At 36.9% G+C, this 72,089-nt stretch overlaps 4 protein-coding genes and 1 long non-coding RNA gene across 5 annotated transcripts; all 5 read left to right on the top strand.

The window, feature by feature from the left end:
• Positions 1-10,942: 10,942 nt before the first annotated feature.
• On the top strand, positions 10,943-16,670 carry LOC115444165 (serine protease snake-like). Its single transcript, XM_037436485.1, has 9 exons — positions 10,943-11,025; positions 12,260-12,312; positions 12,850-13,399; positions 13,611-13,673; positions 13,786-13,883; positions 14,153-14,332; positions 15,421-15,643; positions 15,958-16,121; positions 16,442-16,670. The coding sequence occupies exons 1-9, from the start codon at positions 10,989-10,991 to the stop codon at positions 16,619-16,621; spliced, it is 1,548 nt and encodes a 515-aa protein (XP_037292382.1). The 5' UTR covers positions 10,943-10,988; the 3' UTR covers positions 16,622-16,670.
• A 2,558-nt stretch (positions 16,671-19,228) lies between these two features.
• Positions 19,229-22,291, top strand: LOC115451954. Its single transcript, XM_030180375.2, has one exon. The coding sequence runs from the start codon at positions 19,229-19,231 to the stop codon at positions 22,289-22,291; it is 3,063 nt and encodes a 1,020-aa protein (XP_030036235.2).
• Positions 22,292-24,530: 2,239 nt separating this feature from the next.
• On the top strand, positions 24,531-33,872 carry LOC115451048 (serine protease filzig-like). The gene is made up of 9 exons (XM_030179241.2): positions 24,531-24,646; positions 26,979-27,031; positions 29,408-30,149; positions 30,406-30,468; positions 30,984-31,081; positions 31,181-31,360; positions 32,193-32,415; positions 32,777-32,940; positions 33,152-33,872. Exons 1-9 carry the CDS (start codon positions 24,610-24,612, stop codon positions 33,329-33,331), a joined length of 1,740 nt encoding a protein of 579 aa, XP_030035101.2. The 5' UTR covers positions 24,531-24,609; the 3' UTR covers positions 33,332-33,872.
• A 3,070-nt stretch (positions 33,873-36,942) lies between these two features.
• On the top strand, positions 36,943-46,029 carry LOC115451049 (trypsin 3A1). Its single transcript, XM_030179242.2, is given in 11 exon segments — positions 36,943-37,784; positions 37,854-37,915; positions 39,129-39,170; positions 39,864-39,993; positions 40,656-40,718; positions 42,605-42,696; positions 43,500-43,533; positions 43,536-43,678; positions 43,800-44,019; positions 45,332-45,495; positions 45,739-46,029. Coding segments are annotated over 11 exon segments (1,179 nt in total). The 5' UTR covers positions 36,943-37,738; the 3' UTR covers positions 45,922-46,029.
• Positions 46,030-56,224: 10,195 nt separating this feature from the next.
• Positions 56,225-60,437, top strand: LOC119188647. Its single transcript, XR_005111995.1, has 2 exons — positions 56,225-58,489; positions 59,611-60,437. It is a non-coding gene; the product is annotated as an uncharacterized LOC119188647 (long non-coding RNA).
• The last annotated feature ends 11,652 nt before the right edge of the window (positions 60,438-72,089 follow it).

Consider the following 72,089-nt stretch of genomic DNA (forward strand, 5'->3'; position numbering starts at 1 on the left):
TATCAATTGAATACTCTTATATTTATTTTATATTAATAACTGAAAAGCAAATTCATATTTTTATAGACGTAAACACATAAGTATTCGTTAAACATGAATGGCTCAAACGGAGTAGTCCCGTCACAGAATCCAATAACAAGAACATATTGTAAGATTTCGTGAGCTTTTTTCGTGAACCTTCCCGAAATATTAGTACCTACCATAACAATATCGATCATACAAGTCATTTGAAAGAAACAATTGGAAATTAACACATAACATACCGAAACAAATTAATTGAATACCATCGACAATACGAAGCCAGAAACGGAATTAATTAATATCAGAAATATCACAACTGATAATGTTAATTACGCAGCGAGCTGTTTACAAGATTATTCGATAACACAATAACAAACCTATTCCAGGATCAAATCCCGAGACTAATAAATATTCCTGATTTGCCATCCAATTCGGCGGCCGCTGAATCTTTCCGATGGGAGTTACGCATTAGCATACCTTCTAACAACATCGATTACCTGTTCACCCGACTACGTTAAAGAGGTTATGAATTTTACTGTATGGGAATTTGTATCCTACAACGTTGAGATTTAATAAAAAAAATATAATATAATATCAGCCCTGTATTATATACTTGCCCACTGCTGAGCACGAACCTCCTCTACTACTGAGAGGGATTAGGCCTTAGTCCACCACGCTGGCCTAGTGCGGATTGGTAGACTTCACACACCCTCGAAATTCCTATAGAGAACTTCTCAGGTATGCAGGTTTCCTCACGATGTTTGTTTCACCGTTAAAGCAAGCAATAATTCACGAAGAATACACACATAATTTATTAGAAAAATCAGAGGTGTGTGCCCTTGGGATTCGAACCTGCGGACATTCGTCTCGGCAGTCCGTTCCACAACCAACTAGGCTATCGAGATTTGATGTTTTTGTAATAACAGTGTTTTTAGATATGGAATGATTTTAATATGTTTTTTTTATAAATGCACGTAAAAGTGACCCCTCTGCATCTGATGATAAGTGGAGTGGGGCCCAATAGAGTGTCGACTGACGAGTGATGATTATATATGCGATATGTGCAAACTAATCCCGGAACGATACACACTTACGTGGGCAACTATGGCGGGTTTTAAGAACTTGTGTACGGTGGTCGCTATCCGGGCGGATACAAAATATATCCTACCACCAGCATAAGATTAGAACAACTCAATGAGTCTAAAACAAAATTTTAAACGAATTAGACAGAGCGATAAAAAGATACAAATTAAATAATTAAAACTTAGCAAGACTTCTCAAAAGTACATAAATATATTAAATACGTCTTTTGCCTGCGGCTCCGCCCGCGTGAAACAGTTTTCCGGGATTAAAAGTAGCCTATTATAGCACTCAAGAGTAACGTTGCTTCCTGTTAATGAAAAAATATTCCAAATCGGTTCAGTAGTTCCTGAGATTAGCGTGTTCAAACAAACACACAAACTTAAGTTTTATAATATTAAATATAGACTGCAAACAATTATACGCACATTCAAATGTCAAATCTTTATATTTTTTAACACAAAACATACACAGAAAGTGTTTCGGTATAGACAAATGTTTACAATTCAAATGAAATACGAAAACTAACAGTTTATTATAACCGCGTTACATAATTTTATAGAGAAAGAAAGCGAAAGACGAACAGCGGATACTAAGGACACCTAGTTATCTTAATAAACACTGAAACTTGAAGTAGTTTCTGTTCATTTGCTCATAAACTATTTCTTTAGAACGTTTAGAACACATTTATTCACCGCAGAATTATCTGTGGAATAGTAAAATGAATGGAAACATTCCCTCAAAAGAACCTCACCTCTTAGAATAGAAGTTAGTACGGAAGTTTGTCTTAACTCGTCTTAATTTATGCGTTTCGTATTTAATTTGTCGGTCTTCGGTCCGGATTTGATTTTCAATAGGATGGGACAATGCAATGTCCTGTGTAAACAAACGCAGTGTTAGATAAGCTACCTCTACCGTCTGCTGTTGCCCTGGTACTTTTGTTTTCATTGTTTCTATTATTTTGTTCCATTGCCTTAATGACTTAGTAGCGTAATTGTATTATGGTATAACTGCAGTGCTGAGGTCTCGGGTTCGATGCCAGTGATATTTTTCTACTCAGTATCAGCTCGGGATCTAGGATTTGTGTCTGATATGGGCGATAGGTTCGCCCCCGATCACGTCATTGAACGGAATACACAAGGCGGAAAGTGCGTTCTGGGATAAAAAGCGCATTAATATTAATAATAACTAAAAGGCCTATTTTATATAAGATCATAGTAAAATGTGTTTACTTTAGTTAAATCATGACAATTCCTATACCTTTCTGCACATCATTACAAACCCCAAAATTGGTAGAGATTTTTGGCAGACAATAGCCGGATAAAATTAACCAAAAATGGCAAACAATCGGAACAAGTCGCAGATTTACATATCTGGTTAATTTTGACCCCAAAAAATATATTTTTAAAACTTTTAATATTCCGGACAGTTACACACAGAGCCACAAAAAAACATATAATAGTTTTCTCCAAAGCCACTATTTACATTTCAGTCAATAAAAACCATACACAAGAATTTGTCGACAATTTTCCCTTTAAAACGGCCTAACGCTATGCCCTTTACAGGCATCAAGAGCAAGGCGCAGACTCCTTTGATGTAAAACAGGTGAAATTTTCGACATACCCTGAATTTTACACAGAATTATGTGAGAATAGTTACCTTAGCTATTATAATCTTGGCGGTTGATGTGGCAGACAGGAGCGATATACGAATATAGCTTTCGAATTTTGTTTTAACGTTGAAATTGTAAATGGAATTAAAGTGCTATTGTTTCGAGTCTTTATTTTAGGTGTTACTGCTTTATCTATTCAAATATTCAACTTCCCGTTGATCTAAAAGGACATTGGTATTTTAGATACTAGCTTTTATGAATCTTATTTTATTGCTGTGTTTATACTCGAAGTTTATGGAGAAAAAGGTTAGTTATACTTTTGAAGCAGCACTTTATTTTTATAGGGCGCTGGATGGTGTAAAAATTATATTCAAAATAATTAGTCAAAGAATCAGAAAATTATTGTCATTTTTACATTGGTATTTTATTCATTATATTTTCTGTAATGTACCGAAGTTTTATTTAATGTGGAGAGTATCTGTCTTAAAAACTCTTGTAGCTATATATTGCGTAAAAACTTTCATATGCGTCATCACTAGCGGCAATAGTTCAATAGTTCTATAATCTATACATATGTGACTTTCCGCAAGTCCAGCAAGCTTGAAAATTATTTTTGGGGCATGCCGTGATTATTTAGATGGTAAAAATTGCTTGCGAAACTCGACTCCTACAATTCCCATTCTAATCTAAAACTTGCTTATTGTCTCAAGATTACAATAATATTACAGTGAATTGGTATAATAGTTTAAAATCCAGACAGAGCTATTATTTACAAGTTCACTGAAATTATATAGATTTGTTCGATAATTGATTTGCTGTTTTAGCAATTCCTATATCTTCTTTAGCTACTTTTACTTTTATAGTTCATGAAGAATAATCTAAAGATAGGTGATGGACACATTAATTCCTTTTTCAAATGGATGGCGAGATACTCCACTTACCTGATACAAAGTGACACGACCGCCCATAAACAGTAGCCTGACCAGATGGAACTTTGAATTACAATTGTTTAAATTTATTTATTTTCCAACAAAAACATAGTATGTTACAAATACCACTTACAGTTAATATGCCTGATTATAAAATGCATGTATAACATAAAATATCAAGTAGATATAAAGTACTGCATGAAACATAAGATGTTAAACCGTATATTATACTAGCTGTAGCCCCCAGCTTCGCCCGCGTAAAAATCAGTGTGTCACAAAGTTATGACGCGTAAATCCTGACCCACGAGATTTCTTACAACCACACGACCTCTTCAACAGTAATATTATATTTCAATCAATTTACATGAAACCATAATGTACTATTAACCTAAACCTTCGTCAATAATTGCACTATCTTTTAGTAATAACCGTACAAAAATCAGTTCAGTAGATTTTGAGAAAATCGATTACATACAGACAGCTTTTGGGGACTTTGTTTTATAATATGTATAGATTGAATGTAATCGGCGATAGCCTAGTTGGTTGTGGAACGGTCTGCCGAGACGAATGTCCGCAGGTTTAAATCCCAAGGGCACACACCTCTGATTATTCTAAAAAATTATGTGTGTATTCTTTGTAAATTATCGCTTGCTTTAACGGTGAAGGGAAACATCGTGAGGAAACCAGCATACCTGAGAAGTCCTCTATAGGAATTTCGAGGGTGTGTGAAGTCTACCAATCCACACTAGGCCAGCGTGGTGGACTAAGGCCTAATCCCTCTCAGTAGTAGAGGAGGCCCGTGCTCAGCAGTGGGCAAGTATAAAATACAGGGCTGATATTATTATTATTATTATAGATTTAATGAGCATTGTTAGTCTCATAACACAACTGATTGAATACTTGAATGTTTATTCTACTGCATAATTATGACAAATTATTAACCTCGTTTCACATTAGTTGTCTGATTGGGAATTGGTGAGCGGTTTATCGGTTTTACTGTTGAGTTAATTCGTGTAAAGCTTTACTAACAATCGTCACATTGCGGTCTGAACCTCCCTTCGAAATATGAATATCAATTTTAATAATGAACAAAGCGCTTGCCATATATGACACCCTAGTATTGAAATCTATATACATACTCACGCCTTTTATCCCAAAGAGGAAGGCAGAGGCGCAACTGGTGCACAGTTTTTGCTGTTCGCATTCCGTCCCGTGATATGATAGGGAGCAAGCCTAATGCCATATCGGGCACAAATTCCAGACTCCGGGCTGATACTGTGCAGAAAAACCCAATATCGCTGCAAAATCTACATACATACGTATGTAGGAAATAAATCTACGATAAAAATATTACTTTTCAAAAAAGTTTCTATCAGTAATTTAAAACTCTGATTAATATCAACGTATTATTGGGCAAGACTTCTTACGCCAGTATCACCAAAGGCATAAGCAGAAGAATAACTGATAAGGCTAAATCATCACACCCAAAAGACCAGTTTTTCATATCACCCAAGTGCGTTACAACAAATGTCCTATTCCTATAAAGATCTTAACCGCTTCCAAAGAATCTATAGCTAAATTGGACCAATCAGACTAGTTTCAGTTTTCATTCAAGTGCATCCTCATAAAATCCTAAAAAATTGTTGACAAGCTTACACATATTTTGATTATTACCTATAACGCGTAATAAGTTAGATAGTTTATTAAAATAGAGATTAAAAATCCTTCACTGAAGACATGTTTACTCTCAGTCTTTCTAAATTCAAAAATAAAATCCCAAATCCCATTCACTCGTCCCCGCTCATAGTTCGCTCATCCCAGTCATTTAACAAGCCTTCTAAACTTGATGGCTCGAATTTATCCCGCAAATGTTGTTTATATTTCGTTGAAGATTGTGCATGAAGAGTTCTACGTCAAGCCAACCATCAGTCCACGTTGTCCGGGATTTGTAAACAGCGAAGTTCGTTGAGGAATTATAAATTCCGTCGGAAAAGATCCTAAAGATATTCTAGCATTTATTTTATGATAACTACGAAAGTTAGAAGTAAGCCAGAGGTAGAAATACTGTTTTTTGTGTTGGCAGTCCACTCTAAACCTGCGACTGGAATACTAGAATCCCCCGGCCTAGCGTTTGCAGCGACCCTGTATCATGTCACCCCACGCTTGGCGGCAGAAATAGACATTGCAGTAGTACCTACCCAGGTGGACTCTCCCATATGAGAGACCTACCACCACTAAGTACTATTCCCTGATCCGTTAAAGAGGACGGCTTATTTGCGATGTGAACGCAATATCAAGAAATTCTCTTAAATTATAGACAATCTTTTCAATACTATAAAACCTAAGTAAACATTGGATCAAATATTTGGCCCAAAGAACAAAGGTTGAGCACATCGAACACTATTAAAATGACGTCTCGTTTTAATTTAGGGACTTTAATAATAAAACCTCTTCTTACCTAAAAGGTCGGCAATACATCAATGACTTGTCTGGTGTGGTCGCCGCGCCAGTAACACTATTTTACAACAAACAAAATCCACTTATAATCCAATGTATCTACACCTTTGAGTTGTCTTAGTTAGTTCGATAATGAAATAAAAAAATGCACGTGAACTTTTGAAAATATTTATTTAGAAATTTTGAAATTTCAACATTCAGGTAAATATAGTAAAAATTAATCAAATTCCTATTATATTGGTCGGGGTCAAATAAACCAGCAATAATCGCCTACCATATATTATCATAAAAGCCTTGGCATCTCACTTAAAAATCACAAATCTTAATGGCAACGTGATTGAAAAAAAAATTATATTATTTATTAATACGGCACCTCGTTATGCGAACGTGCAAAATCCTTGTTCTCCAGATGATTCTATATTTTCAAATATATTTAACCACCAATTTGTCAACTGACTGTCTGACTAGTTGGGTAGAACGGACTACCGAGACGAATGTCCGCAGGTTCAAAGCGCAAGGTCACACATCTCGGACTTTATAAAAATATGTGTCCATTCTTTGTGAATTATCGCTTGTTTTAACAGTAAAGGAAAACATAGTGAATAAACCTGCATACCTGAGAAATTCTCTATAGGAATTTTAAGGGTGTGGAGTTTACCAATCCGCACTAGCCAGCGTGGTGGACTAAGGCCTAATCCCTCACAGGAGTAAAGAAGGCCTGGGCCCAGCAGTGGGACAGTATATAATGCAGGCTATATATCATATAAAATGAATTAAACTTGACAAACAATAACCAACACTATAATCAAAGATATAAAACAAAATTTTAATTTGTTCGTTATTTTCCTCTTTAGCAAGTCACCGCGGGCTATTTCATAAAGGGAATGTTTACTGACTCCTTTGTACACTCTGTAGCGGTTCCTTTCCCAACTCACGTCACAGCTTCGTTTGACGTCATCGCCTTTTTTGCCCTCTATTTTAGCATTTTTCTACATTAAAACGGGAGAAAGTATTTGGTTAAGTGTTTAGATGTCTAAAATTGAAGCAAAATTTTTTGTTCGGAACGCTTTGAGTTTAATGCTATGAATCGCAGTTTTCGTCTCATTATATTTATGTCACATTGTACTTGAAGTCTAATCTCAAATACCCGTGAAATTCACTAATCCTTAATCCCATGCCTTGTAAAAATTTTTTATTAATTAACACGTAATTTCGAAAAGTATTATGAAAAGTTAGTGTTTTCTTAGAAAAACATAATCTATCAAATGACGTACAAAGGATGATATTTAGCATACAGATAGCCCAAGGTCTAGAATATAGGCTATTCCAAAAAACGGCAATATTTAAATAAATGTATATAATTTTATAATGTAGTAGATATTTATAACTTCGACTTTTCGAACGAACAACACCTCAATTCGCCCGACGACCAAGAAGGCTACAATGTCTTAAAAATCGTTGTGTCGGGAGAAAATTAAACTAAATATCTAAAATATAGGCTATTCAAAAAAACGGCAAGACATTTATACCTCCAATAAACTTTCACGCGGGCGAAGTCAGGCGCAAAACTAACTTTACGATATTGGTAATATCTCCACAAAAACATGGCGAAAACACAATAATGCTCCGATCGCCTGAAGCAATACCAGCAGTATTTTACCACAACGGCTAATGAACCTTATTGGTTAAATAAAACGCTCGCAATATTCTGCCGAAGGTTGCCGAAATTATATTACAGATTGCACGTGGCGTTGCTCTATGCCGTAACATAGTATTGTTATAAATGGCGTGGACACGATTTAAAAATTCATCAATCAGAGACATTTTACGGTCGATTTTATACCTAACTGCCAAGTATTGTGACATATTTTGTGTATAGAAGTAAAATCATAAAAACGAATGGGTTTGAATGCCATTTAACAAGCAGCTAGACCAATATTTCTTATAAGCAATGTTTAATCCGAGCAGCTTTCAAACAAAATCCTGTTGGTGGTAGGATATATTTCATATCCGCTCGGATAGCGACCACCGTACTCAAGGTGTTAAAACCCGGCATAGTAGCCCACGTAAGTGTGTAGCGTTCAGGAATCAATCAGCCTGTATATAAACGTATCCGACAGGCCGGCATAACTGTGTCGACTGACGAGGGTAATCATCTCTCATCAGTCTACATTCTATTGGATCCCATTCCACTTACCATCAAGGGGTCGCTTTTTTGTGCCTGTATAAAAGAAAACCGCTTCAGAATCAGTGTATTCGTTTGGGAGCTACGATTCCACAAACAGACATACAGATACACAAATACACACTTTAAATCATGCCACCTCTATTTTCCGTCGAAGCTCACACGAGCGAAGCTGCGTCTAATTTTATTTTTCTAGTAAGAAACAAAATATTAATAATCATTTTTATCCCGAAGTCAACTCAATATAACTATTCATACACACCATCAGGTTTCCTACCATCAAGCTAAATCAATACAAAACACTTGTTACAGTCTGATGACGCAACACTTGCCGAGTCGTTAAGCAGTTTGAAACTGAAATCACTTCGTCCAACTATTTGGGACCACTTAATTGACTATACTATTAGCGGGCAACGTCACTACCAACTTAAGAAATTAATCTTGCAGCTGAAAAGCTTTTGTCCACATTTCAGGACTGTTTCGAATTAGTTAGGTTACATTAGTGGACAGTATTGTTATTTTCTCGGGCGCGGAATGTTTGAGTTACAAGTTCAGTATTGTTGATGTACTATTGTTTGTTTACTGCTTCGCCTGTGTTTTCCATATAAAAGTATTCAGGGATAAAGTACTAGCCGTTAATTTTCTTTTTATACTGGCCCGGCAATTTGTCTCCACTGCACGTGATGATAAGTGAAGTGGGGTCCAATAGATCTCGATTGATGAGAGATGAGTACCTCTCAACAATCGACACAATTTTGCTGGCCTATTGGAACCGGATATACACAGGTTGATCCCGGAACGCGACACACTTATGTGGGGCCACTATGGCGGCTTTTAATACCTTGTGTTCGTTGGTCGTTATTTGGGCGGATATAAATTATATCCTACCTATAAAACTACAACTAAGTTCGCCATTTAATTAAGGGTGTGTTCCATCTATGTAGATAATTTTATATAAATATTAAACAGATCGTTTTACTTCTACAAGCAGCTTCACAACCCTTCGCATTTATAATATTAGCATTATTAATTATCAATGTCAAAAATTATAACCAGGCATACCTACCAGCGTTGTAGGCAATACCAAAAAAACCAGTTGGTTTTAAAAAGGCTCCTATCAGGATTGCAAACAGATAATCCGGCGAGAAATTCCAAAAGCCGACAAAAAGTCGACACGTTATCTTCTGTTACGCGAATTGTTTTCGTTTTGTGCCTTATCTCTGCCTTGTGTTCGTTATAAATTCCTTTTCTTTCTTTATCGCTGTTTCTGATGTCATCTTTTGGGATTATACTGCTTTTATTCTTTTACGTTGGAAAATCGTCACGATTTAATTGCTAATAAGAGTGAAAGCGGCAGAGGCTTAGTTCGGAATGGAACGGATTGCTAGGCAAGAAAAAACAGACCTGTAACATTTTTAAAGTGGCGTGTGTAGTTTGTACTCTTTGCCAATAATCTCTTACTTGAATGGTAGGAATATCGCGAGAAAAAATACAAGCCTTAGAATCCTTCATATTATTAATTCTGCCGCAAGCCCAGCGTAGTGCGTTAAGACCTAATTTCTCTCAGTAGTAGATGAGCCATATACACAACGGTGGGTTTGCAGTCTGTACGTAATATAAGGCTGTTATTATTATTATACAAATAAATTGAAGCATTGGTTTAGAAATAGGTACTCATAATAATAAAATAATCGGCGGCATATATACCTATACATCAGGCTATATTAAACATATTATGTAATCCATCATAGCCCCAAAGGGATTAATTCAACACAAAAACGATTACTGAATGAACGGGAATGGGATAAAAACCAACCAACCAGCTAAATTTCAGATACGTGACATATTGATTAGAGTAACGAAGTACCAGGGCGTCATATTACCAAAGAACTAACTGGCGCGTGCATTATAGAGACTTTACAAGGTAAGTTCAACACTTAACTCGGTCCACTCAGTTTCATAGGCGCGCAACAAGTGCTTTCCATAATTGAACGCACCTGCCTCGCAGTCTCCGCATTTTTTATGAGCGCCTGGTACTTAATATTGTATCACGCTGATTTTTGTATAAGAAGGAAGGGAAGCTTTTTTACAAATATTGAAAAATAAAGCTATTTTGTAGCTCAATTGTCATGTTACCACTGTTGCTCTACTCTCGAGGAGCAGTCGTCCTAACTTTTAGGCGAATGACTTTCTGTTCCGGGCATTCAATAGTATGAAAAGTTGTCTAATTAATAGCTAATTGCAAGTCGCAATTATATATAGTATTCCTCGCAGTGACTGACCATTTGGAAAAAATCATATTACTTACACTCGTCATTATGCTTCCAATGTGATACTAATTTTGAGTGGAAATCAACATACATAAATAACTTTACCACGAATTCTACCAAAACATTACAGTATAGCAACGAAACATGGCCAATGGACCATCCAAAAAAAAATGTATAATAACCAATTTATATGTAAAATTGTTGAAACGTATTCTAACGATATGCATTTGTTATGATACCTACTCAAGCGGTAACAAAAATTGCATGACCAAGGAAGAGAACTCAAAATGATATGTAGCCACAAAACGTAAATACCTATTAGAATTGTTTGATTATTGAAGGTCACGTAAACCGGCCCATCGATGATAAGCATCACATCCGAGCGAGACGTCGCGGAGCCGAGACGCCTTCACACGTGTGTTATAAAGTTTAACATGTGGTTCTGCGTTACGTGTGTCTTATGTGTTACTGGTACGCTCTTTAAACTATTTGCTTATTCAATTGCATTGTTAGACGAATAAAAAAAATAGTGCCGTTAAGTGACGAGACGAGTATGTTAGGTGATGGTAAGCAATACGACCGCCCATAAACAGTAGAAACACTATCCCAACACCTTGAATTATAAAGTGCTGTTTGGTATTTCACAGCGCTCGCCATCCTGAGACATGAGGTGTTAAGTCTTATTATGTCCAGTAGTTACATTGGCTACAATGTCCTTCAAACCGGAACAACTTACTTATGAATTACATTCTTTGTGACTTCACTACTCCAGTTAAAATACAGTTATTAATTACGATCGAATTAATCGTGGTAATATATTTTTCCTTAAATTATGTACAAAAATGTGTACATAATTCATAATAATATAGTTATACATAAATAAAATTATGTTTAACTTTATTATACATAAAGGTATGGTATACTAACAGAATAATATACTATAACAACTATCAGAAAGAAACATAATATCTATATAATAATTATGTACAAAGTGGCTAGAAATATGACGTATACTTGTTAAGAATGTATAGATTGGGTCAAAAGCAATCGATCGTCATGTTTTCTACCCGGAACTTTGCGATCAATTTAAGATTTATTCAATTTTAAGATGAAGCACATAAAAAACTGCTAAATGGGATTTAATTTTTTGTTGCTTTTTGTATTTTACGTAGGCTTCCGTAAACAATAAAACGTCTACAAGTTACATACTTAATAACAGAAATTTAATTTTGTTGGATTATATAAATTTCATATTTTATTCAACTACTTAACTGTTGGACAATAGCTGCTAATTTATTTATATTTTAGAAAAACTCTTAAACTATGTAAAACACGTTAAAACTTCTTATTTATCTAGCTTCCTAATGACAAAACATCAAGATTAATCTTTCGGATGATAAAAAAAGATATTAATGAATACTACTCTGGTACAAACAATATTTTGTAAACATTAATAAACGTTCCCAAACTGGGATGTAAATGTGGGTAGGCCGAGGTGGGAATATTTATTTAGATGTCTGTGTGTATGTTTGTACACGCATCTAGCAAAACTACTGCACGGAATTGAATACGCGAAAGCTACTTTAGTATTAAAATTAGTAGATACTGTCTGCATTAGCCGTTTTATACAATAACTGTCAAATAATACTTACTTAAAACTTATGAAGCAAGTTCTTTAGCTTTTAAATCCTATTGTTTGTTATAGTGGCTGCCCGAGCTTACCCCCAAAATGTGGATACCGCAAATATTACACAACCAGTGAGTACTAAGTAACATACCTAGTATATCATCGAGAATATAGTTTTATTTCAATTGTTTATATTTTTACCCAAACGGGTCCATATTAATTGATTAAAAATAATAATGAATAAGTAAAAGATTCCCTGGGATTTAGTTCGTCTGTTTCCGTCGTCACTACGGAAAAATGCGCCACATCATCCCTTTTCAAAAAGTATATTATAGGACAATAGGTTCAGATCGCATATTCTCCTCCACCAGGAAACAAAAACTGATTTTTGGCATGATGGTTCTTTTTCTCTTTTTTATATCCATCCCATGGGTGTCTGGAAGACATTGCCTAGAGCGTTTAGGCCGCCATTTGTACATGTGCCTTTTGCCTCTCTTTTCTTATTTGTATTATTTATTCTGTTTAGTAAAAAAAAGAGTATAAATACATAAATAAAGATGACCAACAATGTGTGGTTTCATTTAGTAACGCTATGTTAAGATAACCTTGTATACATCGAATGGCCTGTGCGTCCAAAGTCTTAAATACATATTTACATTACTTTTCAGAGAGAAAAACGGTATGGTTACTATTACCATCCGCCTGAGCACATATTTTCGACACTAACTCCTTCACCGTATTATAGTAACCAGTATCCTCGACCTAACAACGAAAGGCCATTTCCACCATATGCTAATCTAAACCTACCACCGCCACCTGATGGTGACCTAAACCCATTCACACCAATACCATTGCCAAATAGTAAGGAGCTTCCGCCACCTGGCGACCGAAGCTCTTTTCCATCATATAGTAACCTAAACTCCACGTTACCACAGTGTGATGGCACAAATCCAAATATACTACCAACTTTAACTAATAATAACGAGTATCCGCAACCTGGCGATCGAATTTTTTTACCACCTCTTGATGACTCAAATCTGACATTACCAAATAATGGTGTCCTAAATGACACATCTCCTCCATTCGACTCGGACCGAACATCACTACCTCGGGAACCGTCGCAGTTGATATCAAGTGAGGATGAGGAAGACCCTTGCAACCCACACTTTTCAGAGAAACCAGACTTTTTAGCTGGAGGAAGACGGATTAGCGAAGCCAGTAAGTTTTTATTCACTGTCTCATAATGTAGAATTTTAATTGTCATTTAATATTTCTATTGAAAAGAGGATATTAATACCCTCTGCATTTTTCTTATATCGAGCATTATGTACTTGGTTGATTAAGTTCGTACACATAGGTAATTTTACAAAGAATTAACAAAACAAAAGCCCTAACAGCAACATCACTATCTACACTCCTTAATTTTCAGAATGTACGGAATACGTATGGAATTTGGAAAGAATGCAAGAAATAGAACTGAAACGGGTCAGTTGTAAGTAATATATTTTGCGCTACATTATTAGCTGGACGCTTGTAACAAAAGAATTATAAATGTATTGCCGATTCCCCATAATATAACTTCCATATAACTCCCAACATTACAGGTGAACTAAAGAGAAATTGGAGACCAGCAGGATATTTCGGATTAGCTCCGCCAGCCGTGGGCGGTAGAGCAGCCTTGCCTGGAGAATTTCCTCATATGGTTAGTTCCTGTTCCCTTTACTAATAAAAGGCCTTCTATAAAAAGCAATAGAGCCCCTGTGCACAACACGGCAATCAGCATCAAGAAGGTAAAGAAAAAGGGCACATTTTATCAAGAAAAACTCTTAACTATGGCTTGTTTTTCTGCTTTAAGACAGATGTCTTAATTAACATAAGCTTTCTAATCTAATATACTCTGAATCTAATTTCTCCTAGATTTTGTTTCTAAAATGAATATACAATAATTTATTTCCTTTTATCTCTTGGCAGGGTGCAGTAGGATGGCTTGGACTGAAGGGAGAGTGGCTATTCAAGTGCGGCAGTTCTCTGATCAGTCCAAAGTTTGTGCTTACAGCTGCACACTGCTCCAAGGCGTCTAGTCTCAGCACTGACCTCGCTGATCCATTTCCGAAGATTGTGAGACTTAGCCATGTAGAAATTTATTTCGTAGTGAGTTCTGTTTATTATTTTACCTTATACGATGATGGTAACATGCATATAATAATCCATATTAACGCGCAGTAGGTAGCCAAATTAAACACCGGTATAAACTTTGTCAGCTTCATATTCAGTATTAACCTACATCATCATCATTTTTAGCCTTTGGAATTTCATTGCTGATATAGCCTTCCCTAAAGATCAGAACAATCAATTAGAAGCGACCTGCATCCAGCGAGTTCCTGCGACCTTTACCAGGTCATCCGTCCACCTTTTAAGACGGCGACAGGTGTCCAATACTTCAGTAACCGGTACGTGGTCTCCACTCGAAATTTTTTTGCCCCATCCATTGTCGTTTTACGAGTTGTGTACACTGCCCACTGCTACTTCAACTATTTAATCCGCTGGGAGATGTCAGCGATTTTCGTTCTTCTCTGGATTTTTTCATTTCTGATTTCATCGTGTAGAGAAACATCGAACAAAGCCCTCTTCAAAGCTCGCTGAGTAACTATGATCAATCTTAGATGACACATAGTCAAAGACCACGTTTTAGAGCCGTATGTCATCGCTAGTAACATATTTGGATCAATGATTTTTGTTTTCAGACAAATTGCCCTAGACAGACATTTTTGTCGACAACTTGAGAGTCGGGTTCCCAACAGTTATTGCCATATACACAATAGGATTCCTCGATGTGGCATATTTGCATTGCATGCGCGGTACGATATCACATAATAAGCCAAAAAGTGGTGTGTGCCTAGCCTTTCGGGTATAAAACATCACCGACATCTGACAACATTGCTCTGATAGCAGATTATATCCTAATTCACATAACATAGCAATACAATTTTGATTTTTCAAATTCATTCACACACGCGCACACACAGATACATGATTTTTATCCCCGAAGTGGTAGACAGAGGCGCCACTAGTACACCAGTACACTTACTGCACCTTTGTGCACTATAATATACTCACCTTACGCGATGTTTATTCCGAACCATAATACAATAGGGGTCGAGCCTATCGCCATATCGAGCACAAATATCACATTCCCGAGCTCAAACTAACTCGTCCGTTTATCATAATCTACTTTTTAGAGACACTATGAATTCCCTCGCAACTATGACGTCAAAATTGAAAGAATCATCGTCCATCCAAACTACAGGCCTCCTAAAAAGTACTATGATATAGCACTCATGGAATTGGACCATGAAGTAGGCTTCTGGCAGATGGTCCACCCAGCTTGCCTTTGGACAAGTCCTGACGTCAGACAGCTGAGTACCATAGCAACGTTGACTGGATGGGGCGTTTTGAAAGAAGGTACGTATTGAAGGAAAATCATGTAATATGCAGTAGTAACAGTTACCTTGATATTAATTAACCAACACCCTAACACGACAACACCAGAAACATATTTTGCGCGTTTCTCCCATAATGTTAGTGATCGGTTCTTGTCAGTGTTCATCTATTTCACATGGCTTTATTCATCTCCACCCAGTACAATTCAAGCTTACTGTAAAAAATACTTTTTTTACGATTGGGCTCCTAACTGACTTCGGCCTCTTTAGACGATCCACCATTAAATCCTAGTATTCTTAAACATGTAGAAAATTGGTTTCTTTCCTCGTTTTTAGGCAGTCAAGATATATCACCAATCCTACAAGCGGCAGTGGTGGATTTCATAGGAAAGCAACGATGCGACGCATTACTGGCGAAGAAGCGCAACAGGAACTGGTCTGGATTGCAAGAGCATCAGATATGTGCTGGGAAGCTGGCCGGAGGAGTAGATTCTTGTCAAGTAAATGATAGATGTTGTTCTTTTCTGCTGGAATAAAAAATATTTATTCTACTACGCTCTGTAGAAGTAACAATGGTACCAGTTGTTATCGATTAGTATAGCCGTGGTCAACTTAATTTTAACTGAACATTTAGAATTTTCTTTCTGAATTCTGTTTTAGAAAACTCTATTTTAGTATTAGGCACAGCTTTGAGATTAAAAAAATTCTACTCTTTGTGTGTATCAAGGTTTCTCCTAGCTACTTACTCGTCTCGTCATAGTTATTACATAGAAATTACAAGCAAGATTGCTAGTAGTAAAAACATCATCATTTTGTTTAGGGTGATTCCGGAGGTCCATTGCAAGTGCGAAAAAAACTGGATATAAATACACCATACAAACTATACTACGTGGTTGGCGTAACGGCCTTCGGCTTCGGATGTGCTCGTCGGAACCTGCCCGGAGTCTACACCAGGGTGTCCAGCTTCCTCGACTGGATAGAGCCTATTGTGTGGCCATGATGTATATTTTTGTCACAAAATAAAGAAAACTGCTGTTATCAACATTCAAGGCAATACTTTTCCTATCTTTACTATTTATGTGAGGAATCTTTTTGTGGTTGCTTTTTGCCACTTCTATTCTTGACGTATTTTGCGAATGAAAATCACAGAAATTGTAATTGTTGACCTCGAACTCTGACCTCTTCCTTAAGCCAATGAGGCAACATTGTCGTGATCAAGTTAGTATATCCTGAGACAATATACAAGCAAATAATATTTATTGGACTGCGAGGCCCTGGATTCACCACCATATTAAAAAAATATATCATAAATAAACTCGATAAGATGAAAACACGGTTCTTGTTGCAGCCATCATACTTTAATAAAAGTATTTAGAAATAAAATTTACGTCCTGTCTGTTTTGATGTTCAAAATATTATTAGGTCTTTTTAATTTGTTAATTTTCTTCTTATCAATATTAATAAAATTTGATGACGATTATTGTAAATGTCAATATATTACTTATTTTTACACAAATGTCGTCCATTTTTAAGTCACGATTCAACAGTTCTTCACTTAACGTGAATCATATTTTGTAAACAATTGCCAATCGAAGATCGCAGAAGTGCATAAAGTGTTTATCTAATTGTTACTAACATACTCGTATTGATAATAAAAAAAACACATCTGCTTAATAAAAAAATATATACACAGACTGTCAACGCACAGCTTAAACTTATGGCTCCGAATTCATATGAATTAGACAGATCTAAATTCTCGTCAATATATATGTACTCGTCAATGTAAATTCTATACGAAATTCGATCGCAAAATCAACCCTAACTGCTGACGAAATTAAATCTTATACGATACAGAGCTAGACGAATGTCTACAGGATAAATAACCCAGCTCGACTGGACAGTGCCGATGTCCACAGAAACCAATCTCGAAAGAGCCAGATGTTATAGTAAATAGGATTTCTAGAGACTCATCCAAACCCCTTCCTAATTCAGATTCCTTTCCTTCATGGCGAGTAATGCTTAGCACGACCATGATATGGGAACTGTCATTTTCGGCTGTCCTTGATATGGCGCCTAATGGTATTTTGACTTATTTGCGCTTGCGCAGTAGCTTGCAAAATTTGCTCGACTACTTATAGAGGTAACTTTTTAAGGCTCTACACAGAAGATACCAACGAAATCTGTCGGTCCGATCTTTGAAAGCTGCACCATGGAATTCGTGAGTTATGGAATAAGTGACTATATTTTTATTTGACTTAACTGGCACAGGCTGGTGGTATACATTATAGGCACACTGCGCTCCTCGCCCGAAATTATCTGATTATAAATCGCGTAATGCCTTTTACGCTAACTATATTGTAATTTAAATTAAAACTAATGAAAAAGCCTGAAAGTCGCATAAATGCAATGGAAATTCGCTTCTTGCGGAGTATATGCGGAGTCACTATTGCTGATCACATGGGGAATAGTATTGTTCCGGCGCATTGCATCCCCATTTTTAACGCGAACAACCTTACGGGTCGTAATAAGACTTAACATCTCATGTCTCAGGATGGTGAGCTCAGTGGAATACCGAACAATACTTTATAATTGAAGGTGTTGGATGGTGTTTCTACTGTTTATGGGTGGTCGTATTGCTAACCATCAGGTGAATGGAAAGATCGTTTCGTCATTCAAAAGAATAAAAAAAAGGTGGGTGCTTAGCGTCGCACCTCTGCAATTTTGTTAGCGTTGCTGTCGCGCTCCACACTGCGCTCGTCACAATGCGCAAAATCTACATTGTAGCGCGCCGCCATAGTATACAGCGGCATCACGCGCCACCACCCTTCGCGCCACCCCTCGCACCCCGCTCAAAAGCCTACGGTTTGCGCCCGCGTTCATCGCTCCGCGCTCCCCCAGTGCCCGAGTAACTCTCTCCCGGGGTGGAAGTGCGCGCGGGCGCGACTCGTACGCTTAAGCCTACACTGTTGTTTTTGTTTTGTCTATGTTAGTACGTAGTGTTCCGTGTATTAAAATCACATTAGTAACTCAGTGTTTTTTTTGGCATTATTTATCCCGCCCCGACGAGGCACTCAAATCACACACCCAAGCGACAATTTGGCTGCCCAACGTTCGGCTTACGAACATAAGTTGTGTTTAAAAACTCAGTTATTAGTGTAGTGTGTGAGCTAGGAAACCCCTGTGTATTACTGTGATAGTGTTTGTGCTTATTAACGGCCTACAAGTGGCCTACGTGACCGCGAGTTGCAAAGCGATCGCGCGCGAGACGCGACATCAAAGGTGCCGCCGCCGCGCCACTTCGCGGCCACGACGAGTCCGCGCGGCGAGTTATACCTACTACGTCGGCAAAGGGACGATAAGTACACTATATTATACTCATTTTCTAAACAGTATTACGCAGTTGTGTACATTGAACGTGTTTGTGTTGCTGAATGATACAAATAGACATTTCGTCTGTGTTCAAGTGTGTTAAAGTAGCTCAGACTATTACGCTATTATCTGACGAACTTTTGAACTGTATTCAAATAATACTATTGGGTGTACGATGCCGCGCACGCGAAGTCATACGGACATTACCGAATCGAGCGTGGAATCGAATAATAATAATATGGCCGCCGCGAATGAATCGCCGTCGGCAAGCCGCGCGCCGTTTGTTGACGGCAGCGCGCCTTCATCGTCTAGTCCATCTATCGTGATGACGGAGCAGCAACTGCTGCGACTTGTTCAGTTGCTTCAAATGCAATCACCTGCACCTGCGGCTACTTGTGCTTCACCATCGCCTGCGCTTTCCCAGGGCAACTTTGCCAAGTGCACGGCGCGGTTCGACGGCGCTAAGGAGAGCGACGTTGTAGCGTTTATTGACGCTATCGAAGTTTACAAGGAGTGCGTCAGCATGGAGGACAGCATTGCCCTGCGTGGACTTCCGATGCTTTTCACCGGGTTGGCTGCGACCTGGTGGCAAGGTGTGAAAGCTTCGATCGAGAGTTGGTCGAACGCTATGGACCTACTGAAGCAAACTTATGGACCGCGTCTCCCGCCTCACAGAATTTATAGAGAGATTTTCTCCAAAGAACAAGGAGACGAGACTACAGATATGTTTGTATGCAGGGTGAGAGCCCTGATAGCCCAGCTGCCACCTGGTAGTTTAAAAGAAGACGTACAACTTGATATGGTTTACGGGCTATTGAGTACCAGAATAAGGGAGAAAATTCCCCGAAGTGGTTTCAAATTATATGCTGAATTGTTATCCCAGGCTCGTCGCCTGGAAGACCTGTTTGAAGAGGGTCGTCCGAGACAGCGCAAGACGGATGCTGGGGATGGGCTGTCCCCAGCCATTCCCCAGAAATCGGCAAGTCCATCCACTTCTACGGTTAAGACAAAATCCCGGTTGTTATGTGGGTACTGCAAGAGTTACGGCCACGAAAAGGCCGACTGCTCCCGGTTGCGCGAACGGACCCAAACCAAGGTAACGGACGGCACGTCATCGCCGCCGTCGGTTTCATCACTCGTGTGCTTTGGTTGTGGCGCGCCAGGCGTCATACGTGCGAACTGTACGACTTGTCGAGCATCGTCTACATCGAGCGCTATGCCCTTTCAAGCTGTAGCTGCAGTGTCGGCGACGTGTCAACCGCGAAGTCGTCCCGTAATGCGTGTCGGAATGTACGGAGAGTACGCACGGCTACTCGTCGATACCGGTGCTAAACAGTCGATCGCGAGTGATAGTTTAAGAAACTTTTTATGTAAAAATAATCATGTGTTTCACAAAGTTCATTATGATTTTAAATTCGCCAACGGTGTCACCAATAGCGATATTGTAGAAACGGCATTGGTTGACGTTACTGTGCAAGGGGTGGTGGTACCAACACAATTTGTGGTACTCCCAGGCGCGACGGAATCATTATTAGGCATTAATTTCGTTAGGGATGCTGGTATGGTACTAGATTTTCGTAGGGATATTTGGTCATTGCGGGATAAACCGGGGTCATTTCCATTAGAATATGAAAACGTAGGGACGCGTATTGTCTGTTCTATGGTGGACCTATTACGCGAGGACGAAGCGACGCGCTTAACTGTTGAAGAACGCGTCCAACTTTCGAATGTCCTAGACAACAATAGGGACATTTTCGAGCCAGGGGGAGCCGCTACTTCTTTCGCGGTTCATCGTATAGACACAGGTGATCACCCCCCGATATCCGTTCCCCCCTATCGCGTTACGCCTGCGAAAAAGAATATTCTGAAGGAAGAAATTGACAAGATGCTACAAGAGGGAATCATAGAAGAGGCGGACTCTGAATGGACCTCTCCTGTAGTACTAGTACCAAAAAAGGACGGGACCGTCAGGTTCTGTGTCGACTACAGAAAACTCAACCACATCACCCGCGCGGATAAATATCCACTCCCCTTGATAGACGAGCTGATACAATCAACGAAATGCAACAGCGTGATGTCAACTATAGATCTTAAATCTGGTTACTGGCAGATTGAGGTTGCGCCGGAGGACAGGGATAAAACGGCCTTTGTCTCTCCTTTTGGAACGTTTCGTTTCCGACGGATGCCTTTCGGGTTGCGCAACGCCCCGTCGACGTTCCAGCGGTTAATTGACCGCTTCCGCAGTGGCCTTAAGGATATGACAGTAGTTTGTTACCTGGACGATATTTTAATCATATCAGATGACCTGCCGACACATCTTACTCACCTACAACAAGTGTTTGACCGCTTGAGGCTTTTCAACCTTAAGGCGAATCGCGAAAAGTGTATCTTTGGCAGGGAGCGCCTAACATACCTAGGCCATGTAATCTCCCCAGCCGGAATAGAACCAGATCCGGATAAGGTAAAAGCCGTGATGGACATGAAGCCTCCATCGAATCTAAAGGAGCTCAAGACATTTTTACAGACCTGCGCTTGGTTCCGGAAATTTATTCCGCAGTTCTCAGACGTAGCGCGGTGTCTAACAAATTTGACGAAGAAGGACCAACATTGGAAGTGGGGAGAGAGCGAGCATAACGCCTTTGAAGAGCTAAAGTTGCGTCTCTCGTCGAGCCCCATCCTTCGTCAACCGGACTTTAATTCACCTTTTATCCTGCGAACAGATGCGAGCGCATACGCAATTGGAGCCGCTTTGATGCAAGGGTCCAATGATAAGGACGAGCGACCAGTTGAATACGCGAGCAGGTTATTAACATCCGCGGAACGTAATTACCACACCACGGAGCGGGAGGCGCTCGCAGTTGTGTGGGCGTTAGATAAATTCCGGTGTTATTTGGAAGGTGTTGAAGTTAGGGTAGTTACAGACCACCAACCATTGAAATGGTTGCTGTCCATAAAGACCCCGAGTGGTCGCTTAGCTCGATGGGCCATGAAGATACAGCCCTATAATTTGAATATTGAGTATACACCTGGGAAAGTGAACGTGGTAGCGGACACTTTAAGTCGACCCCCTGGGTTCGATAATGCCTGTGCATTTTGTCCGGTGGCAGTAGATATGCCACGCAAGACAGCGGAAGAGCTCCGTGCCGCCCAACTAAGCGATGCAGAGGTATCCAAAATTATTAAGGATTTTGAAGAAGGAAATTCGGACGCATCCGCACATTGGACGGATCGTGGTTTTATATGGACCAAGGTGTTGTGTGGCGAGCTAATAGCTCTGACAAAATCGACGATCCTAAACTAGTGGTTCCCGTGGCCATGCAGGATGAAATTTTACGCGAGCTTCACGACGCACCTACTGCAGGTCACCTCGGCGTCGAAAGGACTATGCACCGCGTGAATAACCGATTTTATTTCCCGAACATGAAACGTGTTGTCAAGGAATACGTTAGACGATGTGAGGTGTGCCAGAAGTATAAGCCTCATAACCAAAAACCTCCTGGGTTACTGCAAGTTCCAGCTTTGCATCAAAGGTTCGAAGTCCTAGCCATGGATCTATTCGGCCCCCTACCTGAAGGTCCGCAAGGCGAGCGTTGGATCTTCTTAGTAGAAGATACAGCTACTAGGTGGGTAGAGCTATTTCCACTTGAGGATGCTAAATCAGAGACATGTGCGAAGATTCTGGTTGAAGAAATATTTCTTCGTTACGGGCTTCCGCGCCGAATCATCAGTGACAATGGTACGCAGTTTGTGTCAGCTGTAATGCAGAAAGCGTTATTTGTGCTCGGCGTAAAGCAGAGCTTAACACCTGCTTATCACCCCGAGGCCAACCCAGCTGAACGAAAGAATCGTGACCTGAAACAAGCGTTGGCTATGATGGTAGGACCCGAACACCGCAACTGGGTCGGTGCATTGCCAGCGGTACGATTTGTATTGAACACCTCCTATAACCAGGGTACAGGCCAGACGGCCTCCTTTCTTAACTTCGCGCGAGAGCTGCGGTCTCCCATTGAAGTGAGTTGTGATTTGGGCCGAGTGATTGAGCAAGAAAAGTTCGTCCCACAAATCACTCCCTATTTAAAGAAGTTTGCTACACTTTTGCCAAGGCTTGCCGCAAGAGTACGGCAGCAGCAGGAACGTCGCAAAGCCACGGCTGACAAGAGTCGTCGTGAAGGTCCCCGTTATCAGATGGGCGATCTTATATTATTGGAGAGCCATCGGCTCAGTTCATGTGCACAGGGTTACACGGCGAAATTCGGTCCTCGACGCGAGGGTCCTTATCGCGTACGCAGACTCGTGAGCCCTACGTCTTATGAAATTGAAGATAGAGATGGGGTTCTGCTAGGGAAGTACCATGTCAGCTCCCCTGACGCCTTATCTAGCTAAGGGAGAATTGGTTTCGCGCCGTAAGAGGGGCCGGCCCCTGAAAGTTGATGCCAAGTCCCGTCCGAGACGTAGCCGTGACTTGGAGGGGGAGGCTGTAGCGCGCCGCCATAGTATACAGCGGCATCACGCGCCACCACCCTTCGCGCCACCCCTCGCACCCCGCTCAAAAGCCTACGGTTTGCGCCCGCGTTCATCGCTCCGCGCTCCCCCAGTGCCCGAGTAACTCTCTCCCGGGGGTGGAAGTGCGCGCAGGCGCGACTCGTACGCTTAAGCCTACACTGTTGTTTTTGTTTTGTCTATGTTAGTACGTAGTGTTCCGTGTATTAAAATCACATTAGTAACTCAGTGTTTTTTTTGGCATTATTTATCCCGCCCCGACGAGGCACTCAAATCACACACCCAAGCGACAACATTTATTTTATTTTTATTACTTAACAAGTGAAGGGTACAAATGAGACATGCAATATCACAAAGTCAATGAAATGAGAAATTGCTAAATTAATCTTTTTATTCTTGAAAAACGATACCTACTTAACAATACTACTAATTTAAACCTTGAAATAAATAAAAGATTTATAAATAAAATATATTTGTATCGGGTATGTAGGGCAAACAAATCGAAACAAAAGGAAAAGACTTGCATACCTCGGTGGCGTTGTTGTAACGCGTACGCGGTACGAGTAAGACTATCGCGCTGAAGTCATGGGTTCGAATGCCGGGAATTGTGGTGAGCCCAGGATGGCAATGTGGAAGGTGAGCCTCGCGCTTTTGTAGATGCTAAGAGCATACTTCGGTGTGCGGGAGCTTCTATCATAATAGATAAAATATTTTTTCTTGTCGAGGAGTAGAACTCAAGACGTCAATCACCCACCTTTTTTTTCGCGGGCAAAAAATGCATTTTCGCTACTGACACCTGAGGTGATGAATGGAACGGGTATGTTGGTTTCACAGGTCTTACGGAACAATGTCGGCACCCGCGAGTATAGCATCATCATAACAAGCATTGGATCAAGGCGCTACTCCTGTATATACCCTACACTAGCATATCAACCAAAACCCGTGGTGGCCTTCTTTAGCGTATTTGAAACGGCCCCGGGGTATCTGTCCCACCTGATAAATTGCTTCTAGACTTGTTTAATTGCTGAAGGTCAGTTGACCGGTACATCGACACGCATCACATCCGAGCGAGACGTCGCGGTACCGAGACGCCTTCTCGCGTGTGTTATAAAGTTGAACATGTTGTTCTGTGTTACGTGCGTCTTATGTGTTACTGGTATGCTTTTTATATTTTACTTATTTTGTTTATTTTATCATATTCATCATCAGCCCTGTATTATGTACTGTTCCGCTGGGCACGGGCCTTTTCTACTACTGAGAGGGATTAGGCCTTAGTCCACCGCGCTGGCCTAGTGCGGATTGGTGGACTTCACACACGCTCAAAATTCCTATACAGAAATCAGATTTGCAGGTTTCCTCACGATGTTTTCCTTCGTCTCGGCAGTCCGTTTCACACCCAACTAGACTATCACCGCTCACATATTATTTTATCATATTATTTACGTTGAATAAAAAAAATAGAGGTGTGAATACAATAATTTGATACAAAATCATGATAATTTATCTATCCAATGAATTGAAACCACGATTTATAATAGCTATATTAAGGAGTAAACGTAAATTTGGCAACAACGTACAGTCCAAACCTATGGTACAAGGTTCAAATTTGGTACGTCTATTCCTCCAGTGACATAAGTAGCCCCTCATTTTTGGAAATTCAAACCGTAAAGGGGGTCAAAAAGACCATCGACGTTTTTAAGAACCTATCTGTATTTTGGAAACTGTTCATGGTAGAGCTGCCAATATGTTAAATTTAAGTTCGTTGCTCAGAACAATAACAAACATTGTTATTGCTAATATTTAAAAACAGAAGCCTTAATCTCGAGTTCCATAAGTATATCAATCTTCTAAAATAATGAAATTCCCATACAAACACTTATGACTTAATAAACACCCTCAGGGATTATTTTTTCAAAAAAACAACGACGCATCTGACTTTTATCTATGGACATAAACCTAAATATACTTAACCTAACTTCTATGATATTAAATAACAAATTGACTCACTTACATACAAATACTCATCACCCTTTTAACAAATGAATATTTAAATATAATTTATTTGCCTTCATACGGTAAAGAACTTCAATGCAAAATTTCATACGTCTAAAGCCAATACTTTACTTTTTATCAGCCAGTAATGAGCATTTTTTTAAATTAAAATATATCCAATATATTATAATTAGTCATTAGATTTGTCCGACTCACCATCTATACCAATCTACCTTTTCCGAACGAAATCTCTATGTCCCTATATGAGAATGGGTAATTAAACTTCAACCTTATACAATTTTAACAGAGTTGAAAATATTATACCGGAAACAATTAATATGCAACTATGCACAAACGTCTACAAAAACTAATTTATTTTTGAATTCTTTATTTGAATGTGTATAATTTAGTATTAATGTTGAAATAACGTTGCTTATTTCCTTAGTCTTGCGGCGGCGCATATAAACGTGAAACATGAGTTAGTGAGTTCGATTCTCAAGTAGGGCAACACTGCCTTTTGATAGTTATCATATTTTTTTTCCTGACTACGTTTGTTAAACTGGCAGGCCCGGCATATACAAACACCGGACTCTCGGGTGCGTGCTTTAGGCACTCGAAACCTTTGCTTTATCATAACAATTAAATGCATACTGACGTCAAATTGCTTGTCGTTTTTGCATGTTTTAAATGCTAAACATATGCCACACAGGCTCACATGTTGATAAATCTATCCTGTTTATGGAGATTCATTCTAGTTAAATAGTATGATATAGAAATTAAAACTAATATTTGGATTCTATGGTCAGTCCCCCCCGTGACTATGAAGGCTGCAAAGTCTTCGAAACGTTGGAAGAAAAATAAAATACTAAAAACCGTAATAGAATCCGAAAATTAGTTTAATTTCAATGTCGAATATGCGCGTAAACATAAGAAATCATTATAGTATGATATAATAATGAAACTATTCCAAAATAATTCTCAGTATTAAACTCACGACGTTGCATCCTAAAGGTGATGTAAGTTAAGTATTAGACATAAAAAAACCGAATGAACAGCCTTAAACATTCGTGCCCTACATTTACTGTGCGCTATCTATGTCCGGGCATATGCAAAGATTTTTGACCATTTTAAAGTATCAAAATATTCCTTATTGGCTGCTGCCTGCAGTTCCGCCCGCGTAAAAAGTTTTGGGATAAATATTTTCCCAGATAAAAAGTAGCTTATAGCACTCCTATTAGTGAAAAAAAAATAGATTTATATGTAGTTCCTGAGATTAGCGCCAACAAACTCTTTAACTGTATAAGTATGGATTAAATTGTCAATCCAATAGTGTTAATGGTAATAATCCAATAGTGTTCTAAGTAAGTTGCCAAATTTGGCTTTCTTGTAACTCTTTCAGTTTTATTTTTTAATTTGTATGTGACAAACTAGAGGCCAAATTAGTTTGTTAACAATTTTTATTTGTCTTTGGCTTTAAATCCTACTGTTTGTTATAGTGGCTGCCCGAGCCCACCCCCGAAGTGTGGAGACCGTGAATATTACACAACCAGTGAGTACTCAGCCACATACTTAGTATATCATCGATAATATGAATGAATGAATCCCTCCTAGCCGAATTTCTTCAACAGCGGTTAATCTCAACGGAGATCTGTCAGTTACGCAGGACATATTATAGTGCACAAGTGTGTGCGCAATACACAGGCGCACTATCTGTTCCTACACACTCATAGTTCGGTGAGACGGCAATCCGACATGACCGGAGAGGGATCAGGCGCAGGACCAATGGCTTAACGTGCTTTCTGATGCACGGGGGTATCACACCGCTAACTTCCTGACTTCGAGCTGCGACTGAGTAATTTTTCAGATGGAAAAACCTATTAACAGTTATTTTTGGCCTGGCCTGGGATTCGACTCCAGGATCTCAATGTCGTAATCGTACTTGTATGAAATACGAGTTACAACTACGCCACCGAGGCAGTCAAATACTTTTTTTAATAATTCCAATTATAATCATTCTTTTTTTATTATTATAAGTAACTTAGCAATACAGCTTACAACTTGGTTCACCTCGTGACATTGAAGGCAACAAAGTCTTCGAAACGTCGGAAGAAAATTAAATTATACAAAAAACCGCGATAAAATCCGAAAACAAGTTTCATTTCGATGTCTAACATTCGCGTAAACATAAGAAATTATAAGTAACTATTATTTTTTCACAATAACATGTTATTCTTAAATAACCGCTCCCACGAGATACACTTGAGGTCATTAATAAACTAGTTTTTAGATACCAGACAATTACCAGAGTTTCGATTACAAATAAATGCATATTTTTACGATATGCCTCGGCGACTGCCTCGGTGGCGTAGTTGTACTGCATGCGCGGTACGGCAGCGCTCTGAGGTCCTGGGTTCGAATCCCAGGTCGGGCAAAAGTGATATTTGGGTTTTTCTGCTCAGTATCAGCCCGGAGTCTAGAATTTGTGCCCGATATGGCGATAGCCTCGCCCCCTATCACATCATGGTACGGAAGACACTTGGCCACAAGTGGGTGCCCTGGTTGCGCCTCTGCATTCCCCTTCGGGGATAAAATGCGTGATGTTGTGTGTGTTTTTATGATATGTTTGTATGGCCAAGATGATAAGAGAATAATCTTCATATTTGAACATTATGCATCTGATCATGTGTAATAAAAATATTCAGAGATATTGATCTACCTCGGTGGCGTAGTTGTAATGCATACGAATACGACTACAACGCTGAGGTCCTGGGTTCGAATCCAAGGTGGGGTCTAAAGTAATTGTGACTAGGGTTTCCATCTTAAAATTTATTCAGTAGCAGCTCGGAGTCAAGAAGTTGGTGATGTGGTATCTAGTGCCTCGGAAAGCACGTAAAGCAGGTTCTGCGCCTGATGTCTCCCCAATCATGTCGGATTACCTCACCGGACTATGAAAGTGAAGGAACAGAGATTGCACCTGTGTATTGCGCACACACTTGAACACTATAATAACTCCTGCGTACTTGACTAATCTTTGTTGAGATTTACCGCCGTGGCCGTAATTCGAATTCATTAATAATATAAATAATTGCAAATAAACGAAATAGCAACTTCAGGCTTGGAGATGAATAATATATTCAAGTATTACATGTTACCACAGCCTGTATATGTACGGCCTTAATATGAAATTGCACACGTCATGTAATTGGACGTAGATACGCAAAAAGGACCCAACCCACAAAACGACACTTTTGAAATAGTGAACATTGAAATTTAAATCGTATTTTTGCTCACTGATATTCTATTATATATATTTTTGATAAAAAGATCAAATTAACATATTTTGACTAATGTTACTATTTTCCATTACTAATGTTACTAATGGAAAATGCATATTCGGCTCATTTTCAACCATACTGTGAGTTGGATACTTTTTGAGTATCTACTTACAATTGTAAAGTATACTTAAATATAAGTTCGTTAAAGTAATAAAAACAGTTGTCAGTCGACTCTTTGGTTTTATTTGTCCTCCAAGCAAACAAAGACACCATTACATCGATGACCACGACAACACGTCTGCCGAGACCTAACGCGTCGCATATCAAAGTCGCGCTGTGTGCAACAAAAAAATAATGTTATGTTTTATATTATTCACATGCAACATCGCAGTCTATTTACTTACAAATATAATGCATGATTCCGCAGACAATATGTAATAAATATGTATCAGCAACGTAAATTAGATTCAATATTAGGAATTTGTGCCCGATATGGCAATAAGGTTACCCCTATCACATCATAGGACGGAATACACTCGGCGGAAAGTGGGTGCACCTTGCGTCTGCGCCTACTCCATCGGGAATAAAAGTCATGAGTGTGTGTTTTTGTGTATAATCTACGCGTCTAAACTATTTATGTTACTTTTCAGGGAGAGAAAAGATATGGTATCTATTACCATCCGCCCGAATATTCATTTCCAACACCACCATATAATTACCATCATCCAGAACCTCACGACGAAGGCGCATCACCACCATATGGTGACCTAAACCTCCCTCCGCCACCTTACGGTGACCCAAATTATTCACCGTCTGAATTACCATGTAGAAACGAATATCCTTCATCTGGCAATGAAAACCCATTACAACCGTATGGTAACCTAAATCTCCCACCGCCACCTTATGGTGACCCAAATTCATATACACCATCTGAATTACCGTATAATAATCAGTATCAATCAACTGGCAACGAAAGCCCAATACAACCATATCATAACAGCAACTTCCCGCCGTCTTATGATGACCCAAAGTCATACACACCTCTGCCAAATAATAATCAATATCCGCCACCTGGCAACCGAAACCTACCATTATACGGTGATCTAAATCGCAAGTTACCACAGTATAATATCCAAAATCCAAATATACCACCAAGTTTCTCCTACAACGAGTATCTGCCACCTGGCGACCGAAGTTCCATACCACCGTTTGGTAACCTAAATCAGACGTTACCAAAGTATATATTACCAACATTCGACTCGGACCGAACATCACTATCCAACCGTGAATCGTCGCAGTTGATATCAAGTGAGGATGAGGAAGACCCTTGCAACCCACACTTTTCAGAGAAACCAGACTTTTTAGCTGGAGGAAGACGGATTAGCGAAGCTAGTAAGTGTGAATTTACATAATTCATATTGAATTTCCGTCCTTATTTATACTAAGAAAAGGATATTCTACTAAAAATATGTTTTAATAAAATAATAAATATATTATAAAAACATATCAGTTGTATGTACTAAATTGTTCACATACAGCATTATGTACAATCGTCCTTAAGATAGATACGTCCCTGTACACATTAATCATTCTACAGAAATAGACAAACACATACCGTAACTTAGTAATTACGTTCCTTAATTTTCAGAATGTATGGGTTACGTATGGAATTTGCAAAGAATGCAAGAAATAGAAAATAAACGAATCCTCTGTAAGTAACATTTGGCTTAATATAAGCACCTAAGTAAGAAATGTTAAACGATCTCCACTGACCTAAAACTACAATATTAAAAGAATCATTGAAAATAAATAAGGATAAGTGAAGGGCAAAGCAAGCTCATATCTCATTGATTTTCTAAAACGCCATATGGTTGGGGGGTACTTTGGAATGAACTCCCTATATCGGTGTTTCCCAAGCGCTTTGATTTGTCCCTCTTCAAACGAGGTTTTAAAAGAGTGCTCACCTCCCGGTAGGCAACGGCTTGACTGTGCCTCTGGCATTGGTATAATCCATGGGCGGCGGATGCTGCTTACCATCAGGCGGACCGCTCGCTCGCTTGCCTACTAAGGCAATAAAAAGATCTACTACATTAAAGGAACGAATAGAATGAACTTCAGTTAATTATGTAATAAACAGTGAGCACGGCTTAACACATTTACTAACTAATCAATTAGGCTATTAATAACTATTCCACATATGCCTCCACATAACTCACAACATTACAGGTGAAATAGAAACAAAGAGGAAACAAACGGGATACTACCCAGCAGTCCCGGCCGCTGTGGGTGGTAGAGCAGCTTTTCCAGGAGAATTTCCACACATGGTCAGTTCCTGGACCCCTCTTGATCTAATGTTCTCTAAATCAAATTTTTCTTTCTAAAGTAAATATACAATAATTTTATGTTATTTTGTGTCTGGTCAGGGTGCGATAGGATGGCTTGGACTGAAGGGAGAGTGGCTATTCAAGTGCGGGAGTTCTCTGATCAGTCCGAAGTTTGTGCTCACAGCTGCTCACTGCTCCAAGGCTTCTGCTCTCAGCACTGACCTCGCTGATCCAGTTCCAAAGATTGTGAGACTCAGCCACGTAAACATTGATTTAGCAGTGAGTTCTATTTATCATTTTATCTTATACAATGACCTTAAAGTATATCTACTTCAAACCATATTGACACGACGTAGGTAGCCAATCGGGTAAACCGTAAAACAACTTTAACAACGTTGTCAACCCATATTCAGAATTATCTGATAATATTGCGTTAATAGCAGTTTATGTCCTACTTTACATTACCATTACAATAAAGCACGTCATGACTCGTTGTAAGCATGTAAAGCCGTTGGTCCTGCGCCTGATCTCTCTCTAGTCATGTCCGATTTCCTTCTCACCGGACTATGAAAGTGAAGGGACACAGTGCCCCAGTGCATTGCGCACATACTTGTGCACTATAATCTCTCCTGCATACCTAGCTGATCTTCATTGAGATTGGCCGACGTGTCCAAAATTCGGCTAGGAGAGATTCATAATAAAACAATGCCATTTTTGATGTTTGACACAGTTGCGTATAATAATCCACTTTTTAGACACGTGAAAAAAAAAAAAAAAGCGATGATAGCCTAGTTGGGTGTGGAACGGACTGCCGAGGCGAATGTCCGCAGGTTCAAATCCCAAGGGCACACACCTCTGACTTTTCTAAAAAATCATGTGTGTATTCTTTGTGAATTTATCGTTCGCTTTCACGGTGAAGGAAAACATCGTGAGGAAACCTGCACATCTGAGAAGTTCTCTATAGGAATTTCGAAGGTGTGTGAAGTCTACCAATCCGCACTAGGCCAGCGTGGTGGACTAAGGCCTAATCCCTCTCAGTAGTAGAGGAGACCCGTGCTCAGCAGTGGGCAAGTATATAATACAGGGCTGATATTATTATTATTATTATTAGACACGTGATACAGTGCATCTGAAATATGACGTCAACATTGAAAGAATTATTGTCCATCCAAACTACAAGCCTCCTAAAAAGTACTATGACATAGCACTCATGGAATTGGACCATGAAGTAGGCTTCTGGCAGATGGTCCATCCAGCTTGCCTTTGGACAAGTCCTGACGTCAAACAGCTGAGTGCCATTGCAACGTTAACTGGATGGGGCGTTTTGAAAGAAGGTAAGCAATAGTGGCGAATGAGCTTTTTCGTTTATTAATGGCATCGATTACTTGAGTTGTTTGATGGTATATACCACCCTAATATACACAATATAGACAATAGAAAAATGTACATTCTTGGTTATAAGATTAGTAACCGATTGTTTTTTTTTTGTTCATCTATTTCCGTTTGGTTTAACTCCCCTCTAATTTAAGGTCTTCGCGCAGATACACACTTGTTATAAAAAGTTTTTACAATCAGCCGTCCATTTGTTTTCATACCCTGAAGGACCCACATTCAAACAAATGTTATTATTACTTAAATATAAGAGTAAGATTATAAAAGAATAGTTTGTTGACATCCTTAAATCCTCGTTTTTAGGTAATTTAGACATATCACCAAACCTACAAGCAGCAGTAGTGGATTTCATAGGACAGCATCGATGCGACGCATTACTGGCGAAGAAGCGCAACAGGCACTGGTCTGGACTGCAAGAGCACCAGCTATGTGCTGGGAAGCTGGCCGGAGGAGTAGATGCTTGTCAAGTAAGTTATGATTTGATTATTTTTTTATGAAATATTTTTTTATTTTTCTACTTTAGTTCTACTCGCTGAATGTAGCCATGCAGAACTTAATTCTGAATTAACATCTACGTATCTATCGTTTTTAAAAAAGAATGCATTATAGTCTTTTGTAGTTTTGAGGTTCAATGTTTCTACTGTTTATAGGTAATTGAGTTGTTTTTTTTTTTGTTAGGGCGATTCCGGAGGTCCATTGCAAGTGCCAAAAAAACTGGATATAAATACACCATACAAACTATACTACGTGGTTGGCGTGACGGCCTTCGGCTTCGGATGCGCTCGTCGGAACCTGCCCGGAGTCTACACCAGGGTGTCCAGCTTCCTCGACTGGATCGAGCCTATTGTGTGGCCATGACGTCTGTTTTTATAAATAATATAAATTATTCAGTTACCAACATTCAAGTTAGATTTTTTTTTCTATGAAAGACAAATATCTACGGTCAGTTGTTGCAATTTATATTAACCTTACATTCGTCATCCAAACATTTTGCACTATACAATGCATACTAATAAGTAATCATACAAATGCAAATATATCTCGCTCTGCAATGTTTTCAAGTCAAAATTACTGAACCGAATTTGATGAAATATGTTAATTGGACTTTAAAAAATGAGGCTACTTTTTAAATATTTGTAATAAACCGAATTCTACGCGAGGTGACGAATGAAAGCTAATAGAAAATATTCCATACAATAGTACATTAGTGAGCAATTCGACATTAACAGGAGTATAGCAAAGAGGAATAATCGTGGCTGGAACCGTCCATTCCACTTGTACGGGAAATAAATCCTACCAAATCCCGGATCGGTTTAATGGAACGCTCAGGAGACACACGGACTGCCAGTATCTACTCAACTCGCTCGTGACTCTGGTTTAGAATTATATTGTTCGAATTAAATTATTTAGAATTTGATGGAAACGAATTATCTTCAATGATTTTTTTCACCATATTTACGATTCTAGTGTTTCGCAAGCTTAAACAATTTTTAAATAAACTACAATTATTTCAATTTTCTTCATTTTAATTATAATTAAATAGAGCTATAGCTCTATTATAATTTATATATTTGAAACAATTAAAGTTATTATATTCGATAATTGTAATCGATTCAAACTAACTTCAGTACCTACAACAAATGAACACTTTCTATCTTTTTAACATAAGGATCTCTTCGGAATATTTTTAAACGCGAAATTGACATCTTTAAACCACGGGACAGTTTTGAAAAAGGTGTTCCCCGGAGCTGACCGCAGGCGACTGGTCGTGGAGGTATATTTCCTGTTACCTTGTTCACTCATTGGAATGCGCATGACCTTCTTAAACTGAGGGTTCGTTAGACGTTTACCAACTATGGTAAAATTACTAGTGTTTGACCAGTTCCACAAACGAAAAAAAAATACCTGTTCAAATATATATTTTTATCATGTGTTTAAATAATTGACAATAATTACTACAGTGTTTTTGCCAGTTCCAGAAATGAAAAAAAACTTGCTTATCATCTTTTTTTATTATGTTTAAATAATTCATAGAAATTATATAGTGTTTTTACCAGTTCGAGAAAAGAAAAAAAAACCTGTTTTTCAAAAATATGTTTTTATTATGTATTTAAATAATTAAAAACACTTTATATATGTATCGTATGCCTGAGATATACAACCATTCAGTATTACTTCGACTTGCGAAACAACTAATACTTATTAACACATTTTCAACTGATCAGATGTCGGCAGCCATTTGAGAGTGACTTTAAAGAACATGATATAAAGTCTATTTCTGTTAAGCAATTTCTCACAGTCTGGACAATCCAAGGGTTTATCAAAAAGGGTCATTATGCAAACAAACTATATATAGTTGTAAAATTCCCTTTAATCATTTTAAGGAAGGAAAAAACAAATATGTTGTTATACACTTCTCAATCATATAACTATTATATTTTATGTAATTGACCGAAAACGTTAGACGTTTGACGTCAAACCGGCTGTGAAACTAAGGAAATTTTGAAAAAATATTGTGCTGACCTCAACATTAGAGTTCATAAGGGGGTATTCGGTGTTATTCATACACACTCGCCTTTTATCCCCGAAGGCGTAGCCAGAGGCGCAACTGGCCAACCCACTTTCCGCCGTCATTATGCCATGCCATAATCGGGACCCAAATTCAAGACTCTGAACTGAAACTGAGTAGAAACACTCAGTTTCAGTTCAGAGTCTGCAGGCGTAATACAACTACGCCGAGGCAGTCCGTAATTGACATTCACCCAAATGTATAAAATGACGAATTACTTCTTAACAAATATGGTACAGTATGGCCGCACCTTGATACTACTCTGACTCAGGTGCAAAGGTTAAGGATGGGGAGTGGGGACATATCTGTTACATGATTCAATATAGCGGCGGAAGGTAGTAGGTGCCAATGTCGTCAGCTAGGCGATTGTTCACCATTTACTACACCCATTTCACTGGTAGGTCTCTCAATTGTGAAAGTTCGCCTGGATAGATACCACTGCCATGTCTATTTCTGCCAAGCAGCTGCGTGTCACTGTTGTGTTCCATTTTGAAGGACATTGTAGCCAGTGTAACTACTAAACATAATAAGACTTTACATCTCATGTCTCAGAATGGCGAGCGCAGTGGAATACTAAACAATACTTTGTAAATCAAGGTGTTTTATGGTGTTTCTACTGTTTATGGGCAGTCGTGTCGCTTACTATAAAGAGAACTATAATCTCATCTCGTCATTCAAAGCAATAAAAGTAAAAAATGACTTCTTAAAACACTCGGGTTATACTCCTTGTTTTTTAAATAGGTAGCAGGTAGAGATATTTTAACTTTCGTTGTTTAAAAAATTATTGTAATGTGGATACAGTGTAATTAATTTCTCAATAAAAATGCCACATAAATAAGTTGATTCCTAACACTTAAGCGGCGATAGCCTAGTTGGTCGTGGAACGGACTGCGAAGACGAATGTCCGCAGGTTTAAAACCCAAGGGCACACACCTCTGACTTTTCTAAAATCATGTGTGTATTCTTTGTGAATTTATCGTTCGCTTTAACGGTGAAGGAAAACATCGTGAGGAAACCTGCACATCTGAGAAGTTCTCTATAGGAATTTCGAAGGTGTGTGAAGTCTACCAATCCGCACTAGGCCAGCGTGGTGGACTAAGGCCTAATCCCTCTCAGTAGTAGAGGAGGCCCGTGCTCAGCAGTGGGCAAGTATATAATACAGGGCCGATATTATTATTATTATTATAACACTTGCTCCTAAAATACATGTTGTAATTTGCAACAAACACTATTACATGAGTTTTTTATATGTGCACGTTAAAGTGCCCCCACTGCAATTGATGTGTAGCAGTAGTGTGGCGGGGTCCAATACAATGTCGACTGACGAGATATGATTACCCCTCGACAGTCGACACAATTATGCCGGCCTGTTGGAACCGAGTATACACAGGCTGACCCCGGAACGCGACACACTTACGTGAGCCACTATGGCAGGTTTTAACACTTTGTATACGGTGGTCACTCTCCAGGTGGATATAAAATTTATTCTACCACCAGCAAAGGTAGAAACAATGGCTACTGTTGGTAAATATTTGCTTAAAAGACGTAGTGAAACACTCGTCATTCAATATCGGCAGTAAAAAACACACAAAAACAAGCTTACCGGTTACAAGGATTTCCTTACGTAATGTTAATAACCTTGAGGAACGTGTTTTGCACAGCGGTACACATCGTAAACACTTAACAGTTCATTGTTGCATACCTAAGGGTCTTTTTAACCTTACTGGCATTTTAGGGCAACTACCTCTGATGCTGTCCTGCCTTTGTTGTGATGGTACCACCGACGTTTAAAAAATATATATTATATTTCCAAATAAAACTTGTAATACTGGAAATTATTACCTATTAAAATAATTACTTGGCCTTGCAATACGGCACCTCACTATTAACCTCAGTAGTCTGATTTAGACCAATGACACTAGAGTTTCTAATGTAAGTATATGATTTTCAGCCTAATTGCCAGCACTTTTTATTGTTTTAATCATACTGAGTACATTGAGCGATGTGTGAAGTAATAATTGCTCAAACCGGCATAATTATGATAACCTCCCACAACAAACCCACATCAGTGTTGTTAATGTGGTCGCAGCATACCTACTTGGTAACCTTGTGGGTCAGGATTCAAGTCCCAGGTTGGACAAACCTGCTGCCAATAGAAACGATGATGACGTCAGACATGGCTTAATAATGGTTATAAATATTGTTTTTTTTTTTTGCTTGGAGTCAGCAATGTTACCAAAGTACCTTATATTAAGTAGTCAGGTACGAGACGAATTTTTACCAGCGAAGCAAGCATGCAGTATGTTTCAACGGCATAATTATCTTGGTCTGCATTGCTTCTTTACACGCCGCTGAAAGACCCAAATAAGGAGGAATATTTGCCAGAAAACTGCTCCATATTCTATTCGCGCAGCATACGATAGAATACAATGAGTTATGCAAACGATGCGCCCGCGCACTCGAGGGATGTCCCCTATGCAAACAGTACTGGACTTTACCGTTATTCGTCACTGTCACTGCCATATAAACTCAGTACGGGTGTATTTGAGCCCATTTCGTCAAAAGCGACATAATTGTTAACATAATTTTTAGGGTCTATTTTTGCATATCAACATTGTGTATCATTATAATTAACTTATCAGTGTTAAAAACTATAATTATTTCACTATAAGTGTCTGTTGAAATCTCAGAACATAATGAAGTATTTATTTAGTGTTATATTCTTCGTGTTTTTCTGTTCAGGTAATATATTTTTGATAAGTTCGTGGTTCGTGGTTACTTGCTTATGTTTTAAGTGATTATATTTTACAGTGTTTACAACGGAATTGCGCGAAGAGGAGAAATGGAAGATGAGGAAATGGCGACACAAACGGGTAAAACCAGATATTTTAAATTATCAGAATAATATAGCAAGACGGGTAACACTATACAAGTCTTACTAACACAATTATCAAAATTCAATCCACAAAGGGATTTGAAATCCGTAGTAATTATCCTACCACAAAATTATTAAGATGGTTATTCGTAAATAAATTTAATAATTTAGCTTATTTATTTATTAAAAATAAAAGTATCAGATAAACACTCTTGTTCTTCACCTAGCATTAATCATGTTTTATAAACAATTGCAACGCGAAGGTGGCAGAAAAGCATTTATATATATATATAATTATTACTAACGTATCATTAACGAGGAAAATAAACACATTTAATTTATAAAAATACAAACACCTACAGACAACGCTCGGCTTAAACTGACCTACAATCTAGATTCTATAAGCATGAAATTCTGCTCACAAGTTCCATACAAAAAACTCTTTTAAAAATTCATGCCCTGACAAGGATAAATCTTATCAGACACATGATAGAAGTATAAAAAAAATGCTAGAGCCACAGTGTAGACATTTGTCTACAAAGTAAATAATAATGGACAGTAACAGTGTCTACAGAAAACTATCTTAAAACAGTTTACACACTGTCATATGTAGAAAAGCAAGTAAGATTTCTAGAGACCCAATAAACCCACTCCTCTACCCGCTTCACATTCTTTTCCTTTATAAATAGATGTGCTTAGTGAATCCATAATTTCTAAACAAGGATTTAATCATTTAATATCACATGACTTTTTCTTCTCGTTGGCCAACCACGCTATAAAAAGAGGATTTCTAGCAAACTGTGAATAGGCCAATAAAGTAAGTTTAACAGGAAAATAAACATCTAAATGTTTTGTAGATAATTAACATATAAGTACATAATGAAGTCATATGTGCTAATTATGGATTCAAATTTAACTCAAGATTTAAATACTTGCCGAGTAGACGAAGTCACGAACACGAATGTGCAAACAGCTTATTCGGATGTATTTGTTACTTAGAATTCACAGTCATATTTATTGTCTAAAGAAGCATTTAAAACTGTCTTTGTTTTATAAATAGGCAATTATTTCTCTCGTTGCTTTTTTTAATGATCATTGATAAATTCAACTCTAGTGGGATAAGACGAAATAGAAGTTCGTGTGCATAAATCTTGCATTTGGCGACAGGATTCTCCATTTTATAAAAGGTTTCACCTATTTTTCTTTTTTAGGAAGACGACCGTTGGAACTGGGGATACGTGGATATCACAGAAGTGAGTCTTCTGATTTATTAAACCTAAAGTTAAGACTATATTTCATTTTTATACTAAAATGTGACGCATAACGCATTGGCGCCAACAACTTTATTGGCGTATAAGGACGCACGATACAATGCGTACAATAATTGTGACAATGTTTTTGAGGATGATGATCTAATGATATTAGACCATTAAGTAATATGATACTCTATGTTCTTCACCGTATATCACAAATTAGAAAGAATTTTTACGTAGGCCGTTGGCTAAGTTTGAAAAACCGTAAACCAGAAACATATTCTAATATTGAAGAGGAAAAGTTTTCGGGTCTGTAATGGCTAATATCTGGGAACTACTTAAACGATTTAGACAATTCATTCATCAATAAGAAGCTACATTACTTCTGAGTGGTATAGGTTACTGTTTATCGCAGAAAATCATTATCACGCGTGCGCAGCCGCGGCTAAAAACTAGTTCCAGTCCTCAGATAATGCAACAATCCAAAAAGGCACTATAGTGAGTCACGTCGATTGGAGATGGATAATTTCTCTTTAAACGATACTTATTACGCTAATCCTTAAGATCAGATGAAGTAGTATTGCCATGTCTATAAAAAGTGGAATATTTTGGATGAGGACACATGGGGAAACGGGTTCATTAGTTGCGCGTCTGCTTAATCTGTCGATAAAACATGTGAGTGAATCTTTGCAGAAGTTTGGTGAGCTCAAGAGTACCACCGAGGATCCAGTGACGCCAGCGCAGAACTCCACACCATGCATGCCATATGTACGACCGCCTACACCAGACTTCAGTGCATCTGGTAGAAGAATCAGCGAAGTCAGTAAGTACACACTATCTCGTAAATATAATAATATGATTTCTTATGTTTACGCGAATGTTAGACATTCAAATTAAACTATTTCGGCTGGCCATAAAGGCTACAGTCTTCGAAATGTCGAGAAAAAATTATAATATAAAAAACATTTTTAATGGTCAATATAGATTGTAAGCGTTATGCGCTCCCACACACCTTTTATCGTGTTTTTTTTTTCATTTAATGACTAGACGAGCTTGCCGTTCGCCTGATGGTTAGCGATACGACCGCCCATGAACAGTAGAAACACCATCCAACATTTGAATTAGGTACAAAGTATTGTTTGGTATTCCACTGCGCTCGCCATCCTAAGACATGAGATGTTAAGTCTTATTATGTCCAGTAATTACACTGGCTACATTGTCCTTCAAACCGGAACATAACCGTGGCTACACACTGCTGCTTCGCGGCAGAAGTAGACATTGCGGTGGTATCTACCCAGGCGGATTCTCCAATATGAGAGACCTACCACCACTAAATTATTTGCATCATTAACGTTCATTGCATTATGGGTAATGCCCTGACAATACTGAAAGACTGAAGTATACTACTATGAGGTTGAAAGTATGTATTATGTACGTGTATATGTGGGTGTGTACGTATTTATTGTTTTTTTGTATTATTTTCAGAATGCTACGAATACATCTGGGATGTGAAAATAAGAGACGAAATGGACAAAGAGAGATTAGCATGTAAGTATATAACAGATTTCAATTTTCTGCGGCTTGATTTTCCAACTATATAATTATTTATAAGGTAAATTACAAAGTTAACAAAAAAAAGATATAAGTTATGTTAATAAAATAGTTTAATTATTCACTTTTATATTATGTCGGGCTTATAATTTGACAAATAACTTTAACCTAAGTCATGAATGAAGAAGAGCCCTAAGAGTTTTATGTGTTTTTTAATTTTATGGCTCGAGATTTAGTATATTTCACGAGTTCCAAGTAAATTGTATATACAGCTAATGTAGATAGTAGGTACTTACTAATTTTAATAATAATAATAATATCAGCCCTGTATTATATACTTGCCCACTGCTGAACACGGGCCTCCTCTACTACTGAGAGGGATTAGGCCTTAGTCCACCACGCTAGCCTAATGCGGATTGGTAGACTTCACACACCTTCGAAATTCCTATAGAGAACCTCTCACATGTGCAGGTTTCCTCACGATGTTTTCCTTCACCGTTAAAGCGAACGATAAATTCACAAAGAATACACACATAATTTTTAGAAAAGTCAGAGGGGTGTGCCCTTGGGATTTGAACCTGCGGACATTCGTCTCGACAGTCCGTTCCACAACCAACTAGGCTATCGCCGCTTCACCAACTAGGCTATCGCCGCTTCACCAACTAGGCTATCGCCGCTTCAATTTACTAATTTTATTACCATTTATTTTGGAGCGTAAATTAAAGTGTGATTGTGATGTTTGTATTTGGTCGGCTTATAAATTTCTTTTGGCTAGCGTAAAAGGCCTTTACCTGTGGAGAGGTTCTTGCAAATAGAAATACCAAAAAACTAATTCCAAATAAATTAAAAATCTCTACTATGTAAACAACTTGCAGGAAAGCTCTTTTATTTTATTTTAGTACATTTATTTCAAGTAGCGTCTACTCACAGACTGTAAAACGAGCTTTAAACTTCACAAATACCTAATAATAAAGGCAAACACCTATATTAACTCTTATTAAGGGCATCTCACCATTCTCTTAAGCAATCTACAGTCCAAACGCCACACAACAATTAAAAATAACAGTTTATTTTAGTTAAATATAAAATGTATCCCAATTTTAAGCGAAAACCACGAAATTCAAGGAATTTCGAAAACCGCAACTCTATAGCTGACCTCAATGTTTCCGAGGAATGGTTTCATATATTTAATCAGAAAACATACTAATACGTCATAGACGTTACTTTTGAACTAAGTTTTGCATGCGATTCCGCGCGCTTATCTTACTCCACTGATTACTATGGCGAATGTTACGCAGTAATTGTTGTACATATCAATTACTATGATACTTACTATTTTAATTCTAGTGTAACTATGTGAACTATTATTATATTATGTACAATGTGACAGTGCTAGTAATAAATTAATACATAACATAACATCACGCATTTTATTCCCGAAGGGGTATGCAGAGGCGCAACTAGGGCACCCACTTTTCGCCAAGTATGTTCCGTCCCATGATGTGATAGGGGGCGAGCCTATCGCCATATCGGGCACAAATTCCAGACTCCGGGCTGATACTGAGCAGAAAAACCCAAATATCACTTTGCCCGACACGGGATTCGAACCCAGGACCTCAGAGCGCTATTGTACCGGACGTGCAATACAACTACGCCACCGAGGCAGTCTTAGTAATAAATTAATAAGTAAAAAAATCCAAATCAAATTGAATACAGCCAATATATGAATGAGTGTAGACTTCCATTGGTGAAAATTATTCCAGAATTAACCAATCTATAGTTTAATAACAACGAATTTAAAACCTTACTGGGCTTAAATTAAACTTTATATTTTTTAATTTTGCCTAAATAATAAACTATTCAAACTATATTTATATTCGCAGGTATAAAATACAGGCAAAAACACAGAGGCATTTTGAAGCCCAGCTTTGCCATCGGAGGTCGTGATACTGGTCCTGGGGAGTTCCCGCATATGGTAATTATTTTATTACATGTTTATCAAACGAGCAAATAGCTCGTCTAAAGATTAGCTCAATAATTGGCTGCAAATTGAAGCAAAGACAAATTAGTGTTCCCTGAGACTAGTTGAGCTTTACCGCTCGGTGTCATAGAATGCACTGCTAATCCTGGCTCACAGGAGTTGCAGTGGTGGGTGTAAGGGCGGGCAAGTCTCTGCAAACCGAAGCCACACTAAATACTTTGAATTACAATTTTAAACTACGAATTAAACCTTTCGGTATAGCTCAAGACAAACAATGAAATGAGATATTGGTTTTAAAAATAATATAATTGGTATAGAGGTCATTTAGCCTCTGCAGCCGGATTTTTGAATAAACAATGACATTAATAGGTTTAATTTTATCTTCAATTTTCCTTTCATATACATGGTACTTTCCTACATAATATGGAAAAAGCATTTTTCTTGTAATCTGCAATTTAGGTACAAAAGAACTATACCATGGCACATAACAATTACACGCAGCAAAAAAAATAAAGAGCTTTTTAATATAAAGTGTAATACGATACCCCAAAACGTATCAACACTTAGAATTGGGTCCGCATTACTGTCAACAGATTCTACTAAATCACTAACATATTTTTTCAAGTTTTAATTGTCTGCATTCGTCATAATTTTTTAAATTTTTCAATTGTATGGTCATCAACAAAATTATAAATAAGTAATATCGATATCGATAATAAAACTTTTACCACAGAACACTGTTTCCCTAAAAAAAACATCTTAAATAATTCTCTTCTAAACTTTAATTTATATACCAGGGCGCCATAGGTTGGAAGGCGACTATCGGCACGTGGTGTTCAAATGCGGCAGTTCGCTCATTAGTAACAAGTTCGTGCTGACAGCAGCGCATTGTTCCAAAGCATCCTCAGCCGATACAACCATCGCCGATCCTGTACCAAAGATCGTACGACTAGGAGATAAGAATATTATTGATGTGGTAAGCTACAAATAATGACAATTTAAATAAAATCGCCAAATTTAACTTGGGTCTTTTAAAAAGCATTACAATGAACCCAAACAAGGTGGATTACGACTCAAATTCATTAATCCATTTTCAGCTCGTAAACGGTGCTTTGCCTAAAGACAGGAATATCATTAACATAATAGTGCATCCACAATACTCTTCTCCAAAGAAGTACTACGACATAGCTCTGATGGAATTGGATGAAGTGGTCATCTTCACAAAACTTATACAACCAGCGTGTCTTTGGAGCAAAATGGATACTAGCAGCCTTGGAAAAGAAGCTATTTTGACTGGCTGGGGTGTTGTAGAATCAGGTAAATTGATAACTTTGTGGATCAGATGTGAAAATATTTCATATTGATTATTTATGATTATTAAGAAACTTGGTATGTCAGACTGTATTAAGACAACGTTTGTATGAAGCTGAAAAACTCAATGCAACTCGCTATTGTCCCTGGGCAAAAATCTTGTTTATCATCAGGAAAATAAATTAATATACTTATGATGAAATTGTTGAAAAATATAGTCTTCAGACATATTACCCCTTCCTTTTTTAGCGTCAGTAAATTCGAAATTACTTTTTTTTTCTGCATCTACCGCGGTTTTTTATATTATAATTTTCGCCGACATTTGGAAGACTTTGCAGCCTTCATGGGCACGGAGCGTACTGAAGTGTTGGTCGTCCGAAAAGTTAGATACAATATCTACCAACATTATACAATTGTAATTTCTTTTCCATCTTCATAAATATAAACATATTATCCGTTCCAAATGCTCCATCGTTCATTCAGTTACAAAAGCTAAATATCTATTCAAATTGCAACGTTTAAAAACAATTTTAAACGTCACAGCCTCAGTATTGCATAAATAATCTGAGTAAACTGCGCCAGCCGTCTAGAAATAAATCATAATAAACGTTAGTTCAAAGCAAGGCGAGTTGAAAGTTTAAGACGATTTGCTTTCCTGCGGATTTATGGTTTACAGCAAATATCTTACAATGTTAATGACTAGTTTATTTTGCTCAATCATATATATATAGCTATAAATTATTAATTGGTAAATTTTTTTTGGTGTCCTGAAGAACATTTTTGATATAATCAGTTTTAATTATAGATGCAAAGTTTTTGGAGGAGATAACGTAGAAAACGTTTAATGCATTTGGATTGTCGCTATATATTATGCACTACGTACTAGATTCGGCGTTCCGAACATTCACCGTGTTCAACTGAATGAAACTGGCAATCTATTCAAACTGACTTTAGTATGGTCAATATTGACAGCTTGTGGTTATGTACGGAGTGGAGTTCATGATATAAGAACTCTAGTCTAAGGGTAAACCTGGATTTGAATAAAAAATATTATTCAAATAAGTAAAATTATTTGTTTTTAAGTGAATAAATAGGTTATAACAGTGACGTTTTGGTTGCCATTTTAGTTCAGATTTTGAACAAATAGTTGATATGGACGTTCGTGTCTATAAAATATACGTCAATAATTTGGATGAAATTATTACACGTGTAGACCATGCCTTGGATAAGAACAGTACATGATGAAATACTAATTATTCTGATGAATGTATAATCTAACTATTCTGTGAAATAACAATAGACCTGATTAAACCTGCAGGAGGCAAGACAATATCACCAGAACTCCAGGCGGCTGTTGTTGACATCATAGACACTCCTCAATGCGAGCAGCTGTTGAGTAGATACTGCAACAGAAAATGGTGCGGACTCCAGGAACACCAGCTCTGTGCAGGCAAGTTGGCTGGAGGCGTTGATGCTTGCCAGGTTAGTTACATAAAATATAACTATAAATATGTATATAATATACTGTTTTATCGTTCATCTCACACCCAATCGGAATGAAGTAGCTTCACAACGTTTACTAATCACAGCACAGCATACATGTCTGTCATGCCGAACGCACAGAGAAACAAACTAGGTATTTGTAGTAAGCAGAGATGTGGGAGTTAGGATTTAGATGCCTATATAGTCTATACTGCAAGCCGAGCATTAAATTCTATTTTTCAGGGTGACTCCGGGGGACCTTTGCAAGTAAAGATCTCTCTCCCAATTACGACGCAGGGCACCTTGAGCCACGTCATAGGCGTGACGTCATTCGGCGTCGGGTGCGCACTTCCAAACCTGCCCGGGATATACACCAGAGTATCCAGCTTTATTGATTGGATCGAGGAAAACGTTTGGAAACAATAATTTCGACAAAATTTAAAAGTGGCTATGTTTGGACGTAGCTATATTTAATAAGTTTGACTGAATTATATTAAGGTTCATAATTTAATAAAAGTTTTAAATACTACATAATTCAGTGTTATTGTTTTTTTAATCATTTGAAATTACATCTCTAACTAACATGATAATAAAAACTACACAAGAAAATCAACAACATGCATGAAAGACTGTATTGCACCGGCCTTGTTTTACAATTGAAAGGGGCATGTGAAGATAAATCAATTTTTAAGTACTTATAGTACTGTCTTTGGACATTTTTATCCTGACTTATAATAAGTGCCTACAAAATTTAGACTCAAAAATACAGAAGCCCATATCAGAAGACAGAAATGTTAACTGTAAAAACATCAAAATATTACCAAAAACTAATAGCCTAAGACACAGAATTCTACTTGGATTTAAATAATATATATTCTACAAGATTTGAATTGTCACAAAACGTATAACAGTCACGAAATTAAATCATTAGAATACCTAAATGAAGAGAAAATATTAATAGGATAAGAAGACGTCAGCATAGATACTCATTAACAATTCGACACCCAGTTTCACAATATTTCACAGTAAATGAGCCATGAATTCTTCATAAAATGAAAACAACAAACAATAAAACTAGCCTCCAGTCTTCGCAAGAGGTTCTGAGGGCGTGAGCTTAAGGAGGCACTCTCTTACACCGTGACGTAACACTTAACTTTTTTATGTAACTATAAGATTCACGATGGCACATATTAATTAACATTTAACTTGTATTTTATGTTTCTTGAGATACAAAATAGTAACATGGATCAACGTATACTCTCGATGTAGTAGGTTCTTCAATCTATTTCATCAGTATGGATATCGAAAGAAACTAATTTAGTCTACATAGCATCACGCTTCTGTTCCTTGCCAGGGTAGGCAGAGGATTTGTCTCAACTATATTCCGGCAGCTGTATTAATCTAGCCCATGCAACGTCTAGATTGTTGCTATTTAGAAAACAAAATTCCAGACACAAGGCTAACAATTATCACAATACCCAATAATCTCTGCTAAGGCATCGAACCTGAAACGGTAGTTAATCTATAACACAACTACGCCATCAAGGTTGTAGTCGGAGTAGGAATTTATTTTATGTCTTCATAATTCCCAATTAGAAGGACTATGGCCCAACTCAATGGAATTGGAAGATTTCTGCGTTCAGCCCATAGACGATTTTTAAGAGCCCACGCCACGCAACTGTAGCACGGACTGTCCGACCGAATTTGAATAATTCCATTACCTATAGACCATTATGTAAAGACGCAATATATTTTTAAACATTTTCTTAGTACATCGAAATCTGATATGCCGCGAATGCGCGGAGTTTTCAAAGACTCGCAAGCTGCACCCATGCAGATTTGTTTGCTCTTCACTCACTCAATATTCAGGCGTCGCGTTTGAACTGCTTTAGTGTTATTGCGACACATCTTCAAAAGCAACTTTACAAAAGTGTGTAGGTATAAGAAGCACACTGAATAAAGAACGCTGTGCACTGCACTCGCTCAACGCGCACTGAAGTAAGCAAATAAGGCTATTTTTGTATTTATTTATATTTTTTGTCTAAAATCTACTTCATTTAAAACGCAACACAAAAAGCGGGATCAAGTACCGTTAAAAAATCAACCAGAACTTCGAAACACTTCGAAACAAACTTCGAAATTAGATACAAGGGCAAAATGTCAAAAATAAAAAGAGACGCCATGATGTCTATTTACGTCATAAGGCATTACAATTTGCCCGAAAGAAAGAGCGCGATATCCTCACTAGGATCGTTGCAATATTTGAAAGGTAAATGCTAACCCATTTTTTAACCAATTTTATTGCTGATTTATAAAAAGCGCTTCTTTTGCCTATGGTTCAGTATTTCATATAGAATAATTGTCAAAATCGATCAGAGTAAAGTACTCAGTGGCAAAGGGTCCTTATAATCCGATTCCTGTTGGCTTCGCTTTCGTAATTCATATCTAATTATAATTAGGCAGATTTGCAAACCGTTACCTATATGTTTTGTCGGATTCCCTTTCCAAAAATTACACCTTTCATCACTGAAAGAACCGTATTGACCACACGCCATATTTGAAAGCATCCACATATTTGTCGATAATAGTCACATTTTGTTACTTAAGTATTTTTTCTTAAATTTAATAAGCTGTTCCCATAATGTAGAATGTAAGTAGTTGTTTTTTCTTGATAATTTTTATTGTTTCGTTTTGTTTTTTTTTTTTGTCTATTTGTTTTTTTTCACTCAAGCGTCTTGGTGCATTACCACTGTAAGCTTTTGTGATACTTAATTGATAAATAAATCCTTAAGCCACAAATCACACACTTGCATTTTATTACTACAGATTACACTACGATGCAACAGTGCACCGGGTTTACAGTAATCTTCCATTTGAGGGAGCGATTTGTCTACTAGACAGATAGCAGTAGTTGTGCGAAGCCCGCCTGATCCCGCCCATTCGAGTCGACTAGAGCCTTATTGCATTGCGTGTATGCGTGTTAGCTTACTACCCCGGTCGCTTTTATATTGGCTTGAGTGTACGTGACCGAGGATACTTCTGCGGTGAAATAATAGAGGACTAGAATTGAATGACTACCTCGGTGGCGTAGTTTTACTGCGTGGTATGGCAGCGCTCCGAAGCTTTGGGTTCAAATCCCGACTCCAACAAAGTGATATTTGGGTTTTTCTGCTCAGTATCAACTCGGAGTCTGGAATTTGTGCCCGATGTGGCGAAAGGCTCGTCCCTATCACATCATTTGACGGAACACTTGGCAAAAAGTAGATGCCCTGGTAGCGCCTCTGCATACCCCTCGGTATATAATGCGTGATGTGTGTTTGTTTAGAATTGAATATTTTTTGTATAAACTTACCTTTTTGTATAAATAATAAACTTCAATTATCAAAGATAACATCCGTAACACCGATTAGATGTTAAGTTTGATGAGTTTTTCAATACATCGGCCCGGAATTAGGAATTGTGTAGGATAAATTGCAATAACTTTGCCACCTATTATATGGGTAACACCCATGTAATAACATGTAATATAGCTATCGAAATATGACTACATTTCTGCCTACTACACCTGAAAAAGCGTGATGCTATTTATCTATCGCCTTTTATCCAATCTTCAATGTATTTAACAATATATTTTAGCTATTTGTCTATAAAGAACAGCAATTGTTTTGCAAATCTCTCTGATCCATTTGAGACGAGAAGCTTTTGTATACGCTTATTGCCTCTCGCCCTGCCATTGAGATCTATACTTTATTTGTGATAGTTTTCAAGATATGATTTAAGGGAACTATAGGCTTAAATGATCTACTAAGCTTGGATAATTTTAGAGTTGAGAAAAAAAAAATATTTACTCTACTCATTGACGTATATTCTATAGACATGAACGTCCATGTAAACTACTTGTTCATAATCTGAACTAAAATGGCAAACAAAACGTTACTGTTATAACCTATTTATTCACTTGAACAACAAATAATTTTACTTGTTTGACTAACATTTTTATTCAAATCGAGGTAGGAACTTAGACTCGAGTTCATATATCATGAGCGCCACTCTGTACACAACCACAAGCTGTCAATATTGACCATACTAAAGTCAGTTTGAATGGATTGCAGTTCAATTCAGTTGAACACAGTGAATGTTCAGAACGCCAAATCTAGTACGTGGTACATATATATCGATGGTACTACTTAAAAAAGCGGCGATAGCCTAGTTGGGTGTTGAACGGACTGCCGAGACGAATGTCCGCAGGTTCAAATCCCAAGGGCACACACCTCTAACTTTTCTAAAAAGTCATGTGTGTATTCTTTGTGAATTTATCGTTCGCTTTAACGGTGAAGGAAAACATCGTGAGGAAACCTGCACATCTGAGAAGTTCTCTATAGGAATTTCGAAAGTGTGTGAAGTCTACCAATCTGCACTAGGCCAGCGTGGTGGACTAAGGCCTAATCCCTCTCGGTAGTAGAGGAGGCCCGTGCTCATAATAACATGGCAATAACATGGCATAATACAGGGCTGATATTATTACTACTTAATTCCAATATCAGGCAACTAATGTGTTTAATCAAATCGATGACACTTCTTGCAACACATTGCAACTCAATCAAATCTAACTGACAAGGTCGCGGTCAATTAAACGAACTAAAAATGTATTTATTACCACACATAAAAAGGCGTTATAACCAACTTAACACGTAAATGAACCAGAGTTACTGGAAAATAAAAAAAAATGCAAATTCAGCAGACATCGTCCGATTACGGACTCCGTGAAAATTTATGCGTCATAAAAAGAGAATAAATGGAACCGCCCCAGCGGTTAGCGTGACGCTGGATACTCGTAACTTGCGACTCGTCTACTCTACGTTTTATTCTTTAGATGAGAATTGTAAATGCTTCCGAGAATTCCAGTTTTAATCTCGATTGTTTTAGTAATAAGACCATTATTGGCAAGTGGCAGACTATTTAAAATCCATTAGGCCTGAGCATACAGCTTTATGTAGGGCCGAAAACAAAATATAAAAAAAATTGATCCCACTTGCATATACCCTTATAATGGTGTGCTAATGAAAACAAGCTTTAATCGTGATAGTACCTATACGGTGGCTTAAACAACAGACTTAGTAAGGGAGTGACGGCTAGTAATATAGCTTCACATCCCTTAACATTCGTAGCCAGACTATCTACAGACTTCATATAAAATGTAACAATCTAATTAAGATTTTGCATGAAAATGTATAAACAAAAATAATGTACACTACACATCAACATGTGTTTTGGGGGAAAATGCAAATCATTGGGATGGCGGCCGTGGGGGACCCTTTATGTTACCTCATAAATTACGAGTCCGGTCTGAACATTTACATCATAAACAATCCTGTGAAGTTAAAAACTCGAGTTCTAAGGGCATTTTAATTATGATTAATAGCATAGTGTTTTAATATTCAGTGTACTGGATTTATGCTAGCTGTCTATTAAAACACAAATCACGCTCTTTTAGCGGCGTAAAGATAGACACCGCTGTAGAGGAACAGATAATTGCGTTCCTCTATGGAAGGGGAAAATTCCCAGTCAGGCAGATGTTGCGCCGGACCGGCCGCGGCCCCTCCGACGGTTCCTATTCGGAAGCGGTATATATGCAACGCGTCGCTCAAATTGTGCAAGTGTAATCCAGAGTCGTCTGTTGCCATCTTGCATGATTGCTATGCGATAAATCACTATAGTTGTGTCAATACCATATAGGTCTTCTCGAAGTTCCGCTGATGTTGACGAGATGACGGTATGTATACTAATTGTACCGCTACACCCTTATCCCCAAAGGGATAGATAGAGATGCAACCAGGGCAGCCACATTCCGCCAAGTGTGTTCCTTCGTATGGTGTGCTAGGGAGCGATCAATCACCATATCGGGCACATATTCAAGGCTGATACTGAATAAAAACACCACTGCAGACATCAAAACTGTAGTCTTACCGTAATACGACTGCGCCACCAAGGCAAATATCTTTATTTAAATTCCAAAATACAGTCAAGTAACGTAAATAGAATAGAACTAATCATGCCCAATATATTAATCTGAAAAAGATTTTTTTTTACGAACACCAGATATTTTTTTTGTATGCATGACAGTGACTTCACTGTACCTGATGGTAAGTGACGAGAAATGATTACCCCTCGACGGTCGAAACAATAATGCCTGTTGGAACCGGATATACACAGGCTGATCCCGAAACGCGACACACTTACGTGGGCAACTATGGTAGGTTTTAACATCTTGTACACGGTGGTCGCTATCCGTGTTAATGTACCTACTGTCAAATAGGGTCTTTTTGAGTAATGAATAATTACATTCTGCAGAACGCACCCATTAATAGGATTAGCAAATGTATTTACATAGCACAATGTAGGTCTTACACCTCGGCCTACCCCTGACAAGAAAAACGGCGTGATGCTATGTATGTATACGTAATGTGTAGATTTATTTGTTCGAGATACCTCCGACGATCCCCCTTGTTACTCAATACGTAAATATATGTATTTTGAGATTACGGTCAGACACAATTAAACTTTTCAAAGTGCGAAGTAAGCGATAAATAATTTCAAATGCATAACCTGTTGCTAAGCGCGAACTGGACGGCGTTGGCGTCAGTTTGAAACTTTGTTCTACTTGCTTCGTGCAACTTCACATTGATGATATATATTTTTCCGAAATAACGGTGTAATGTGGTAGGCGGTAGCAGGATTTGTCTTCCGCGAGAGTCCCGCTAGGTAGAGGTCCTATTTCTTTACCGTTCGAAAGACTAGGTAAAGCATAGACCAAAGATGTTTATGTTTCGTACATAGGCCTTCTCAGTATTCTTAATAAAAGCAGGCTGTAATTATATATTAATCTCACATTCCAGAATAAACGTATAAGTAAAGAAGTCACGAGCAACAGTCAAAATAAAAACAAATTATAAACAAGTTCAAGATCGTGAAGATGGCTAGAACTCTACTTGGTGGCAGCAAGACAATGTAATATCTAAACTGCACTAACAAGTGAAATATCGATAATCATACAAACTCACTCGGTTAATATACTTACATTATATTATTTAAACGAAATACTTAATAAATCAACGGGACGAAGACAAATGTAAAACAGAACTTCCTTCAACACAATCTGTCAAATACACAATTTTTTCTCATTATATTCCGTCGGTGTAGGAAAAATTAATCCTAGATGGCAGTTTCATTTAAGTTCCGCAAACTTATTAAGGGCACAACGATTCGGCTTTAACATATTACAAGGAAATTTTAGAAGTTAGCTTTTCGGACTACCAAGCACCCTCTCCGTTCCACAATTACTATTTTTCTGTAGACCTGTAAGCTCATCCATGATCCTTCTGGGGTTAAAGATGTTAGGTGACAGAAGACCCTGTTAACACCTATCTACTTATTTGTTTACCGGCTTATACTTTCAGTTTTGCTAATTCTATTGTTACATCAATTACCCCAGTACCGTTTTGGGTTAGAATCTAAGGGGTCAACTGGCTACTATACAATACTTTGCAAGTCAATGTTTATTGCTAGTGGTAGGATATATTTAGTATCGGCCCGGGTAGCGACCGCCGTAGACATGGTGTAAAAACTCGTCATAGTTGCCGACGTCAGCGTCGCGTTCCGGGACCAGTCTATGTATTCAGTTCCAACAGGCCGACATAATTGTGTCGACTATCGAAGTGTAATCATCTGTCGTCAGTGGACATTCTATTGGAGCTCACTCCACTTATCATCAGGTTCAGTGGGGTCACTTTCCCGTGCCTGTATAGGTATTAAAAAAATCAAAAGCGAAATAATTTAAGAGAGAGACAAAAAAATTCAACAATTAAAATTTTTATAATACTAACTTCATTCTTTAGACATCTAAATTTCACTTTGTTCAATGATGTATTAATTTAAATTATAAATAAATATTGTCATAAATATGCCAATAGATGGTATTGTATAAAAACTATAAATAATTGAATGGCGATGTCAAGATTCGCTTACCAATATACATAAGTTATCAAATTCAAGGAAATAAATGTCTTTCTCACCGATATGTAAGTTTTATTTTAATACATTGCTGGATATTTTGGGGACGTTGAACACAATTCAATTGCCAAACATTGCTGCCAAAGTTCTAAATTAGTTTTATAGAATGTTAACTAGTTGTTTATTTATTTTTATTTAATAAATTTAATTTTATTAGAGAGCCATTACAGCCTAATTAGGAATGGAATGGTCAGCTGATATGAAAGTCCACAGGTTATTGAACATATAACTTTAAAAGTCAGAGCCTTTGGCTATTGAGCCAAAGGCTCTGACTTTTAAAGTTATATGTGTATTGTTTATCAATTAATTTACCATAAGAATACTAAAGTTTGTGAAGTCGGCAGGCTGCACTTTATTAGTATCATAGACTGAGGCCAATAACCGAAGAGGGTTATTACTGCTGAGCAACATAGAGGGCCTGTGCTCAACATTGGATAGTATTTAATATAAGGCTGGTGTTATTAAATTAGATAAATAAATCATTAATATAAGTAAATACAATGATTGATTATTTATAGAAGAAATTAATAATAATATGACATACATATTTTTATACATGCACATTAGAAAATTATTATGAAATGGTTTCCTACAAAGTCAATGGTTTCAATTAGTTATGCAAACATTTGTTCTAAATCACAATATATCCACTATTATTATTAGATTGTCGATACTACAGCATTGGGGTAATGACCCTGTAAGTAGTATTAGTTTGATAATAAATAAATAAATAAATAAATGTCTTATGGGTTAAACTTAAGTGTGTGGAAACATATTTGTTGCAATTTAATATAAGAATTCATTAAATTTTAATTACATGGCATCTCTTATGCGGCATATTAATTAATATTAATATAATAATGTATAAACAACTCGGAGTACCTTAAACTCACATTACTATATAGCTTGAGGATGTATATGATTGAGTGCCTGTGCGATAAAGTCCCATTTATAACCATACATTTAAAAAGGGCAAATCTCATAAATATAAATTATTTAGAAATGTACTTATATATAATAACAAATAACAACAAAACTTCAACAAAATATATATTTTTTGCACTACTTTTGAAAATAACAAGTTTTTTCCATTTTCTAAACACTTTACATTTTTAAATATGTGCCTTTGTCAAAATTGCATATTCAATTAATTTATTTGCATGCTCAACTTCATTCTGCCGTAGAAGTGGTGGGAATTATTCTTTGTATTTAGCTCTATGACTTGCTCAACTCGAGGCATGCCTACAGTGTGGATACTTGCGGACCAAATTTAGTTATCATACAGAGTTTTGGAAAAGTGGATCAAACAATGAACTATTTAATAGTAGAAGCATATTATAGTGATGTAAGCTTATTAGTGATTGCCTGTTTGAGAAGCACAGAATTTTGCTAATGCTGTATGCTTCTTTTTTAGTTTGTATATTTACTATGCAACTTCTACTAGTAATGCTAAATAATAAATAAATAAATAAAGTGTGTAATAATTATCAATAAAATACTGTTTTTAAAATTTCATTTTAGGTAAGTATTTTTCAAATATATATTTTTTGGTTGACATATTATATCCAAGACCGATGGAATGGGTAATGACCCAATGCAATGGCATTGTCTATTCCGTGGCAGGTAACTTACTAATATCTGAATATGACAAGCGCTCTATACTTCTGTATGAGGCAGAGAGCTATGTCATTCATAGGATTAAGTGATGTTATTGTTAATGGTTTGTTGTACCACTTAATAGGCAAGTGACTTGTTGGTCTCGCTGTTCAGTAGATATGATACAAAAATTACATAATTCATTATTGTGGTACTGGAGTGTTAATTACTTTCTAAAGATTGTTACTTTGCTTCAAAAATTTGATGTTTAAGTTTAAAAATAAAATATAAATATAAGTAAATGTGTTGGAAATTATACTTATTCTTAGCTATAGCTTGCAAAATTTTTAGCTTCTTTGTATGTGATTTATTTTCTTTGAATATATGGTTTAACTTCTCTGCAGGATTTAAATAGTCTGGCGTAGGTTAACTTATTGCGTGGACGTCTCCAAATTATATTGTGTTCAATTTGCTGCGCTTAAGTCTCTTTTAGATTTAATTACACACACATAACAAATATGAAATAAAGCGTATTGAATATTTACCATCACAAAACGCAAAATGTTTTTTTGTTTAAAAATCAAATTACCTGCCTAAGTAGTTACTTACATTAACAGCTGGCAATCGTTCAATTTCTATAGACTAATCTATTTTAAAACTCTACACGATATTCAACAATTAAGGTATATTCGCAATACTATTATGTAAGTGTTTGGCTTTTCAAATAAATATTTTTGGACACCAAGAGAATTTTAGCGGGAAAAGTTTTAACTTTTAATTATTGTCACTAGTTTGACACTGACAACCAATCTATCAAAAATCGAATTGGTAGGTATTGCCATAAAAATATTTTTTGTATACCTAAATTACGAAATAGTAAAAAAAATACTGAGAACTGAATAAAATAATTATAATTATTTAAGCGATTATTTTACACTTTTTCGTGGCTCAGACTATATTACATAATAAATAATAACTTTCTCATAATAATTGTCAAGTTATATTTTTTAATGATGGAAGCATTTTTGTGATAATGATATACCAATGAGTGATGAGTCAGACATGCTGACATCATCTGCATCATTGATCTGCATAGTGTGTTGTATAAAAGACCAATTATTGTTTTTATCAATATAACAGCGATGGCATCTTGCATACAATAACATAAGCGCTTCATATTGAAGCATCCGCTTAAAGTGTGGCTTGATAAACCCAATAATCGTACTTTTGAGTGATTCCTAGTGTTTAAATTGTAAACTGCGCCGTAAATTATTCTTTCAACATAATTGATCCAGGCCATCAAAATATTTAGAACACGAAGCCAGTGAAGCTGTTTTGATGTGGCACATCAAGCAGGCCCTAACACATCTCTCAGACTGTTCGCTTCCTTCGCGTAGAATTTTGATATTGACATCCCGTTTTAAAAGTTATTGTTTTTTTTTTTTCTAAATTGGCAAGTGCAAGTGTAAATACTTATATTAGTTTTACATGGTGATTTCGAGTTCATTAAGTAGGTATAAGATTCGGTTGTCATAATATTTTAAAAAGGTACTTTTTGAGTACCTATATTTTCTAAAGAGAACAGTAAAATCAATTGCAATGTCAGAACATGAGGTCGTGCCATTGGAAGCGTTTAAACTCATACCAAAATTTGATGGTGATGTCCGACATTTAAATTTATTTATCCGTAAATGTGAATACGTGATCGAAAAATTTAAATCGCCCGAAATATCCGAAGAGTATTTAATGCAAGTAGTAACGAGCCGCTTGAAAGGCGACGCCGCAGCGTTCATAAGTGAACACGGTGATGTAAATGATTGGGAAACATTTAAAACATTAATAAAACAACAGTTTGAAGATCCTCGTTCCGAAGCATGTCTGGCTATGGTGTTAGAAAATCTGAAAATTCAAATCAATGAGAATTATTCAAACTTCTATAGACGAATACAATCACTAAAGTCAATCTTACTATCGAAAGTTGATCAAACATCCGATGCGAATATGAAAAAAAGTAAACATGATTTTTATGATCACGTCGCTTTGCATGTTTTCTTATACAATTTGCCAGAAGATGTGATAACAATCATCAGGATGAAAGGTCCTACTACTTTAGCGGAGGCATTAACAATGGTTTTAGACGAAACGACTTTTAGTGATCAGTATAAAATTCGGAGTCGATGTGCACCGCCGGTGAGATCAGGGTTAAACTTAAACTCTGGAATCCAACAAGGACAAACATATAGGGCGGCATTTGGGGCTCAAAATTTCGGTACATCTGTTACATCTGGTATATCTGGTGCATTATTTGGCAGTACATCGAGCACGAACAGTGGATTCAATACCACCTCAGTAAAGCCTGCGGTACCACAGTCATATACTTCTTTTGGTATGAGTTATCCTACATCATCTACTTCTGTACCACAAGCACAACATTCCGTTACAAAAGACAAATAAGAGAAATTCACAACCGTCCGAAGTCGAAAATCAAAATTAAAATATTTAATATCCAATATAGTTGGTACTTATACGTATAATCAGTAATTTAGCCAACCTAATTGTGTTTTAGAAGGTACATTATATGTGCTGTATACTTTGACGTATTTATCATACCTATCTACATTGACCCAAAAGATTTGCCTATAAAATGGGCAAAAACAATATTTCCTTAACTAAAAGATAGCCTAAGCATAGACCACATGAAAGCCGAATTCAACACCGGTTTTAACGCAAACTTTCCACGTTATTCTAGTATAACTAAATGTGCTCAGAATGTTTCATTAAAAGGATAATATATTTACAATTCATGACAGAGATCTCATATGCATTGAAGATATTTAGATAAAGTAACGGTAAAATGTATGTAAAAAAATAAACAAATAATATTTATTTTGGATGTCCTATTTATTCATAATGATTAGGCACCAATAGATTTTATCTATGTTAAAAGCCAAAACAGTAGTAATTATTTCTAAAAATTTTCCGGATGGTGAAAGAAAGAAAGGTTTAACTCCTGACTAACCAAGCCAAGCATTTACTGATGAAGAGTTCCCCTCGGAGACTGTTATCGACATTTGCCCGAAGAAGAAGAATAAGGTCTTCGCAGTGCTTAAAAAACAGCCCGTGCCAAATATTAGCTGATGACCAGTTTTTTTGACAAGGGGAATTTATGTTCCTAGACTCAATATGAAAGCATGTACTTAATTTCAATTGAAAAATCTTTAAGGGAAACATTCCAAAAGGGATTCTGAAGAGTGTGTATCATGAACCAAAATTACTCTCTGAAGAATATAGAATGTCAGACCCGGAATTCAGGAGCTGGTGAGACTAAGTAAGATTCCATTATTTTGTATTTACATTACCTATTACTTACGCCTAACATTCTACCAGGAGATGTTGAGGAATGAAAGTATCGAAGATTGCGAAGAAATACTAATGAATACGCAACTATAACAAGGTCACATTATCTGTGCACCTCGCTTCGATGACGTCACATCGACGCTCAAGTGCAGTGTGAAAAACATATGCTTACTTAAGTATCACTTATAATATTAAAAAATCGTTTTTTTTTAAGTGACTAAATTTAAATATAAATGACTAAATCTAAATGTATACTCTTAATGTATGTGTGTATATATGTTATTATGCATTTGCTTTTAAAGAATACTTTAATAAAAGAATATAGTAGATATTTAAAAGAATTGTAAAAAAATAACTTAAAAATAGTCCAAGCACAACAAATATATATCTAAACGTAACAAAATATTTTCAAAACAAAACAATTGTTAGACGCATATAATTCAATTCTCAAAATTGGTATCGGCTACGAAGATGCAAACCGTAGAGACAAGATACGGCGTGCGCGAGGAGGTGAAAGGAAAAGCGGGAGGGGCACCGCATTCCACAGAAGTCCACAGATATTGTGACCGTGTAGCAAGCATTACATACTAAAATATAAATTAACCGTTTATAGAAGAAAAGAGAAACTAAGCTTATCTTAGAAACTATTACCTACCAACAAATTTATTAAGGTTTCTTGATATAGGTACACCGTCAATCCTGTATTTATTGAAGAAAAGTAATTGGAACGAATTGATGATTACTAATACAAATGCGATATGAACTAGAATACCTGCTAAATAGACTGCGAAAATGTGATATTCAACTTTTTCTTTATCGTCCTACGGCCTTGCAGTAACAGCTTAGATTATTTTCAATAAAGACTTGATTAAGAACCCTCGAAGAAATTCTTATCTAATATATCAACACATTAATAATTTCCCTGTTTGGGTGGCGAATACCTCTTAGCATTGGGACTTTGACAACATCGCATTCACTGATATGTGAAAGCAGCCGTGCTGTGTATTATGGTACTCAAGTACTATTGTAATTTTATAATGATTTCCTATGTTTACACGAATGTTTGACATTAAAATTAAACTATTGTTTCAGATTTTATCGCGGTATCTATAATTAAATTTTCTCCCGACGTTTCAAAGACTTTACAGCCTTCCTGGTACGCCCCGTGACTACGAAGGCTGCAAACGAAAATAAAATCTGAAAAATAGTTTAATTTTAACATTGTAATTTTAGTTTAGACGTAAATTACATAACTTTAAGTTTGATTTAGAACGTAACCGTTAGGTCAAATCGATTTAATCGTTAATTTCAAATTGGGAGCTCGTAATTGATTTTAAGTCTATGTATAAGAGTTAAATAATAATAATACATACAAATTCCAATAAAAATATTTCTGTAATTTTATTGTGTTAAAAATGTTGACTTAAAGTCATATTTGTTACTTTTTTATGTTTTATAGAGTAAAGAAGGTATTTACTTACAGCTACAGTGTCAATGTACAATATATTTTTATATCAATATAAAAAATACATAGATAGATAATAAATAAATATTGCATTGTAACATCCAATAAAAATCGATGATAAACTGTTGATATAAACTTTGGGAATATAATATGTGTATCTTAGTGATTAGAAAACGTACAATAAACTTATTCAACCATTCAATGTATAAAAAATAGTCATTTACATGTAAACACTTGCGAAATTATGATATATTGACCCGCTACGACTACACCAACCCGATGAATAAAAAAAACGTTAGTTCGTACTCAGTTTTTTTTTTATAATTGACTATAATTCCGCAATTGGTCGAAGAAACAATTTTATAAAATTTGTAAATTGAAAAGTTAAAATACCAATTGGCAATATTGTTTATATTTGTAATAATGATTTTTTTGTATTAAAAATGATAACGAATATGGTATTTCATTTATGTACCTAACTATTGATAGTTAAGGTGATACCTCAAGGTCCATTTTAATACATTTTGTTTCACCTTTAATCTGGGTAATTAAACAAGTATTGGCAAGTAAAGAATTTAAATTCACGTCTAGTTAGTGATTAGTTCTCGCAGTTGAAGAAAAACGTAAAATAATTAATAATCATGGATATTTCTGCCTTTAAAATTTCGTCATATTAAATTTTAAAGGCCGAAATATCCATGATTATTAATTATTTTACGTTTTCTTCAACTGCGAGAACTAATCACTAACTAGACGTGAATTTAAATTCTTTACTTGCCAATACTTGTTTAGTTACCCAGATTAAAGGTGAAACAAAATGTATGAAAATGGACCTTGAGGTATCGCCTTAATCAATAAGTACTTACCTATATAAAGTTGAAGAGTTCTCAGAATGTACTTAAGCAATTTTTATTTTTTGTTCACTTTTTATGCTGGGAGAGTGTAAAGCGGGACTGCATGTAGACAAATCCGCATCAGCAAGTTCATTACAATGTCAACTCACCATCACATGATGCTTGATATTTTATTACAGATAAAAATTATCAACATTGTTCATTCAAATATAACCTTAAAACCTTTCCTATAATCTATATATATAAAAGAAAGTGGCGTTAGTTACACTATTTATAACTCAAGAACGGATGAACCAATTTGGCTGAAAATTGATGAAGAGGTAGCTTAAAGCCAGGAGACGGACATAGGATACTTGTTATCCCGTTAACACGGGAACAGGACGTGACTATAAGACGTGGTATAAGAAAGCAAAATTTAGTATGGAGATAGTATAAGACCCTGGGAAGGTTATAGGATACTATCCCGGGAAAATATATAGTGGGACTTTTATCCCGGAAAATTCCTTCACGCGGGCGAAGCCGCGAGCAAAATCTAGTGTTATATATAATTTTATTTATACCAATAGCGCTAAAACTAATTATTCATAAAAGCAATTAATTCACCGTCACGCTGTCATTAATTAAATATCTAACAAAATAACTCGATTCTCCAACAATCTAATCAAGACATCTTACATAATAACGGCGAATTTGGCCGAGTTTATCACATTAAACTTATTTAAGACGTTTTGGACTCTAACGTTTATTTTCAGAGCTCACATTCCTTTGGCTAGTTGTAGGTTCTTTTATGTGCCACCTTTAGCAATAAAGATGGTGTAACGAGGTACATAAAAGACTCTACTTCGATTAAAGTGTAAGTAATAAATGACCTCACTAACTTCCGATTAAGATTTAAACAAATCTCACTATAAAATCGGTGACATTTACAACGGCAGGTGTGCAGTGGGCAGCATTGCAATTTTATGTCATTTTTATTGGCAAACCTCAATAGCTACGGATTAGGTATCAAAATAATATATTAATGAAGGTAGGGCTTCAAGAATGTATGCAATTAAATAAAAAGTCTCCATGGACGGTATCTAGTGCAAAATTAAATATAGTAACAAAATTTATTTTTAAGAATCAATATTATTATAAACAAACGCACGCCTACGGCATTGCTACGGACTGATCGACGAAGCGAAAAATGTTACGAAGACTTTTAGCAAAATCAAGCAGGCAGCTTAAAACCGTGCGGAATAGACTGTCATTGTGTAATGTGTATGCCCTCTGCTCCATCTACGGGACATGGGACCAGAATGATGAATATTAAGAAATATATATAGCATACGAGACTAGGTCCCACAAATAGTGACAACATGACACAAAACTTAAAATAAAAAAACACTGCGCAGAAGGACCTTACACAAAGTAAAAAAAAAAAATTCATTCATTCATAAAACCATATTTATATTGTTATATTACATCGAATTCAAAATATTCTTAATCTACCGAAACAAACAACATTATACTATCTTTCTTTTAAATAAATTCTATTCTTTAATAACTACCTCCAAACTTCGTTACAATTCGGAATAGCTTAGAATTGCGGTCGCGTCGTCGATTGCTTGTCAGATGCATTGCATTCAAATGCAATCCTCACTTGCCTTTTTAGGTACGACAACTCGTCCGGAGTGGTGAGCTTTGATGGAAGAAGTATTAGATTTTGTCAGTCAACTGTCGATTCTGTTTATTTGTATTTTGTGGAAGATAGGAAAGAGTATAGGCGGCATTGGAACTGCGCAGCAAAGTTCGGTAACTGAGCATCTTTGTAGGATCAGTCATCCTAATGCCAAAGATGGTCAATGTGAGGTTTTGCTTAATCATTTACTGAAACAATCATGCGCTGAAACCTTGTCAATTGTACATTGACATGCGGCCACCCGGTTTTTCTGATCTTTTCGAGGGACCACGCATTAATACCTTATGCGTTTACTCGACGTCTGTTATCTTTTCGAGGGTTTAATGCTAGATCGTAAGACCGATATTCCCAAAACGCTCAATCACCTCTAATGCGGTACTGGTAATTGAAATTTGTTTGTGAAAAATTATACAAACAATCATGTTATTAGTAGTAAGTTTATATCGCCGCGTGAGCAACCACACAAAAATAATCGTGGGTGAAAAAAAATACGTTTATCTGTATGTGTCATACGTACGTGTGTGTGTGGGTGTGTGACGCAGTGCTCCGATATGTGTGTAAAGTTTGAGTACATTAATTCCAGACTAATGAACGAATCAGGCTAATTTTGGTTTTTATTTCCCTATACGACTTTGAATAATGTGAAGATCTTTACAGGAGTTTCAAGTCTCGTTGTGCACAAGCCAAGAATAAAAAGAAGCCTACGTTAATCCAGGAAAAATTCTATTAGTCTTTCTAATTTAATCCAAATCTTTTCAAATGTGCTTCCCATCACGCAAATTATTAGGCTCATTATCTAAAAAACAAAAAAATCAGGTAGTGCCAAGTTAGGGCGTCGCCAAGGGGGGGCAGGGAGGTGTAACTGACACCCACCCTACCCTAGAGATTAAAAAAAAGTTGCAAAATCTAAAGCAACGAAAGTCTTATGACTTGACTTGCTTGATCAATCATTCTCGTTTGTCATCATACCACCTTTTCAACCCCCTACTCCCCCTGGGCCATCGGCTGGCGACACTCTTGATGCCAAAACTTGGTGTAACAATACCCAAAACAAATAACAAAAAAGAGCTATTAAAATGACATGGCCCTTACCAAACAGCATCGTTGTTCGTTAGCTTATTAAAGTTAAGCGGGGGTTAATATTTAATCCGAGTTTGGCACGAATGGAGCGGGGCCGTTAATGTATGCGACGTCACGCTTCGCGATGTACTTTTGGGATAAACGCGGGTTGCACTCACACCGATGCGTAATAACTAATAACTAAAAGAAATGAACTTATAGAGACTAGACGGAATTTTCTTGCTTTCCAGTATTTTTGTCATGCCTATTATTGGTATTAGATCTTTTTTTGTCCGTAGTGCAGCGTGCTTTTCTAGTTGTAAACGTCCTTAGACTAGAGGTGAAAATACCTCCTTAGTCCATTCTTTTGTTTCCCGCTTTATTATGGAGGCAAGTGGACAATTATTATTCTCTATATTTCTATTTGATTAATTTGGTTGCGGGTTAAGGACATTAATGTTCCCCGAGATCACTGCTCCATGTCATAAAATACGTGTCATTGCTGATCCTGGCTTGTAGGAAATGTAGTGTTGTGTGTGAGAGCTGGCAAGTCTCTAAAAAAACGGATAGAATCCTTAAGCAGCAAATTAGTTGTAAGTCAAGCAAATACAATACTGTGAAGCGGCCCATGTACACTCCATATTATTGCGCAATATTATATGAACTTGCACAATATTATCGATTGTGTGAAAATACTAGTGAAATATTGTGCAATATATTGCACATTTTTTTTTATTTATGGCGCAACCTGATAAATCTGTGCGGTCTGTTGGAAATATTACACAGTATTCCATCGTATATGAATCAGCGTCCAACATATCTATATCATGCAAGAAAGATTTTAGATATTGGTGATGTAGACTAGGCAGTGTAATACTGGGCATTATGAGACTTTCTTACTTTACTTATTTTATTTATCTTATCTAACGTGACATCTCAGTATGATGAGCGCAGTGCCATTTCACGCAGTAATACGAAATAAAGATCGGATGTTGTTGTTACTCTTAAAGGATAAACGTATCATAAACCACCAGGCGAGTAGTTTCTTCGTATTATCATTCAATTAAAAAATACTATAAATTTTAAAACTAAACTAAAGACTGGACGGACGTAGTCGGTCCGATTTCGATCCGATATATCGTTGGAGGCCGATAGCTATGGACGTCGGTGTGATAGACAGCGTACTATCTCACAACGCAATGAGTTACAATCTTCATGATACGCTCAAACTCCACGCAATTGCTGGAACTTTGCGACGGATTCGCCGGCTTTGTACACACCAACCGTGTCGCTGCTGCCTTCTGCCTTTGGAGAACTTAAGTTCGCTGTGCTTCGTTGGAAATAGAGGTCATAATAGTGTGGAAAGTAGTGCTCATAACCCACTGAGATCTAGTATACAGATATCCTTTTGTATATAACTGAATACTGAAACACATATAGACTGCATTGGTTAATGCAAGTCGGACTATTACATATGGGAGAAAAGGCTGGTTATTTATGTTGTTGAATAGGCAAGTCATTTAATCTCCCCCGGAAACAAATATTATGGTCTACTTTACACAACTAAAACTGGCCTTAAAGATTCAAACCGTAATAAGCAAAAAGAAAACCCAGTGACAAGCAACGAAAAAACAGCCAAGAAAGGTATTCATACCTACGCATGACAAAAATAACAAATAATTTAGTTTCAAAAGAGAAACGAAACAATACAACGATTGCAGAACAGTTGCAAGTTGGCAGTAAGTATTTAACAAGTAGGAAAGAAGTGGCAACAGGTGCCCGGGGGAATGTAATGCGCGAACTAGAAAACACGATGTAGATAAGCTTGGTTTGAACCGAGTTTGACCTCATTCTGCAACTGATCTGAAAGTATTTGAGACCTTAGAAGGATCGCTTGTGGATTATATTGGAATTCATTAGTTTATTATTGTAGGAGAATATGTTATAGACTGGAATATTCTAAATAGTTTTGAAAGGATAATCCTCTGTGTATATAAAAATGGTATTCCTGTATGAAACATTGAAGAGCCGATTTAATGTTTGTTGTTCCGCTAAATGGATTTATATGAGATGACACACACAGACACATTTCCCGGGTTAAAACGTAGTTATGGGCTACTTAATCCCGAAAAGTAGTGTGATTTAATTCTGGAATAGGTCATTTATACGAACGGAGCCGCGAGCTGCAAGTAGAAATATTATAAGTTGGATAATAATAGACACATATACTCAAACCTTTTATCCCCCAAAGGAATAGGCAGAGGCGCAACTGCTGCACCCACTTTCGGCCGTGTATATTCTGTCTCATGATGTGATAGAGGACGAGCCTATCGCCATATGGAGTCCAGACTAAATATCCGACTTGTTATATCCGACATCACTAAATATCCAACTTGTTCGTTTCTTGGCTTGTAAACACTTTATAGTAGTTGTATAGTAACGTGGCCTGAACCGAACTTCATACAAAAATTGTGGAAAAGTGGCGTCTTTTCTGTTTATAGGAATCAAAATCCTTAATTTAGGTACTATTTTAAAAAATAAATTCACCTTCTCATAGGTCACAAGTTAATATCCGCCCGGATAGCGACCACCGTACAAACAGCGTTAAAACTATAGTGACCCACGGAAGTGTCACGTTTAGGAATCAGCCTGTATATATCCGATTCCAACAGGCCGGCATAATTATACCGACTGCTAGTAATCATCTCTCGTCAGTCAACAATCTATTAGACCACTCCACTTATCAGGTATAGGGGGGATAACTTAGCCGCGCACGTATAAAAAAATGGGATATAACAAAAAGTGTTATACCATACCAAAAGTAAAAACAAAAAACCGTCGGATCACGTGCCGGGATCACGTAGCGTCTCAATTTGCCGACGGAGCAGTACGTGTCGCGTTACAACTGGCTGCCAACATAACCTTATTGTATTTACAGTCACCAGTCATGGACACTGTGGTCAGCAGTTGGTAATGGAACCATTTATATTTAAAACCGATTTTTATAAAGTTATACACCGAATAAATCATTAGTAACTTAATTAAACGTGAGAAATTGAACAAAATATTTATGGAATAATAAAGCGTTATAAAAAATAAGAACTATTATCAGAAGTACCCAACACTAGAACTTACTACTCGTATATAGAATACTTTAGTAGAATGAACTGATCAAACGAAATAGAACACAATCCCACATACATATGTACCTACCTACTTTACCTTTACGTAAACGCTTTCCTTACTTGGATTACCAAGTCCTCATAAATCACAAAATAAAGCAATAACGACCCCCACTGACGTTTCAGGCCCACATTTATTACCTAGATTAAATACTACGCATACGATTAAAACCACAATGTTCATAAAAATGTAATACCCTTCTAAATGTAATTACACGTTTTAACATCGAGATTAACTGGTTTGATAGAATTTAAGCTGAATACTTTGATGATCATAGCCTCATTATGTTTTTATCTATATTTATTTGATATTAATGGTGTCAAATTGGAATTACTTTGATATACGTTGATTCTTTGTTCATTTTTCTCGTAGTTCATTCTAAACATGTACTTTTTAAGGGGTATTATTATTTAGCAGAAATAAGTTTATTGATTTATTATTTTTAGTGAATTATTTTCTATATTTACACCATTCAGAAATATATTACTTATAGTTAAACGTAATATCAGATAAGAATAAATTTATATTATTTCTAAAGCAACCGTTTCTTCGGAAAATGGACATGAAAAAGCCCTTAAAACTTCCGTAGAATCATTTGCTTTAACATCGGGTTTGGGAGTTTTGAAACGTTTTTAAATGGACCACTATGACTTGCATTTACTCTGTCGTTTAATCCGATACATTAATATACAAACAATTTTCCACAAAATTTAACTAACACAACATCTACATACAAATGAAAATACCTACGAAGCTATTTGAATAAATTCACACAAGCTTGGTAAATAAAAATAATAGTGAAAATTCAGTACATATGATAAAACAAAGTCCTCAAAAGCTGTCTGTTTGTATGTGATCAATTTTCTCAAAATCTACTGAAAGGATTTTTATACGGTTTAAGTTAATAGTACATTACCATTTTATGAAATATAACGATTACTGTCGAAGAGGTCGCGTGTTTGTTAAAAAATCTCGTCGGTCGGGATTTACGCGGGAAATATTTTTCAACACCGATATCCACGTGGGCGAAGCCGCGAACACAGCGAGTTATTTATAAAACTGAATCTAAACCCAACCCCTTTTATTCATAGACGTTATCTATCTAAGGACGGAGCATTGCTGTTATAACAAGCCATGTTTCTCAGCTTTGTTTATCTGACAGCTTGCTGTTTGTGCAGCTTTATTTATCTGACAGCTAACTAGATTCAAGTTGTATCTCAATATTAGCCAATCACAGCGGCCCTATGTCTACGCATTGCGAATGCTGCCAAGCCGTCAGCACTGAGATACAGACTTGTTATCACAGCAATGCTCCGTCCTTAGATAAAAAAACCTCTATGAATAAGGGGGTGGGTAGATTTCTTTACTGGCACATGATATTTTAAATCAAACACAATATAAATAGCACAATCCTTATTGAACGTAATGAATGACCAAAAATAAATACACCGAAATAGGCGAATCTCTTATCTGTCGCCATTGTGCGAATGGACCGTGCAAACGGCGCCTATTTCCATAGATTAAATATACCAGCGAACTCTATTAGACAGTTTGATAGCAAGGCTGTACGATACCAGTTATCTTTGCCTCTGCACTTCTATTGCAAATTCTCTTACCGGTACAATTTATTTACCTTGTCTTGTGGTGTTTTAAAATCTGTACTTCAACCGAATTACTTTACCAAGACTAAAATTCGCGATGTTAATATTCCTAATAGTCTCCAGTGATTAAAATTCGACCATCGAATTTAATACTTATATTTGGAATAATTTTTTGCCCTCTTCTATATTAATTTTAATCCCGGTAAATATAATACTCCTCGGTGCGTGCATCTTACTTAAAAAGGGGTACAACGTTTTCTCTTCACCTATAATATAATAATAATAATATCAGCCCTGCATTATATACTTGCCCACTGCTGAGCACCGGCCTCCTCTACTACTGAGAGGGATTAGGCCTTAGTCCACCACGCTGGCCTAGTGCGGATTGGTAGACTTCACACACCTTCGAAATTCCTATAGAGAACTTCTCACATGTGCATGCTTGTTTTCCTTCAACGTTAAAACGAACGATAAATTCACAAAGAATACACACATGATTTTAGATAAGTCAGAGATGCGTGCCCTTGGGATTTGAAGGTGCGAACATTCGTCTTGGCAGTCCGTTCCACACCCAACTAGGCTATCGCCGCTTTTTATTCTTTATCTATTAAAATATATTTAAAAATACTTGGCATATAAATTCATTGCAGTAATCGTACTTAACGGCTTTATAAAGTTCATTAATATCTATACCGTTCGCTCATTAATGTGATAAGAAAGAAACTCAGTAGTAAGAAACCCCTTGGTCAAAGTGAGGGAAATCATTAAGAAATATCCTCAACATTTTTTCAGCAATAAATCGTCGGAAAGATTACACCGTCCATAGGAAGTCATTAATAATGTTCATTTCTTAATTATGAAAGAAAAGGGGCTAATTAGTTCCCCGTGCCGTCCCTAGCGCCGATGCTTCGTCTTATCTTTATATTTTTTTAATCGTGTTAGCAAATTGTGGAATTCGATAGGGCCGATAATTCAGTCGTAAAAATATTTCAATTTATTGATATAAAAATTAAATTTGGTGTCGTGCATAGGCCGGTGACAGGTTTGTTTATAAAATATTTATTATTATAAGGCCCCAAAGGGCAAACAAATACATAGTTAAACATGAACTTTGTGTGCTTAAAGAAGTAGCCAGACTGTTGTTAAAGCGATATGCTTATACGTCATCTAATACAGGAAATAACGTTATGAAAAACACCTTAGAACGAAAATGCGTTGGGGTGGGAGATATGACCTCTAGAAATTCTCTGAACTGCTGTGGCAAAGGGTTAATTATTAAAAATATTAAACAACACTTTCACTCTGAATAAAAGTATAATAATACATTGTACCTTTTTCTGAAATTTGCAAGTGAAGCCCTTAAGAATCGTATTATGAATCCACTACTATTACTTCAAATATCATGAATGAATGAAAAATGTTGACTTCTTTACTAACCCCTCAAAGACAACAAAGATTTCACGTACCAGGGCAACAGAAGCTATGTGGTATCATGGCGTATGTCATAAAAGTTGCAGCGGTGCCACCCAAACTTTGTTCAGTACACTTATCAAGATATATAGCCCTCTGGCGGACACACTGTCGCGTGGTTAAGCTGACTAACGGCTAGTTTGTGGAGCATAAATCGGTTAAGACGGGCTATTCGTATAGCCTAGCTTCCTGTGTTTGCCGGTTTACCTGTCGTGTTTAACAACTGCTTTTGTTGTGGCTTGTGAATTTAATTAAAATTATTTAGTATTTTAACCGGAGTTTAAAAGTTTTTGGTGAAAATAATTTAATACGTTCTTTATAAAATAAAATATTTAAGGGATTCGTATTGATGAATTGACTGCCTCGGTGGCGTAGTTGTATTGCACGTCCGGTACAATAGCGCTCTGAGGTCCTGGGTTCGAATCCCGAGTCGGGCAAAGTGATATTTGGGTTTTTCTGCTCAGTATCAGCCCGGAGTCTGGAATTTGTGCCCGATATGGCGATAGGCTCGCCACCTATCACATCATGGGACGGAACATACTTGGCGAAAAGTGGGTGCCCTAGTTGCGCCTCTGCATACCCCTTCGGGGATAAAATGCGTGATGTTATGTATGTATGTATGTATGTATTGATGAATTGTGTTAATCAATCTCGTTAAATGAAAAACAGTACAATCTTTAAATGAAGAATATTAAAAACAATTTATTAAAGTATTAATTTTATTGCGTTAATATCTGAGTTGCGTTATATTTATGTCTACAGTTTATTTAAATTAAAACTAATTCAATATTACATTAAAACAACTTACTCAAAACAGTCCCGGCTTGATGTTCATTACGACTGATCATCCCCAAAGCCCGTATGTATCATTAGCCACTGCAACTCTCTCATATTTCGCGAACATTACAGTGCATCACCTAAAAGCTTTTTGCATACGGAAGTTGCAAGCCCGACCTAATGGGATCCTAGTTCTTAGTTTGTTTAATACTGGTTAGTACTCAAAAGTTTAAGTACTTAGGTCCGACTTAACAAGGAAGATGTAGGGGCTACAAAGACTAAAGTCTTACTAATGTGATTGGATGAATGCTTGGTAACTTTTTGTTTCTCTCTTCCTACCGGCTTCACGTTACTGTGACTTAATATGATGCCTTTATTAAGCTGATTATAGAGTATTGGTGACACCAATATTAGTAAAAGACTTAAACGGCTTAATTTTTTTTATGATAAAATAACTCGACGGCAACTATTGGCTGATGAAAAGTAAAGCTACATTATAATATTTGTTTATTATTTAACAGCTCGGACTCTGAAATTTGTGTCCGATGTGGTGATGAGTTCGCCTATCACATTATAGGACGGCGACGGCCTTTGGGGATACAGCAGATATGTGTGCATCATTGTTATTTAGCTAGGAAAAATAATTTTCTTTACCTCCTTTTTTTAATTGTCTAGTATTTGTGGTACTCTTAAGCGATGGTAGCCAGTTTACCATCAATTCAGTTTTAGCGTAGCTTTCTATAGAGGGGCATATCTAAATTTGTTCGTAATATACGGGGTTGTGTTCATAATATATGGGACTTTTCAGGGCAGTGGACATTTGGGCGCCTACTTAGTTGAATGTAAGTATGAGCCAATGCTCAGGGGCTCCGAATCACTGAGTTTCATCCACTTTCAATACTACCTACTGTAAAAAAACATCATAGTGCTATAAAAAGTTAAAAACTACGCTTATAGGTACGTAAAGATTCAAATAAAGAGCCTTGACGTCCATTAATAATAATCTATCTCAAATATCTAGATTTTTTTAGTCCTCTCTTCCAAATTGTTTGTGAAATATCATCAATCAATAGAATTGTTTTCTTGCGTGACCAGTTTTAAAATATTGCCTCTATTAAGAAAAATATTTTGATAAAGCTGTCATATTTTTTGTATTCAGTGGATTTCTCTCAAAAATATAAAAGTTGCCTTAAATTCTGTTGAGGCGCAACAGGACCTTTATATATTTCTGTGGTGCAAGTTATAAGCATAAATATTACAACTAACATCAGTTTTTTTTTTCATTCCTTAAAGTGTCGAAAATAGGGGTTGATAATATTTTATGGTTGAATGCAATTGATAGGTTCTTAAGAGTTAAGAGGCAATTCTCAAGCAGTAGATATTTACGTCGGATAGTCTTATGTAAAAATATGTGAAATCACATACGATATAACCAATATCCATACACATAGTAAACATAAAAATAAGATGTACTAACAAAA

The sequence above is a fragment of the Manduca sexta genome, chromosome 8 (genome assembly GCF_014839805.1).
Source record: "Manduca sexta isolate Smith_Timp_Sample1 chromosome 8, JHU_Msex_v1.0, whole genome shotgun sequence".
Lineage (NCBI taxonomy): Eukaryota > Metazoa > Arthropoda > Insecta > Lepidoptera > Sphingidae > Manduca > Manduca sexta.

Excerpts from the sequence above, each read along its gene's own strand:
- LOC115444165 (XM_037436485.1), top strand. The coding sequence starts at position 10,989 with ATGTGGTTCTGCGTTACGTGTGTCTTATGTGTTACTG. Across the intron at positions 13,400-13,610 it reads AAGACGGATTAGCGAAGCCA|AATGTACGGAATACGTATGG; the intron begins GTAAGTTTTTAT and ends CTTAATTTTCAG. Across the intron at positions 14,333-15,420 it reads ATGTAGAAATTTATTTCGTA|AGACACTATGAATTCCCTCG; the intron begins GTGAGTTCTGTT and ends TCTACTTTTTAG.
- LOC115451954 (XM_030180375.2), top strand. The coding sequence starts at position 19,229 with ATGGCCGCCGCGAATGAATCGCCGTCGGCAAGCCGCGCGCCGTTTGTT.
- LOC115451048 (XM_030179241.2), top strand. The coding sequence starts at position 24,610 with ATGTTGTTCTGTGTTACGTGCGTCTTATGTGTTACTG. Across the intron at positions 27,032-29,407 it reads CCGTGAATATTACACAACCA|GGAGAGAAAAGATATGGTAT; the intron begins GTGAGTACTCAG and ends GTTACTTTTCAG. Across the intron at positions 31,082-31,180 it reads CAGGAGAATTTCCACACATG|GGTGCGATAGGATGGCTTGG; the intron begins GTCAGTTCCTGG and ends GTGTCTGGTCAG.